Raw genomic sequence first — 54408 nt, 5'->3', positions numbered from 1 at the left:
TGGACGAGCAATTTCTAATTAGCAGCAAACGCTACTCGGGGGCCTAATAACAGAGCTGAATGCGTGACACCGCCGACGCAGCGAAAATTGACAGCTGAGGGCATGCGACAGAGAGCTCTCCAATGCACTTAAACTGACCACACACACACATAGCAAAGCCACACCACATCACAACACATCACAGCATCGCACAGTGTCCCCAAGCCCATTAAAATTGCATTAAAAATGCCATGAAAATTGATTGGAAACTTGGCAACCATAAATGCTGCTGCAATTTCATGCAGCTAGTTTATCACATTATAAGCTCAACAATTTTTAAGTTTTGAGCTTAAGTTGCTTATGAGCTCAGTTAAAAGTTTTATGGCTTAACATTGTTATTAGAGCAGATTTAAAAGTAGTTTATGCATAGTTCATTACCAAAAAGATACTCTGTCAGCACACAAGTTATTGAAAATATATTCTTAATTTTGTTAAAACGATTTTCTTCAATTCATTGCCAGATGCAAATTGCATTTTTCTAATAAATCTTGTGGCCTTTGAATAAAGTGTTTACTTTCGAAATGCAATCTCCTCTATTTAGTGTTTAAGTTCGGTGCAAAGTCCTGGCAAGTCCTTGCGTATTAGTTCATCAACTGCATATCTGCATGTGTGTGTATATGTGTGGCAGTCTTTTTGGCAAAATGTGCGTTTGCCATCGTCGCCATGGCGGCCAATGTGAAGGCCAATCGATCCAGTCGCCTTCTCCGTCTCCGTCTCTATCTCTGCACTGCATTGGCAATTTATGTTCATTGAGTTGATGTTGATTTGTGCGCAGCGGCATGATTTTTTAATGGAATGTAATTTTATTTTGGGGCGTGGAGTGCACAATTTGGACTTGTAGAACAAACCCAACAGCCAATGGCAGACTGACTGAATGGCTGACTAAATGGTTGAGTGACTGACTGACTGAATGAGTGTGTGGCCAACTGGCATGCATTCGATTGCATTTTCAAACGTTGGCCGTGTGCCAGAAACCAAAACCGGAAAGACAGCCCAACTACAAACATGAAAAAATTCATTGGCTCTGCTGCACTCGTATCATTTGTGCAGTTCGTTGCCTGTCAGCGGCGCATGCTGCGTATGCGTAATATGATGCGCATTTTAAGCTTAAACTGTGGCCAATTGGTTGGCTAAATAAAACGGAAATGGGCAACAAATGCTATTATAGCTATGCCATCATTTTGATGACTGGATCGCAAACTTGTCGATGTCATCACCGAAAATGTACGTTAATTGATTTCATCAATTGCAATATGCGAATCCTAGAGTTCACTGAATAAGATGCGTGCAGAATTAAATTACAAACATACGAAATTAATTCAAACAGATGCGAACAAACATGCAACCAACAACAACAGCAGCAGCAGCGGCATCATAAACCGGCAGACTGACTGGAAATTATGAAGACAACGCTGCGTATGAGTGTTGTGGGCTGTGATGTGTGTGTGTTAACTGTGCAAATACAAGTTACCATTACGGGCGGGCGACAAAATGGGATTTGACAAATCCATTTATCTTATTTTGTGGGCATTTACTGCCACAATTGACATCGCGTATAAATCGCAAAGCAAATAAATATGTAACTCGGCTGTTGGCATTAATAAAAAAATAAAACACATCACAACACAATAAGCACGAGTAACTCACGTGGGAGAAAGATTGTGAGCTTAGCTGCTGGGAAGTATTATAAGATACTTGCCACACCGCACTACACCGCATCGCTTCGCAGTCGTAACCGTAAACGGAACCGCAAAGGTCGCCAACTGCAGCGCAGTATTTTTTTTTTTATGAAAATGAAAAGCAGGTGAATGAACGTTAAACAGAACAAAAAGAATAACTAAAGAGTGAGAGCTAGGGTATTCACATTCACTCATAGTATTCATTTGATAGTAATGTTTCTTGTATGTTGCAACTTTCATTCCATTGCACTTTCTAGAGAGAGAACACCTTGACATTTCACTCGCTCGTTTTGCTCAATTAAAATTCCTTTGGAATGGAATCTAAATCTGCGTGCATATCTTAAGTTGGGAGAGTCGAGTGTTATTCACAGCTGGAAATCGTTGCGTGTATTTGCGCAGCGTGTGAAACGCGGAAGGAGAATGAGAAGGAGACGAGCTGCTGTTTCTTTGGAGAACTGTGCACACGTAATTATATGCACAAACATTTTCTAATGAGCAGTGCAATGAATGACATTTAATTGCACCTGACACGAGGAGTAGGTAGAGCAGGCGGAGCTGGAAAAACGTTTTACACGTTTTGCTCTCATTTTTTATTTTCGTACTTGTATTTGACGATTTTAATTAAATTAAACACGCAAAGCATTTAACTGTGTGTGTGTTTTCAAGTCGCTCACAAGTTGCACAATGTTTAAATTATATTCGTAACAATTTAAGTGAAAACCTTTTAAGATCTTTTCTCAAGCTCTTCAAGTGTCGACACATTGCTCAAATATTTTTATTCGTAATTCGCACTTACTTCAACACTTTGCGTTATGACAGAATGTAAATATTTATCAGCAAGTTCTGGCAGTTTATTACATTTGACCTACGTCATCTGCACAACTTTCTGTGTAAATATTCAATATCAATTGGCATTTGCTCACTGACCGACTGTTAATCAAACTATAAATTTGCTTTTAAATCGTTTGTCTGTGACCACAGTTTGCTTTAATTTTGCTTAAAACAAGAAATCAATAAACAAGATGCTGGCTTTTATTTACACAACGATCTGGCTGAGGTTTATGGCTGAAAGAAACATATAAATATATAAATTGACCCACATGGCGTGTACGTAATATTGACTTGTCACACATATATTGCGTATACGTGCGGTGTTCTTTTATTTTTCTGTCTTTCACAACGTGTCGTTAAAATGTCACGCGAAATTCCTGTTACAAAGCGAGTGTCAGTGACCAACTAGCTGAAAAAAAGGAAAATATCATAACAAAAATGAAATGAAAAACAATTTGCCAAAACAAACAGGATGAGGACGGGAAAACAATCGAGAGTGGGGCAAATGAGCGGCGCCAAAAAGTGTGCTACGCATTTACGACAGGATCAAGCACTAAGCCACAGGCATATCACCCACTGTGCAGTGATTTGACAATAACTGAAGTGACAACAACAGCAACAAGGCCAACACAGCTTAATAGCCTTCGTGGGTGGAGACATTGCGACATCGCGACGTCCTTCGTTTTGCCTCGCACGTGAAGCTGACAAAATATTTTGGCATAATTATCTCGGCTCTAAGCTAAGCAGCTGGCACGGCATACTTTGGCGGCACGATGACAGTGAGAGAGAGAGAGAGAGAGAGAGAGAGAGAGAGAGAGAATAAAGGCCACTGTGCTTTTGAATATGAAAATTGTCACATACTTTTGCAATTAAAGTTTTACCAATGCCAAAAGGACAATGGCATAGCGCCATTTAGATTTTTCATTACATATACGAAAAGAGAGCGAACGAAAGAGTAGGAAATCGTGTGCTCAAAGTGTTGAACGAATGCATTTTTCGTTGACAATTTACTCGACGAATTGGCTGCGGATTATTTTTGCGCCAGAGAGCACTTGAAATGTGTCGTTCGCTCAGTTGATTTTTGAAATTAATTGAAATTGTTTGCCGTTAGGATAAGACCGAAGCCGGATAAGGCAACAGGCAACGGGCAACTGGCAACGCAGGACACAGAGCTGACGTCAATTAAATGCGCAGTTTGACAAAGCACTGCACAAAGTTGCTTTCGCAGACAAATATTAAATGAGAGATTAGGTTCCTTTGATGATTTTACAATGTGGTCTTGAGACTAAACTTGGCTTTGACATTGAAAACTTTACTTTGAGTCGCGGTATTGGGCGTTAAATGTGCAAAGTATCAGCACTTAAGTGAACTTCAAGCAATTAAAAATACAAGAGAATTAAATTTTTAACTAGAAATTGAAAACGCAACATTTTCAACATATTTATTCAACTAAAAGTTATTAAGCAATGCCAATACTTGAAGAACGCCTTATCCGGTAGAGTACGTATTTGTGTTGCTGGAGGATTTTGCGTACTCAAGTATTTCCTTATAAGAAAAATCGCATTACAAGATTGTAAAACAGCCGTTTGTCAACTCATGCAATGCCTCTTGAGGCAAACATCATCAGCATTTCAATTGAAATAAATGCAGCGACATTTGCGTAGACATGAAAAGAACTAAGTACACACTTAAGCTGGCTGCACTTTACACTGAACCCGCGCCATTGCGGGTCGCCGCGTTAGTCCACACAGTTGTATAGTACGAATTCGCGCAAACTGTCTGGTGGCTATTCACCAGTCTCGCCGTCACGCCGTGCGTATGCTTAATACTCTAGCAAAATCAGCAGTGGGACACGTGAAAACGGTAACAATAACAAAACCAACAACAGCAACAACAACAAACAAGAATCACATCATTTCCGTTACGTTTAGTGTCCGGCACTATACAACATACAAACAAAATAAAATAAAAACAAGATACAAAAACACAGCAAATTTCATTGCCATTGTCAATGGGGCTTACAGTTTGGAATGCATTGTTCAATATTGTAAATTGCATTCGCCTTCAATCGAAGCTTTGAACCTTTGAATGAGTGCCCGACTAGCCGAATGACTGACTGACTTACTGACTGTCTGAGGGACTGCCAGGCAGCAGTTTATTTTGATTGATATGCGCTGATTTATACATTTTTTATTGTATTTTATTTTATTTGCATAAAGTGCGAAAATTGCTAAAACGTCTCGACAATTGCTCAAGTTCAAATAGCGCTGTCGTTGAACGATGCAATTAAAGCAGACAACGCAAATCGAACTGAATCGAAATCACAATCGGAATCACAGAATCGAAATGGCAAATGACGAATGTGGAGACTTGGACTGGGAATGAAAATGAAAATCAGTATCAGACAGACATCGAATGAATTCTATTAAATTCCATTCCGAGCTTAACAAATTCAAGAAAGTCGCGCGCTTCGCATAGTCGCATATCAAACATGAGGGGGAATTATTCTCAGTCGCTCAGTAAAATCTCGTTTCTCGACTAGACTTGACTCTCTCATTTTATCAATAACATTTCTCATAGCTCGACACTGCACACACATTTATTGTATTAGTTGGAATGCATTTCCATTTCAAAAGCACTCTATGAATAGAAAAGTATTGTTGTGAATGTAGCATTGTCATGTTGCTTCTACTTCTGCTGCTGCTGCTGCTGTTGTGATTCTATCGTTCTGTGTCAAGCGTCTGACAATGTCCAAGTTTTGCGGAATGTAGCACAATTCACCTGCCGGCATTTGCCTGCTTTAACTTTTAATGCCACCTTCATTCACTTGGCGATGCGACTTTTCCAGCTCACTTTCACTCCTTGAACTCTGGCCGCGTTCAAGTGGCTTTTGTTCTTGGCCCAGGCGGAAATTGTTTTACTCGCAAATAAATTTTGTTATCAACAAACTTTTTCATCCCAAAATACGGGAGAACATTTTGGTAAACTTAGCGCACGTGGCAAATATATAAAAGTTCGCATAGCCCAAATAACCCACAACAAGAACAAGGGAAAAAAAGTAGCCTTAATAAAATTACGCGTAATATTCGCCTATAATCGCTAATGAGCAAAAAATTTCCGCAAAATGTTAAAAATAATGCTAAAGTTGTGTTGAAGTTATCCACGAGAAGGATTTTAGATTCACAGCGTAAATTGTTTGCTTCATTATCTATACATAAAAATCTGGTAGCAAGCAATAAATTAATGTGAAGGAAGTTAAAAAATATAGCGCTTGTAAATATCGCTTTTTTTCAAATTTATTATTCATGTTCCACAAAATTAATTCATATTCTTTAAGCTATTTATTACCATAAATTCTAGTCATTTGCTCTTCCACTTTCCTTCTCGATTCGTACGCGACTTTCTACAATCTCTCTCTCATTCTATTCTACTTTCTCGCAGTCATTGAAATTTCTCAGAGTGCTTTGCTATTGCCGCTCTTTCATTTTATTTGCGTTTACATTATGCAATTTGATTTATTTGTGAGCGTGTCTGAAATATATTTCAATGACGTGACAATTTTGCATTTTTAATTGTTGGGCCGGCATAGGGCCAATCAAAACGGAATCCGTAGGCAATATCAAGAACTGGGGTAATATGAAATATTTCCGAAGTGCACAAGTCTATTAATAGCTCACATGTACTTGTATTGACCATGTGAATGGCATCCCACGCTGCAATTCCAGATATGTCATATACGTTCAATGTCAATAACTGACAACATCAAGGACTCTTACACGCAATGGGCTTCACAGTTTATAGTGCACGGAAATTAGTTTGTTCCAATTACTTCTCGATGAGCACATTTCCTTTTGATTGCCCATATATACTATCTACAATATAGTATACGTAACGTACCTAGCTGAGCTTACCCAAAGGTCATAAAGTGTCGTCGTCTCTCCCTGTCTCTTCCCTGCCTTTTGAGTTGACTAATTGAATTGTTGGAATTGACTTTGGGGCAATTTTTGGGGCTCAGTTTACAAGCGAGCCTACATACAAGCCAGCTCGTCTGACTCAGCACTACAAACTTGTCAATTGACTGTGCGAATTTCAACTGCCAATACCAACAAACCCATCAACATTCTTGTATAAATATTGATGAATGGGCCAATGTACAACATGCATTTAATTAACAATACTTTTCAGTGTTTTTCCCTTATTCTCTTTTTTGTTTTTAGTATTTATTTTGATTTTGTCACCATTAATGTGCTTGACTGGCAATTTTTGCATAACTTCTTTAGTATTCTCCGTGTGCGTCATTTGATTGGAGCTGGTTGCCCTATATATAGCACGCTTTGCACTTATGCAAGTCTTCAATGCAATCGACTTGGCCGCTGACTTAATGCAGTTATTTTCCATACGGGAATTTCCAAAGTCACTTCTTTTTTTTCTTGCTGTCGTATTTTTGTGCCTTACCAAATGGGCGGCCGGCTTTTGTCTGCGGCTCCGCTAACGCCCACAGCAATTGACACTCTGACACTCTTCGGCTACCAAATTTGGCTGGTTGCTCTTCTGGCCACAGCGTCTGCGGCTTTGGTTTCCAGTCTCAGCTTCAACATTAACTTTGTTGGGCAACGGCAAGAGCGAGAGCAAGGGCATGACATCAACCAACGACAGTCCAAATGTTTGTAGCGAAACAGAGGCTGTGAATGCGTGACAGCGGTTGTGGGTGGGCAGTATAAAGAAGAAAGCAGTTGTCAGCTTATTTGCTATGCACCCTACAAAGTGTTACTCAATTTTAGCTAGAAATAGACTCCATTGTGAATAAATAATATTTATAAATTTACCACAAAAATATGAATAGCTTAATGATCGGGTATTTACCAGTGGTTAATGAGAAATTGTGTAAAGTATATACAGAATAATTAATTATAAGGGTACTTCAAAGTCGCCTTAGCTCAAACACTAAAGTTCGTTGGCATACATTCAACTGCTGCTCTTGATTTTGATTTTTATTTTCACTATGCCGCCGGCTTGGCTAATAACCGAAATAAAAAAAACTAAGTCAAAATTTGTCAAAGAAAATGAGACAACAAGCAGAATGGCAAAACAACAACAAAATTAACTGGGCGTGGAAATGTCGTGAAGCAGCAGCAGATAGTGAAATCAATAAAGTTCCACTGTCGGCGCTTAGGGGAATTGCGGAAAGTCAGAAGCACTAGAAACGCCATAAATAAGTAGAAAAGTCGAAGAGAGCTGCTCTGTTTATGGTCCCATAAATAACCGTTAGTTTCTACGCTATAGTCCACGCGCCATAAATTGCTTTTCTTATTATTTTTCCTTTTTTTTTTTTGCATTTGTGTTTTTCTGTGAAATTAAAGGCGATAAGCGATTTGTGAATGAGTTAAATGAACTGTATTAATAGTCAAATTTGTAGAGCAAACGTCGATGCGACCCGGCAATTGTTGTTTTTAAATGAAAATCAAAATAAATAAAAACAGCGGAACAAGCAGAAAGCGAGTGCAGTTCAAGCTCAAGGCAATACAATTGACGGCACTTACAGCACAAAATTTAATTGGCTAAGTGCTCGAATGACGGAAAGATTGACACATGCAAATCAGCTGACGTCGCTGCAGGCGCCAAACCCACAAGCGACAAAAAATATATTGATCAGCAGAAGCAACAACAAAACTGACAAAACATCAATTAACGCCTGAGTTCAGCCTTCTGTCGTAGCAGCATCTGCAGCTGGGGCCGTTCGTTCTAAGCTTGTGTACAGTCATTGGGCCAGCTGTTTTTGGCAAACTCATTCACTTGCGTTATTTATCACACTCTCAAAATACTCGTGCTCTACCACTGCACCACATTGCGTATGCGCGATAAATAAGGCATGCTAAAAGTAGTGTCACTGTCAGATAACAACAAAATTTAGAGGTCAGTCTCTCTTCCCCTGTCGGTTGGCTCTGTTGATGGCTGCTGCTTTTTGGCTGTTGGTTGCTGGTTGTTGGTATCTGCGCGTGTTGCCACAAAAATCACATGCACCAGCCAAGCATGTGGCTGACCCACAAAACTTGTTTTGCATGTGTGTTTGTGGGTGTATAGTATATTACGCATACGCCGCATTCAACACACTGCAGAATGCATTTCACGCTCTTAATATATACTTAAAAATACTATTGTTGATACACGTGGTTTAATGAGCTTTTCAGCTATTTTTATAAACAAATTATAATTAATTGAATTGGTGCTACTTTAATGCCTGTAAACACTTTCAAATATTCCGTTGTTATTGTTATTGATGCATATTTGTTAGTAAATACGTTATTCCATTGGAAATTGTCCATCACAAAATTGTGCGTGGGAGGAGGGGTTATTGCCAGCACGCAATTGCAATTGCAAATTCAACTGGAAATTGAATGTGAAAAGCTCAAAGCGAAAATGCAATTTGCAAATGCCAAGTTCAGCCAAAGATTCATTAAATTAATTTCTTTGACCTCAAATGACAACTGCTGTCTGCACAAAAACATTGTCTAATCAAAATCTTTACATCTTCATTGGACTTTGAATTGCTTTATTTAAATGCTTTTTTGTGAGTCAACTGAAATTCTAGATGTTTATCTTGACTAGTACTAAATCATTCACATGACCACAGTGCAACACATTATTCATAACACTTAAACAGCTGCTCTTTTTTTGACAAATTGAATGAATGAATCGACAAACACTCATCAAATGAGTTTGAGTGCTTATTTCGATACTTTAAAACCAGGCAATTGAATCATTTAAGAGAGGATTATAATCTTCAATTTTTTTGTGTTTTGTTTGCCAATTTTGTATACACCATTCAACAGACATTTTGCACATTTTTTAGTGCCTGAAATGTGCTTTGTTTCATTCTCACAACACTTTGTATGTCTTTTTTATACCCGCCATTAATATGGTAGAAGGGTATTATAAATTTATAGAGTATATATATATAAATATAACACAAATAAAATTTTTTAACAGCACCAGTTATGTCATTGTTGCTCTGACTGACAATCTGGTATATTTTGGTAAATTTGTAGTATTTTTTGGGTATTTGAATTTGATTTTTGTGGTATTTGAATTTTGCTTTAAATCAAAATAGGTATCAGGTATATCAAAGTCGAGACTATAGCTTTCTTGCTTGTTTTCAAATACCCTAGAGTATAAAATTGACTGAGAGTGATATTAGTTTATGCCTTGAAGATAAGGATGGGTATAGGATATAGACCGTAGAAATATTTATTTTATAATAACAAATATATATTTTTAATTTTTCCACAATTGATTTAATTTAAATGCAATTATTATGTTATATATTATATTATTATATATATTAAGTATAAAACAGTCGAGCTTTCTTCCTTAGAACCAAGTTGCTTGTTTTGTTAATGGCTTACTGTGCACCTCCAATGACATAAGCCGTCGGGGCTGCTGACTTTTCTCTCTTTTTGAAATGATACTGACCAGCATTGTGTTTGATACTCGCTGGCTGACAGTCTGCTTAATTAGATTTGATTTCGGTGCATGAAAGTTCACTGCTTTTATTTTATTTTATTTTCTTTTTTTTTTTTGTTTTGTGACTGTTTTTGGCAACGACACGTTATGGCTGGCACTTTTTATGGCTGTGAGGCGTGGCACTCAATGGAAAATTAGGCATAACAATGGCCTGGCATCAACCAGCAATTAAGTAGAACAAACGCGACAGAGGCTGAGCTGAATCAAGCATTAGCAGACGGTTCGGCATTGCCAAGGGCTATGTGGCTTCGTCATCATTAGCAATTAATCGAGCACATCAACCATCAAGCAAACTAACCAACTAACCAAGCCCCAAATAGAAATACTATTTCTCTGTGCCTATGGCACAGCTGCCAGCTGAAAGTCTTTAGAAACAACTTTCAATCGATTCTCCAGCTGGCCAGCTTTATAAATGCCATGGCCAACTCTGGAGCAGACGACAGACGACGCCAAGTTGTCTAGCGGATATGTAAAACTAATATGCAGACTTAAATTCTCGATTTTGAATCAACTCAAGTCGCGGGGCGTATCTTTAAGACTTATTGTTGTTGCTATTATTTATTTTTAGCTGCCGCCACAGCAACCGCAATCCAATGAATCTAATTATATTTATTGTATATATTTAATTTTTTCTTTTTTTTTTCTTTTGCTGCTTCTCTTTCGATATCATAAATATTTATGCGCTCGTTCGATATATTTTATGCACACACATGTTCGTACGGCGAGGGCTGCAAGACAGATTTTGAGGGCAAGAGCAATAGACAAACATAAATTGAGGTGTAGATTCCATGAAACTGTTTATTATTGGAAATCAGTGGAACATTTTCGTTTACAGATGGGCTATTAAACAGAAGCCAACTTGTTAGTTCTGGGAAATCAACAAAAATCGTAAGAATTGTGAGATTGCATTGCATTTACTTCACAAGAAATACAACAGAGCTCTGATTATAACTATATAACGTATTGGTGTCTCTTTAGCTACTTACTAAAACAACAGCTTAAAACTGGTTTCAAACTGAACCAGCTTGAAGATCAAACAAATCAATTTTAAAGGTCATAATTTCGTAACCGAAACAAAGGCTTAAATCTCAAACAAAAGACTATCACAGCTCAATAAGGTGCTAATATTATTTATTTAGTTATATGCCAAATGCACATTTGTTGTAAAATCTTACGATAATTATCTTAAAACATAAAATATATTTTTAGCATTCTTAATATCGAAAAATAATTCTATTTTTAAATTAATATAAGTAAATACCCCATTGATCTCCTTATTGGTTCACTTCAGAGTTTCAGCCCTGATTTTGTGATCGAAGAAATTCAGATATCACCAGCTGGACCTGTTCAGGTTAGATCGTGTGTAAACATGTTTCTGCTTATTGCGGTTTGTGGCTCCCAAATTCACAATACATACAACAAATTAATACCAAATGTGCGGCCATTAATCGGTAGACTGTCGGTAAATTGTTTTTCTTTTTGTGTTATTTTTTTTTCTCGGTTTTTTTGCTGAAAATTTTACCATGTTCAAGCATTTAACATAGCGTATAACTGATACAGTCATAGCTAATTTATGCTAAAACATTTTGATTTTTTAATTACCAAAGTCCAAAAAACGTGTTGCTACTGCGAAAACACAGCGAGTTCGTCTAGTTAATACCCTAGACACAAATTACAAAGAAACCTATTATAAATATAAACGAAGTATTTTCATAAACAACACACTAATATCCACTTTATGAAAATGCTTACAAAATTCATAAAGGGTAACCATAAAATGCCAAATGGCATAACTAAAAGCACTCGGGCAACATCTCGCTATCAATATGAACATTTTAAATATTAATTAAATTGTTTAATAGCGAAATGTTGCGGTTGGTCGGCTAAGTAAAAACCGAGCCACATAATTAGCACGCAGTGTGTGTGTCATAAATAAACCAACAGGAAAATAAACGTACGAAAAAAAAAACAAAATAAATAAATAAAAGTATAGTAAACTAGCGCACAATACACTGCATAGATGTCCAAAATAACCATTTTTATGAGACGCGCCCATTGATTGCGCTATTTATACGAGCTTCGTCGTTCCGTGTGTGTCTCGTATGTGGTGGCATGAAATCATTATGGCATTTATTATTGTGTGTGCGCCCCCAGTCTGAGGGCTTCCCATGAGTGGAGCAGAGAGTGAGAGAGCCCTGCACGCGCAGCGTCTCATTTGGCATGCCAATCAGTTGTCGCACTTATTGACTGCGCACCCACCGACCCCAACCACAACCCCACATATATACCAAGTTCAGGCTCAGCTCAGACTGTGGCTCAACAAGGGCAAAGAGTGTGGAGACGAACGTGTGTGCGATGCGGACAACCGGAAGTGTTTTCTCATTTTTTTTTCTGCATCACTTTGGCAATTCGTTTGGCATTCTGCGCAACATTCGCGTGTCGCATCTCGCGGCTCTATTGTTGCGTTGTTATTGATGACAGACACACGAAGTTCGGCATGGAAATGCATGAGCCCTGAGCACATCTTTTGCATTTGTAATCCGACTTTCACAAAGCAACACTCAGCAACAGACAGACAGCGAGAGAGACTCGTAAGTGTGCGGAAGTCAAGCTTGTGCCTTTCGCATCATGACACATCAGAAATGGTCTATGGAAATTGCTAAAGATAACACTGCAAATGCTGTGGAAATGAGCAAATATATAAAAAAGTTAACAATCTAAATATATTTACAGGAAATGAAAATAAATTGGTCTACAAAAATAAATGTAAATTTTTCATTGGGCACATTACCGATTAAAGTGCGAATTTAATAATATTTAATTAAAACGCAAATGTCTAGTTAAAAATAGAAACCATTATTAAATATGTCATTTAAATTCCTGGCATCACAACTATGTTGAACGTTAAAGTTACAACTGGTGTGAATTTGTTAATATTTAATTAAATTGAGTAACAAACAGATAAATACAAATTCTTTCAACGATTAAAGTTACAAATGGAAAACATCATTTAATATTTAATTGAAATTTATGTATTTCAATTAAATAACAACAAAAATCAACAACTTTTTTTTAATGATTAAACTTACAAATAGTACAAATTTATTAATATTTAATTGAAATTCGTGAAATAAAATTAAATAACAAACTCTTGCACAATTCATTTCAATTAAGTAAGCTGCATTAAAAGTTATTAAAAGTGTCATTGGATCAATAATATAATAAGAGTATATTATCCGAAATGCATTTATATTTGGAATTTGGTGCTCACAATAAAATAATGAAAATTGTCAACCCAATTACAGTGCCTGCAATCAGCCAATATAATTGCGTTCAGCATTCATTATTTAAATGTGTAGGAAAATAGCTTGTAATAAATGTCGCACAAAATTATTCATCTGAAAATTGTTGAAAAAAAGAGAACAACAACCAACGAGAAGATATTAAAAATAATGATTTTATATTTATATACGAAATGCCCTTTACCCACATTTCATATGGCACGCTTAACGAGAATTTCAAATGCGAGACAAAGGCATTCGTCAGACAACAAAACTGAAAACTAAGCGATGATCATAAAAAACGAAGACACACAGAAATAAAAACAGCGACAGACACGTTGGACAATTAAATAACTCTCTCGGTCAGAGTCCGGTGTTTGTGGTTATATAGACGACTTGTCGCCGGTCAGCAGATCCGGAGCTAAACGCTTCTCTGCTAATGGAAATGCCAGTTGCCAGTTGTCTGTTTGCCAGTTCCCATGTTGTGCGTTTGTCTCTGTCTCATCAGCCAAATACTCCGTCGAGGTACAAAGTTCATGAAGCGACGTCGTTAGGTAGCGTTAGCTGATGACTTCACGTACCATCTAGAGATGGCAAACCGTCGTCGACGTCGACGACAGCGACGTCAACGTCACTTTGAACCACTTGAAGCGAGTGTCGAGTGCTTTTGAATGGCCCCAGCAAATTGCATTTCCAGGTGCACTGAACTTTTTGCGATGAGCTAACCAAGTACCCCAAGCAGCAGTTTGAATAGACAACACTCTCTGTGTAGTATTCATAGAAGTCTTGCAAGTCTATTCATAGCCACACCGGATGTTGGCAGAAAAGACCGTAATTCAAAGCCGTCACAGATCCAAAATTTGTTTAAACTGAAAAAAGTTTATGTTCCGTACGCAATTAAATGCTATTTTCAATGCTCGAGAATACATGATTTTCAAAAAAGACAAAAAAACATGAAACGTGTTCACCCACGTCTGAAGTCGCTCAACTCTTTCGACCAGGTCAACATCAAGCTTCCATCAGTCTGAGCCAAATTGACCCTTTCAGTGCATTGTCGCCGGATACGGAGGGCGTTTTTGCCACTTTTGTCTGTCTGATTATTTGGTTTTGTTTTTATTCTACCTCCAGTTTTGTTGTCTTTTTGTTTTGCGAATAATCAATTGTTTAAACTTTCCCAAAAGCAAACAGAGAACGAAACAAAAAACGATGCTGAATGATTTACAAGCGCTTCAGCTCCACCCACAGAATTTTTTCTGTTGCTGTCGATCGATTTGTCACTTTAATAGGACGATTGTTATCACTTGGCATAAGCCGAAATTGAAACTAATAAGGAACAGTCCAAATACGACACCCACTATTTAAATGTCAAGTTTAATGTTCACACAAAAAGATGCTTGCCAAACGATAAGCCAAAGCAGTAGTAGTAGAAAATTAACAATATTGAATGCAAACTATTTATAAAATATCAACAATTGATTGTTTCGAGCTCAGCATGATTCAACATTAATTATTAATTAATTCGCAAACAAGTTTGCTTTTCGGTTTTTTACGCTATTTATTCACACTTTGACCTAAAGTCCACAGCACAGTGTGCAAAAAATACTAAAGAATTTGTAAATATTTGCATACACACGAGCCTACAATTAAATATTTTTTTATAATTGCATATAATTAATGTAATTAAAATATAAGCTTGAAAAGGGCAATCTGTATTTGTAGACCAATAAACGTAGCATTGTGTAACATTTTAAACCTTATGCAATTGCTCTCATATTGACAGCTTTAGTTTCTAGCAACACTTTCTATGAGTTCTCATTTTTATTGCCCACTGTGAAGATTTTCAAGTGGTCTCCGGTCACTTCAGTTGGGCACTCCATGCAGAGCGCACTATTATTTTCCTACAGTCATTTGACTTCTGGTTTTGGTTTGGGTTTTTTTCCCCATCGACCAAAAAACACATACATAAAACATAAAAAAAGAAGTAAACAAAACGCAATCGGAAATAACCCGAAAAAAAAACGGAAAAAAATGCTGTTATTTGTCTTATGCGCAAAGATAAACAATAAACGTGGAGCCAAAACAATAGGCTGAAACCATTTCATGAATGTGGAAAATACACAAAAAAAAAAAGCGAGAAAAAAACTATACTAGCGAATAAACATTTAACAAATGCTTTAAATACATAATTGCCAGTTAATTGTACTCGCCATGTAGAAGGGCAAAGATCATGCTGAGTAGCGCCAGAAGTTAACAATTTTATTCAAAACGAATCATTAATCACCAGAAATGTTTTAAGTGCTTTCATTCTGAGTGCGGAAAAGTTTACCTAATGGCAAACATTTATTTGACAGCAGCGGAAATGTCTTTCGGCAACACTGTCGAATTTTTGCTTTTGTTGGCGAAAGGGGCAGCTGTCAGAATTATTTTTCATATGGAACACCCACTGTTCACTGCAATGGGTGAAACGCCCAGAAAAAGAATATGTACATATATAGAAATTAACGCTGTGGCACGTGTCGTATGCTTGACCACAAATTGTTGCATGTTCTGCAGCTGCTGTTGTAAATTCAATTGCAGCCGCATGACAATGCAATAAAAACTACAAAAGAAAAAACACTGAGAATTCTGCCATTTTTGAGGGCAAAATGCAACCGCACGCAAACGTCAATGTCTCGTTCCCCTCGAAGTCGAGTCTCTTAGCCCAAACCCAAACGGCAAACAGCTGCAACGTTACCCTGGGTCGACCTTGACTTTGCCACTGCCAATGGCCGACTTGGCTGTGGCTGCTCGACTCTCGGCTCTCGGCCCATTGCCTCATTCGATTTTATAACTGCACAATGTACGATGTTTGTTTGTTGACTGCTTCGCTATTTGCTCGGTTTTTTCTTACTTTGTTGCTGTTGCTTTACTCTTGGTTTCAGTTTCTGTTTCTGTTTCAGTTTCAGTTTTGTGGGCCTGGCTTCAGTGAGAAATGGTTAAACCGCAGTAGCTTGCATATCGATTGCCATGACGCCATTTGAATTTCAATCGTGCCACGAGCCATACAAGAAAAACAGGTAACACATAAAATATATAGCACAATCCACAGCACAGCCATCTCAGCCAATTCGTTTGGTTAGCCACAGTCCAACAAGCTCTATCCATATTTTTAAAACAATATCCTTACAAGCGTGTCGTTCCCATCTCCCTCTACAGGTCGACAAGCGTTGTTGCATAATCGATGTCGTTTTTCATTTCCACACGTCACACGCCAACCTGCCACCTGCCACCCACTCTCGTTCGTTCCGTTTTTTGAAGTGAAGCTAGACTGCATCACTGGCAAAAGGCAAAAGGCAGGCAAAAATACTCTACAATATGATTTTTGCTTCAGTGCATTCTGTCCGCAGGGATCTGCACTGAGAGAGTGCTTTTCTCTCCTGCTCAGTGCTGCTGGCAACTGTGACTTTCCATGGCAGTGACAATCCAAATTGGAAAATGCATTTAAAAACCACTTCATTTAATATGAAAATAATTATATACTTTTTATATAAGATATTTATTCCCAGATAAGAAATGTTGCCTTTGGAGTTTGAGTTGCATTACTTTAGTTACGCACAAAGCATTCAGGGGAATTCACTGGGGGTTCTTTTATGGTAAGTACTCGTATATGTTGAAATATTAATCACAATGCTAGTAAGTAACTAGGGAAATCACGGGGAACAATCACTGTTATATGATTACGAGTCTACTCGTACTGCATTCGCTTGAACTCCTGGACGATGACGCCTGCAAAGCAACAGAAAAAGCACAGAGAAAAAACAACGCAAATGCTGTGAAGCATGAACCAACAGCAAAAACAAAAGTAAAAGCCTGGCACTTCATTGAGTGTATGTGTGTGTGTGTGGTTGGGTGGCTGGTTGGTTGGGTGGCTCGGTGGTTTCTGCGGCTGGTGGTTAACCCCTAAGTGTTGTCGTGCGCCTGCTGCACCCGGTTCACTTCATTGCCACTTTGTTGGCTGCCGCTTGGCGTCAACTGCAAAACTCTGTAATTTTCAGCAGCTGACGTGAGCAGAGAGCCAAGAGAGTGCACCAGCAACGACAACGACAGCAACGACAGCAACAGCAACGGCAACGAGCTGCAAGTGTGTTGGTGAATGTGAATTCGGCTTGTTTAGTTTACGCCCCTTATGCTACATGTGGCCTCAGCTGTTTACAACGAATGCATCTTTAAGCGCAATTTCAGCCTCACTTTTTGCCTCCACACATACAACTTTAATTAGAGCATCCACCAATTGCGCTTCACTGTAGGCAAAAAATTTATTTGACGCCAGCGCCATTGTTCAAGCAATTTATTTTTTGTTCTCTTGCCTGACAAGCAGAGCAAAAAGAAGTTGAAAAATTACATATTCAAATGCCAAAGGCACTACAAATTGGCAACTGTTTGGCTCGTTTATCTTGGCTATCTGACCATTTAGAATGATTGTAAAGATAGTAGATTTATAACATTGCCAGTGGCACACTTCATTACAAGTTTCATCTACTCTTAATACTGTATAACAGTAAAATACTGCAATCTAACAATTCAGTCATTAAATTGGTTATCAGATTTAAACTTCAAGCACTTGCATTTATTTTAAAGCCAAATTTAAATAGTCTCGATTAGTTGTTTGCTCAGACACACATGCAAATTGCAGTTGGAGCGCATCAAACGTTATTCAAGCTTTGTGCAAAGTTGTTGGACTTACATGGACGACGGCTCTAAGCTGAATTTAAACAGTTTACACGTATTACGTATACGCCACATGTGCCACACGAATGATGCACGTTTGCCCAATGTGTGCTGTGAAATCAGTTTAGCACACACACAAATATCGTATATCTATGTGTGAGTATGTGTAATTCTTTTAGTAGTAGATTTTCTCTCTATTTTTTTTTTGTTTTATGCTCTTCACGCTCTGGGCTCACAGTCGTCGTCGTGGCGCCCGAATGAAATAAAAATAAAAAGTAAAAAAACAAAGAAATAAGAACAAAAAAATAGAATGAAAAGGCAGCAAAACTGTCGAAAAACTTATTTGCTACTTTTGTATAAAGAAATGTTATTGTGTACTAGTATTTTCTTAACGGTTATAATACGGTCTCTTATGGCGCCTGATGCTGACAACCCATGAAGCTAACTCTGTAGTTTTCGTTGTCGTTTTCGTTTTCGTTATTGTAGTTGTAGTTATAGTTGTAGTTGTTGTTGTAGATGTTTCGTCGACAACACTGGGCACTGAGCTGTACAAATATTTGCTTAGCTGTGTGTGAGTGATGCCTGTTAAAGTTTCTCAACAAAATAAGTTCAACTCTGCTCGCTTTTGTGCAAACAAGCAAATCAAACAGCAGTTTGAGAGCTACGGTTATGATATTTCCCTGTAAAAGCCAGCAGCAGGTTGTAAACTTTTTTTCTCTACCGTGTTGTTGTACCCCACTCCATAGAAGGTAAAATACGAGATGAAAAAACAGAAAAAAAGCGGCAATTTGAAGAAAAAAAATATTACTTGGCCTCCGGCCAAAGTAGCGAAAAGCGCAGTCAACTGTAGGCAATAATCCCCAAGCATCGACTTGGGAACCAATGAAAAAAAAAAAAGCCAACTGCAAGCTGACGGCAAATTTGCCACAAATTCAATATTATTGGCAAATACCTGCAGACGTTTCTCAAAACGTTTTTTCAACTGTTTACCCATCCATAAACCTCCACTTCTTTGACGATTTTTCAGTTTCTTTTTTGCGCTTGTTTTTATTTTCAAGCCTCTCGTTAATAAATATTTAAACGGCAACTCAACTTGGCATATTGCAAAATTTATAAAGATGCGGAAATAAATTATTTTTGTGCTGCTTTTAGCCACACAAGTGTTGCGTACCCCGCCCCCCGCCACAATGAAGGCATATGTCTAGTCAACGCGTTGAGACAGGGAGAATGCTATCCACCTACAAAATGTGCATCGAATAGTATTTCTTTCTCTCTGCATTCTCTGCACTTACCCACTGCCAACAGCCATGTATTTATTTTGGCAGCAACCATAACAAACGGCCAGATGGCCGGCAAAATGATAGAAAAACTGTCACTCACCGTTAGAAGAGTCAAAGAATAACATTCAGAAAGTATTGATCGAATGATATATTTGCTTTTAGTTTAATATTCAGACTAAATATATACACTTTGATTATTATAGAGGGTATGACAAAAAATATCAAAAGAATCATAAAAACACCGCAAGCGGAAAAAATTGTATTTAAAAATAGTTTTTATATATGTCACTAAATAATTAACATGCTGTTTATTAGCTTGGTAAGTATAATAAATCAGTGTTTATTGTCCACAATACCCAAGATCTAAACCAGCCAACAATTACATTTCATTTTGTTGTTTATTTACTCAGACACACCCTGCCTAGAATTTAATGAACTAAAAAAAAAAAAAACAAGATGTACTATATTTTTTTCGTTAAGTCATCGTTACATGTAGCTGTTCTCATTAATGTTTAATAAATTAATTCGGCAACTGTTTATTTGAAATGTCTTCATTAAAATTCGCAAAATTTCCTAAAAGAGTTGAACGTTTTTGCTTCTTGGAACCACTTAGCATGTCTCTTCGGCTGAATTGACTGAACGAGCGAACGGCATGGAAAATAGATTTCAATGTTTAAGGGACCACGAACGGATGTTTCTACTTGAGCACGATCTCGTCTGTCTTGACAGCGACATTTTCTACGAAATAAGCGATAAAAACATTTTGCCTGCCATAGTATAATAATAAATTTTGTTTTTCACCGGTGCCAAAACAAAAATTGCATCAGGCACATCTTGTAGTTCTTGTTTGTATTTAATATATTTATCACTTGTCTGCGAATGCATAAATTTTATGGTACTTGCGTTGCTAAGGAGCACTTAAAATAAATTAAATGCAGATGCGATTGCGATTGCGAATAGATGAAAGATTGCCAACCACTTAATAGAAAAGTGTCAAAATATATACGGCACGCTCAGCTCAATTTGGCGTAACAGAACTGAGGCGCTGATAAGCATGTTTTCCGCTGTTTGGAAAACTTACAGTGCAGCCTCTGAGACCCTCTCAACTCTCAGGCTTGTAAACAAAGTGAGAGAGATTCCACTTTTTGCTTGCGCTGTGATAATATTTGAAACGTGTCATGGAATATTCCAGCTACTGAACTGAGAGTTAAAAGCCAGGGCCCGGTTGACAGCATCAAGCAAGCGTTGATAATATCCCTTGGTCTCCAGACGGCACAAGTTCAAATATTGTCGGGCAACTCTTATAGATGCCTCTTTCCTTGAAACAGATTGTATGTGCATATGTTTCTATTCCAGTTATGACGTCACCTATGGCAAACATCAGACATCAGAGAGTCAACTTTGAAAGTTGCGATAAGACCCAGTCAACCAGTCACCCAGTCAGGCAGTCAGTCAACGAAGTCAGATAGTCAGTGGGCATATTTATGAGCGCATTTCTACTGCAAATCCGTAGAAAGATATCAAATTAAGCTGCGTGAGAATGACACAGTTATCTTGCAAGGGATGTTGCCAAGATGTTGCGAAAATATGAAAAGATTCACGTGTACTTTAAGATTGAGTAAGATTGCTTAGAAATACATATTTGCAAAAACAAAAGTTAAATTTAATTCAGTTTGCTCGACTAACAATTACCCTTTGATTAAATATAAAGATTACATTGGCAGTTCAGTTCAAAATGTTAAAAATATTATTGTTTTGATGAATTGGAACTAATTTTTTCAAATTTCTAAAAATGAACTAGCAAAAAAATAGACCCCTAATGCTGTCTTAAAGTGCTTGTCATTGCAGCACATGCATACACTGACATAATAATGCGTAATAATAATAATTATAAATGGAAAACAACATCAGCCGACTTTTGTTTGTAAGCAAATATGTTAAATCAAGCTGTTGTTAGATTTGCAGTACGATAAGCAGAGCGGCCAGTTGATAAGCTCGGCCATATATTAGCATATTACTCGCCAGTGAGCCAGTAAGCACTATAAGTAAGTATCAGTATTAGGTCGAGTACTTACCTCAATAAGTACATATAGCCTAACCACATCTGTTCAATGTTGAGCCAGGAACTTAACTTTCAGCTTGGCAACCGCAGTGAAATAACAAATTTTTTGTGTTTTTTGGCGCAGCTGTCGTAAATTCTGTTTCTGAACAGAATGCGGAAAAACAAGGTAAAATTGTAATACTATATAAACATAACATAGATATATCAATCTTTCGGGTGGGTGTATGGCGAGATAGCAGCCAAGGGAGGCAGTGCAACAACCGAGCGATGAGAGCCATACTCAAGGCTTTTCCAGGTTTCTGTTCCGTGTGTGTATTGTGTGTGCACTCAAGTCATTGCACTTGCTTTTCAAGTTCACATGCAAATTCGAATCCAGAATTGGCGGTATTAGATTTATGATAATGATTACCACACAGACGGGCCTCATCAGTGTGATTTATGTCACACGATTCTATGCTGAACGCTGCTTGACAGCTGCCGCAACTTCCATGCGGTTCATTGACACTCATCGAAACGCTTGTTGTAGGCTGGCAAAGCCAATCGCAACATTTATCAGTTAATCTACATATATGTATATTCAAGAGAATACAGCGTATTAGACAATAAATATCAAGGTGTCAGGTGTCAGCTACTGACACTTGCCCTCACATCCTTGCGCCTTCGCCTTGCCTCGCATCTTTGACGCACTTCGATCCTCGAGTTTTCTTTCTTTCCTCGTGCCTAATCGACAAATTTGCTCAAGTTGACAGCAACTTGTCCACCCACATGAGCCGCCCAAGAAGCTGTCGTCTTCTGTATTTCCCTCACCTGACAGCCGAAATTTGCTCATTCACTCAATTTTATGCATTTAAATTCAATTTATTTATTTTATTTCGTCAGCGCACACAACCACAAAAAAAAAACTGTGCCGCTGTGCCAACAAACAGATTTTGTTCTAATGACTTTTGATATATGTTTATACTTACTATATATGTATGCACCTAACCACGAATTTAGCTTTTGTTCGACGGGTGAGTCAAAAAAAATCGGTAAATAATTTTTTCGAAATTTGTATTTAATTATGCAGCTATTCAAATTAGGTTTGGCTTTTATTAACATGGCTTATTTGACATTACGGAAGCAAGTTGACTTAAAAGGCAAGCCACGTTGGATTCTGGAAATGCAAGAAATTCAATTCAATTCCATTAAGCTCGAGCTTAACCGTTAAATATCGTCTATAAATTATCATAAAAATTAATTCAAATTTTTATGCATAATTATTGGAGCGTACGCAAATTATTTAATATATATTCTATGAGTCAATCTTCAGTAGAAAACGTACAAAAATAGAATGGATCGACTAAATTAAAGTTATTCATTTAGGTATTCGAAGTTACTAAATCAATAGAGTTTAGCAAATGAAATCCCAAACTATTTTAAAAAACAAATACATAATGAAAAAGTTTCAATATGGGGGAAGTTTAAATAATAGCAACTCAATTTTTTTTTTATTTGTGTGAACAACAATAGATGTGAATCAATAGCCTACCACAAATGACTTCTACAAATACATTACAAAATTCATATTATTTGGCAGTCAAGTTGACAAAACTTGTGGCAATAAGTCAGCAAGATTGATGAGTTCATACACTCAATTTTAACAAAATAGATTATAGACAACTGAGTTAATTGCTTCAAGAAAACGTTTTGAACAAAGAGTTAATTCCATTTTTAAATTGAAAATGGCAACTTTAACACTAAATTGACATTTTTGACTCTATTTCTCTCTGTCTCTCTCGCTTTCATCTCTGCTTTAAATTCCTTTCCAATCAGTTGTGTATCCAATGCTTATCAGAGAGCTCATGAAAATGCAGATTAAATTTTGTGTTGTTTTTGTATACATTCGCATTCATATATGTATACTCAAAATTCTGTTTTCAAGCAATTTTGCGCAACAATTGGCAAATGTTGGAGCAACAATTTTCCTCTTTTTTGATTGTCATACATACCGCAGCTAACATATAGTACATACATATATATTTTAAATTGCGAGAGGCCTTTTCTTCTGTATGTGTGTGTGACATTTTTCACGCATAGTTGGATGCGGTAAATCATAAAATAAATAAATAAACACAGTAGCTTGTATGTTGTAGTACGAGAATGTGGATTTCTGTTTTGATTTCGTTTTCGGTTTCGGTTTCTGTTGTGGCTTCGGTTCCACATTGCCGGTTATTGTGCCTTGTTTGGTTGAGTGACAGCTACGCATCCGTTGGAGCTGAGCAAACTGAGTTGGGTGCTGATGGGGTGCTTCACCGTTCTAGGGGTCGCTGGGGTTATGTTAATATTTTGTATGTATGTGTGTTATGTGAGTGCCGCAGAGCTGTCACCCCATTGCAGCAAGATATCAAACTTAAGCGCCAAAATGGTTGATAGGTGACTCACCTGTACGGTAAGTAAAATGTAACAGTACTCGACATATGCCAAATGATTAGTCACGCCCTCCATCATTATCGCTTTTCAGCTTACAAAACTCGAAATCGATCGCCAAACCATATTGCCAAACATTTCGAAACGCCCATACGCCCCGTTGCCACCAAATATGATTTAACCGCAAACTTGCTGAGTGCTAAACTTCTAGTAAGCAAGCAAACCAAAACCCGTTGACAGTAGTATGTACTTGTATCGCGTGGTGGTTGGAACTCGTCACCACTCGGCACCACTTGAGTCCAAATGTACTGGCAGCTGCCAGTCTGGTGGCTGGTGTCTGCTGCCCCATGCCACCGCCATTTGTGACAATCAAAGTTGTTATACAATATTCATACTTCATTTCTTATTAATATTTTTTTGTTCATTAAGAGAGGAACTGTAAGCGCGTTTGTTTTTTATCGAGCAGCCAGTGGAATGAATCAATTAATATGGTCACGAATATGGAAAAGTATTCGCAACAGTAAATGAAATGTTGAACTTGTGCGCCCTAAAGTCAACACTCTCCTCGAGTGTTTGTTCGTGTTCTAGAGCTCTTGTTCAGTGTGCGAGTCGGAGAGTTGAAAAGAGTTTTATCAAAGAGGTTCGATCGATCAATTTGCCAGTCCAACAAGCTAAATAATAAATTCCCCAAAAACAAAATTTATACAAACACGTTCAAACTTCTCATCTTTAGTTATTTCCCATTACTGAAGCGTGGCTTCTAAAATGAAGACCTAATAATTATGAACAGAATTTTTCCACAATAACTCAAACTTTTTATAGTTCTTTTATTTTCTCACAATTAACCCAATTTATTTTCCTTCATTAAATGAGTAACTGTTTCATTAAATTTCTTGGCTTGTGAATATTTCAACTGCTCTAGTTTTTTTTTTTCCTTTTGTATTTTGCAATTATAATATTTCAAAACTGTTGAATCGCACCCCTTCCACATATTTATCTCAGGCTTCGATATGTGTGTATGAAGATCGCGTGGGCAATCGTTGAGCAAACAAGTTTGGCTGCAACAAAAAAAATGAATTAAAGTTCAGGCAATAAAAAAAGTCATAATAATTAATGGTTTTTAAGACACATATTCTTTTATTTAAATAGTTGTTCTGTTGGAATAGCTTTTTCTTTTCTTTTTTTTTTTGTATTTGTGTATTTGTTTTTAATCATATTTAGCAGCATAACTAGAATATACTCGATTAAATTGATGTCTGTGGTTAGCTACCAATTGTAATTGTACTGTAGTTAATTAGTGTATTTTTCTTGTATTTTTCTTTCATTTGCTTTTGTTGTTGTTTGGTTTCTTTTTTTTGCATTTCGTTTCGGCTTGCTGCATTTGTTTGTGTTTCTCTTTCACTTTATAAGCTAATTTGTCACATCGAATTTGTGTTTTTGTTTTTTTGGTTTACATTAATCGTATATAGCGTTTGACAGTTGCATTAATTAGGAAATAGTACTATTTATACATATATTTGGACATATATGAATGTATGTGTGTGTGTTTGTGTTTTTGGTGTATGTAATATATAAACTATTAATACATGATTTAGTTAGTTTTTAATGCTTTCTCTCTTTCTCTGTCGGCTTAACATCACATGAATTTCTTTTCTTTTCTTTTTTTTCTTATGCAATTTCTGGGAACTGTTTTTCATAATTTTTTTTTTAGTTTTCTACACACAAAGATATTAAATATAGTATATTCATAATACATACATATAAATTTCTCATGTAAATCTTTAGAAATATAAATTCGAGGTTTGTTTTTGTTTTTGTGTTTTGTGTTTCATTTTTATCATAATATTACAAAAGGCGATTTCTAGTTTTAAGCAAGTCGAATGGCGGCAAATTAAGAAAGAAAGACAAAATAGAATAGAATTGAACTTAGGTATTATAAAGCTTTCGGTCTGAGTTGGCATAATGCTAATGGTGCAGCACTTGCCACCGACAAGATGTGGCACATACTGCAATCCCATTAAGACATTGTTTATTGTATATTATATCTTTTGTTTAAATTAAAACTAATGAGGTATTTAGCTGCACATGCAATGACTGAAGTTTTGGACAGCGAAATTGACTTTAATTGTTGAAATTATAAAGTTGCGCTCATTGACCAACTGACAAACTGATAAAAAATCAACATTGCATAGACCGGCGATACAAGTTTTCAATATGAAAACTGCCGCTTGCAATGCCAAGAATTAGTTCGGTTCGGTTTGGTTCGATTCGGTTTTCTCCTCCTTGTTTTTAGCGACACTAAGTGCCAGTTCTAGAAGTTACAATCTATAGTAAAATATAATACACATTTATATATGCTTTGCACATTGACTTAATCTAAAACTTATGAATTGAATGCTTAGCGTTGGGTTTTTTCTTTTAGCCAGAATGTTTTTGTTTGTGTTGTATTGTTTTTTTTTTCGTTTTTAGTTAAAGCTTGTCGTGTTTGATTAATAAATATTGTATGTATATCAACTTAAGTAATAATAAATTAAAAAGATGTCGTGCTTGTTTTTTTTTTGTATGTGAGAGTGTGTGTTTTTTAAGAGTCTCAAGCAATTGACGGTTATTATTCATATGTTTAGACAGTTTTTAGGTACTTGAAATTGGCTGCTTGGTTCCCGTTTACAGTTTGATATCAATTTAATGTTATTTACTTTTTAAAATATGTTTTCAACATTTTGTTATTATTTGTTTCTTTTCAAGCGACTTGTACAGAGTTTACTTTTTTTTGGATTATTTGTTTTGTTTGACAAGGTACATGTTGCTGTTGCCTGTGCATTTTGCAGCACTCACAGTTTGACAAGCACAGGCATATTACATATGTAAGTGAGAGTTTCAATAAAATGTGTGTGTTTTTTGTTATTTTTGTTTAATATTACATTTTCTTTTTTCCATTTTTTTGGCATGAGAAGCTTCTAGCACAGCATGTTTATAAGTGTTTGTGTTTTTGTTTTTGGCTTAGTTCTCTAAACTTAAGACATTACGAATACTGTTCTGCGAATTCTTCAGCAAGCAATCAACATTTAGTAGTTATTACTTAACACTAGATTTCGGCTTTAGACCTCCGTTGGCGCTGACTGTGTGCAGCTGGACTGCAGCTTCTTCGAGCCGCGAAAGAACATATCAAACAGTCCGCGACGCGCCTGAAACTTGGGCGGCGACCCGGCTATATGAATATGCTCCACAATGGTGATGCCACGTTGCAACTTGGGCCGTGTGGCACGCTGTTGTGGCGGCGGTGTTGCCTCCAGCGAGGGCACATCATCCGAATCCGCTGATCCCTTGGTGGCACCACCGAAATTGATGATGGTGCTACAGCTGCTGTTGGGACGCAACGTCAGCGTCGTGTGCACCGGCGTCGTTTGGCATTGACTGATCACCGAACTCTGCGGCGTCAGATAGCGACAACTGTTGCTGCTGTACTGCGACAATTTGCTGCTGTTGCGTTGCAACTGCGCCGCACTTGTCGAAGTCGCCGCACCGCTGTTGCCATTGGCCTTCATGCTGCTGCTGTGATGACGCTGCAACGTGCTCGCGGCATCCAGGCCAAACAGACGCTTAACGCCACGTCGCACACGCTTATTGCGATAGGCGAAGATGAAGGGTGAACTCAGATTGGCCAGCAGTATCATGAAGATGGCCAACTGTGTGGAGCCGCCAAAGTTGGCGGCCGAGAGACGCGACTGCAGCAGCACCAACAGTCCATAGGGCAGATAGGAGACCACAAACATCACGACCACCAGGATGCTAATGCGTGCGGCGCGCGATTCCTCGCGATACTTGAACAGCGAGCTGGCGTTGCTCAGCCGATGACGCAGCGAACTCATGTAGCTCAGCGCCTTGGGCGAGGCGTGTATGGCGGGTATTTGCAGGGCGTGTCCATTGCTCTGTTGACGTCCCGAATTGAAGTGTGTGTGCAGCTGTTGTTGCTGCTGCAGTGGCTGTTGCTGCTGCTGTGCCGGCTGCTGTTGCTGCAACTGCTGCTGTGAGTGTTGCTGCTGTCGCTGGGCGTGCAACAAATGCGGCGAACTGCACTCATCACCCATCAACGTATCCTGCAGCAGCTCCGTGTACTTGTGCAGATTCGGTGAACTGTGCACCTGACGTATTCCCTGCAGGCGATGCAACTCGCGCAGATCCTGCGACGAAGTACCAAGCAGAGGCAACTGCCTGGCCGAATAGTTACGCTTGATCTCACCGCTGGCCGTTTGCAGTGTCAGCAGAATGTTCTGATTGCGATCTGCCAGTGTTTGCTCCGGCACACTCATCAGCTGATGTGCACCAGCTCCGCTGTTGCTCTCCACATCACCATCGGAGCCATCGTCCGAGATGGTGGGCAGCAACACCTTGGCAGCTGAATCCCGACGCAGGCAACTCGGTGAGCTGCGAGGTCGCTGATCGATTTGCATCTGCAGTCCACCGCTGATGGCGCCTCCGCCATGCGAGCTCGCCGAGGAGATGGAATGACGATGCACACACAAGCTGTTTGAGAAGGGTGTCGCCTGTGTGGCCTGTGCATGATTGGTGAGATTCAGTGCACTCTGCAGCAGCGGCGATGATCCATTCTGTCGCATGCGCAAACCGTTGCCGCGTGCCTCGCTGAAGATGCGCCAATACATGCCACAAACGAAGCCAAACGGCAGCAGGATGATGACAATGAAATAGACGCTGGCAAAGACCACATCGAAGATGCTGTTGGTACTGCTGATGTTAAAGTACGTGGCCGCCAATCGACGCTGCCGACTGAGCAGCGTATCAGCCTCAAAGTCGATCACACGAAAAGCGGACAAGGCTCCAAAGAGTATGCCCACCGTCCAGGTGAGTGTGATGAATATCCAGGTCTTAACACCCGAGATGCGACTGTGATAACGCAACGGATCGGTGACAGCACACCAGGTGTCACCCACCACCAGGAGGACGGCCAGAGCGCCCAGTGCGGCGGCCATGTCAATGGACCAGCAACGCAGCTGCACCGCTGGCAACATCGGCGGCGTTATGTTGTTGTGCACCGCTGCGCTCAGATTATCCTCCTTCGTTTCGATTTCGGTGACGAGAATGCCATCACCACGCTCATTGATGGTCAGTTCACGGCAATGGGATTGATTGCACTTGAAGATCTCAATGGTATTGGTGTTGTTGTGACTCTCCACAATGCCCTCCTGCTCGACAAGTTGGCCATGATGACGTATGGTCAACTGATGATTGCCGGGCTTTGAGTAGTACTCGATGCTATCGCCGTTCGCTGTAGCTCCCGTTGTCTGGGCCGACAGACTCTTGACGCCACTCAGCACCAGGGTGGGTGCCAAGATGCAGCAGCCGATCAGATTGATGATCAGCAAGTTGATGGTGAAGCGATTCGCTGTGGTGCGCAGTCCGGGAGTTATCCAGAATGCGCACAACGCCAGCAGGTTGATGATGAACGAGATGAGCAGCAGGGCCAATATTAAAAAATCTATGGCCATTTCTTTATGTGCTTAACGTTTGCCTAATGGTTACTTCCTTATCCTTAACAAATTGTCTTTGTTGTTGCGGTTGTTGTTTGTGTTGTATTTGTTGTGCTTTTGGCACGCACATCACTTTACAGTTTGAGAGCCACTTTGATACGATCAACTGAAGTATTTGCTCTGTTGCTTTTGCTTTAACTTGTAGCTTTTGCTTTTTTTTCTTTTGGTTTATGTTTTGCTTTGTTGTTGTTGTTTTTTGGGCACTCACGAAAAATTTCACTTGGTTTACACGTTGCACACGTTGTGTTTCTTCTTTTTGTATTTCTTGGTTTTTTTGCTTCTCGATAAGTTTTCCAATTTATTGAATTTGCTTTTTTCTTGTTTTTGGCTTGTTTCTTGTAAACGCTTGCTAATTTCCACGCGAAGCTCGTCGTCGATATTTGAACAAAAATTTCTAAAAAAAAATTTCTTTTTCGTTTTGTTTGTTTTTGTTCACTGTTGTACAAAATTGTACACGCCGATTTGGTGTTTAACAAATTTGTGTATTTCTTCTTTTTTGTGGGATTTGTTTTATTTTATTGTTTTCCGCGCGTCGATCGAGCACGATCTTCACTACGAAGCGTTTCAAGCACAACTGTCGTGTGCGCTTGCCGAAGCGCCTCAAATTATATGAGGAGAAACAACAAAAAATCGTGGCGTCCGAATGAGAGCTCTCAGCGTCGGCAAACTGTTGTTGTCGCTTAACTCTTGGCGAGCACTGTGAGAGCAAAGAGCGAGCAGAGCGGCAATTTTTTTTGTTGTGATTTGCTGGCTGCTGCTATTGGTGTTGCTGCTGCTGTTGTTGCTGCTTCTGTTGCTGTTGCTGTGATTTGTAGTTCCCACGCTCCGCTCAATTAATACCGTAGCGACTTTGAATTTATGCTGCTGCTATTGCTATTGCTGCTGCTCTTACTGTTGTTGCTGTTGCACGCTACTATGTTGCTAGTTTGCTCGTTGTTGCCAGCCGGTATTTATCAGTTTAAGACTATGTCTGAGGCCGTGTTGCTGTTGTCCTAGTTCGTAGCAAGCTCACAAATTGTATAATCTTTTTGCAATTGCAATTGCATTGAGGCTTCACTTTTGCTGCGCTCTCATTACATCACAATCTCTTGCAGCCACTGGCTGCCACTGTTGCTGCCGCTGTTGGCATATTTTCCAAACCTCATTTTCATTTGGGTTCTGTACAACATCCCAATGCAATGGCCACGCTCTATTTTCTATGCCATAAAAATTGCATTTTTATTAGTCGCAAGTAAACAATTTCCACTGTTGCTCCTGTTGTTGTTGCTGTTGCTTGTTATTGTTGCTTGTGTTGCTTGTCGATGTCGCTGTCGCTGTGGGCAAGCAAACAGCTGATGAAATTCTCAGCCCAGCAACTGCAAGAGAGAAAGAGACAGATGTTAGACATTGCGAGATAAGAGACTCCCTTGCGCTATTTTAATAATAAAAAATATATATTTATGTGCTACTATATGCTTACATATTTCACAGATTGCTTTTATTATGAAATTAAATTAAAAATAAATATAGGCACGCAATGGACCATGACACTGCACATAATGAAAATGTTGTTTTCTTCCATTAATTTCTTTTTTTTAATTTGCTTTTGAATGAGTCAGAAATGAAGTCAATTTTTGTTGAAATGTATTTGCATGTGGCTTACAGTGACTGGGCACGCTTCTTCCTTATGCTCCATTAATTGCGAGTGTTTGTAAGCCCTTTCTTATCTGGGAATTACACACAATGACCAGCAAGACGCTAACAGGTTGTTGTCGATAAGCGACAATGCTCAAAGTACCCAAAATCCACACGTAGAAAGCTGACTAATTCTAATGCCAAATCAAGAGACAAACGACGTCTGCACGCAAAAACCACATGTAAAACTCGGTTAACTATCGTTATTTACAATTTACTGTTTACCACTTACTACGCATCAAAGTTGATACAATCGAACAATCAGCTGCTTTCAACATGACCAACTACTCCGCCCCTTAACTACTACTGAAACAGAGACACAACTTTAAACTGCGCATGAGCTCATCAACTAGATAGAGTGAGAGAGGTGCGTTCCATGCTTCAAAGCCAGGTAAGCACAAAGCTCGCACACGAGCTTCAAATAAGATCGAGTGTTCTCTCTATATAGCTACTATTACTAGTTCGCTCTATGGAGAATTCAACACGCGACCGGAGACTGTGCAAATGTAAACAAAGATCATTTTTGGTGTCGGCCTGAGCGCCGTTTACATGCCCTACTTAACCCTCAGAGTCGATCTATAAATACGCGACTTTTGTTGATAATACGAAAAAAAATACTGTCAAGTTGTTGCCAGTTGTATTGAAAGTTAGCTCGAATTTGGCAAGAAAGTGAAGTTAAGAAAGAATTTCAAAAAATGAAATACATACCCAATAATTAATTGTGAAACTCGTGAGTTTCTTCTAGAATTGTTTGTAAATCAAGTGTCGCATTAAAAGTCACCCTACAAGCTGGCCAATAGAATTAAACACCCATCAAAAATGTGGCTTATCACCAAGCGGCAGCTCTGACGATATCAAGCAACGCCCCAATCAATTACACACACGAGCCAACAGAACACAACAGAACAGAACTATCGTTTGCTTGTGATCTTGTGTCAACAAATACAGACAGATAATAATTGACTGGAGATCAACGAAATATTTGAAATTTAATATGCCTTTCAAGTGCATTTTAGTTTAGTTGGCAGAAACTCTTAGCGGCATTTTAGGGGGTGTGATTTTAACGCTTGCTTTGTACACTTTCCTGCTTTTTTTGCGCTTTTGTGTACGACCGGCAAATATTGACGTGAAAAGTGAATCAAGGCAATGACGGACGCACTTACTTATGTACTATTTGCTATGATTTATAAGTGCTATAACCACAGATAATTGTGTATTTGTCTCTCTATCTCTGCCTCTATCTTTGGCGGTGGCTTTGCTTTGGAAATCTAAACGCTTATCAGTGTGTTGAGGGGCTCAACTGATGCGATGCGATTCTATATTGCTTGAACACTTGAATATTGACTGATGATAATACACAATAACGGAACAAAGACAATTTTCCCAAGCTCAAATATTTACAACCGTATTATCAATGACTAGCATTAAACATACGTTTAGCAGGTCATCAAAAATATTTTGTATGCTTCATTTATTTAATTGGAACTTCCGTTCGCGTGGCACCACACACACTGAGTTTTGAAAGAGCAACTGACAAATATTCGCCTAATACGTGTAATAGCATAACAAAAGCGGCTAGATCAAAGTACTGTGACTACAAGAAACATGCACAAAAGTTTAAGCTAACAAGTGTCTGGCTGGGTTTATTGTTTATTTGTCTGCTGAGGAGGGCATAGTTCGCTTTTTTTGTATTACTTTATTATTTTGTTCTGGAGAATCGGCAACAACTCCTCCCCCCTCAATCGCAGCAACGCGAGTGTAAACAAGTTGAAGAGAATGCGCTCATTTGCATGACTTGGCAAGAAACAACAGCAGCAGCAGCAGCAAAGTCGAACACATTAAGATAAACATGAGGCGTGAGTAAACGTCTTGTTAGCGCCTCCTGTTGTGGCCCCTGCTTGCCCATCTAACATTGCGCATACGCAGTGGTGGTAAAAATAAATGCACAGAAAGAAGAGCCAACCAACAAGCTTTAACCACAAAATATATAGCCTCGATGTTAAAGCATGAGCCATACGAAAAGAAGCCAACACGAAAAGAGAGGCACGGCTCGTTTTTAATTTCGTCTGGGGGTTTACTCAACACGTGATATGCTTAATGAGGCGATCTAGATGGATCAATGCGAACCTGTTGTAAACAACTGATCAGGCTGTGATTCCCAGTGCACAAAGAACTCTAAACTATGGCTCACACACATACGATATAAAACCAACGAGCAGCATTAACAACAACAACAGCAACAACAAAGCGCACAATCAGCCGCGGTGACCAGTCAATGTTCAATGTACGCGACTGGAGAAGCCGGTTTTTGTGTGCTCTTTTGTTTTTGTGGCAGCCGTCTCTTAAAATGTGACGTCACTTTTGACGTTCGACATATCGGCGCTTTAGCTATATTTAAATATAAAGTTTTGCACTCACTTTTGGACCGACGCCCTGCAGTCACTCTGTTGTCCCGCTATCGTACAAATTGAGGCACTTAAGCTTCATAAGTCCATAAATAAATTTGATATAAATGATATTTAACCCATATTTGTTGCTGACGATAATTTTTCCCCCCCAAAAAAGGGCGTGAAATTCCTTTGGCTGATTGCTGTTACCAGCTCCAATATTTACACACAATGAGCTGCAGAGCTGCGAGCTGGCCCCCACCTAAAATGGGCAGGCAAGCGTCATTAAGGTAAACTCGTATACTTTTTGTCTTTCTTGACTTTAGGCCACGTTACGAACGTTCATACGTATGTCCTTGAGCTGGTAACAGGGCGAGTAATGGCCACAGTCACGATGACTTGAGGCTTCACATCGACAATTGATTGCAATATGATCTGCACTCTAAAGCCCCCCGGCTATAAGCCTTAAATAATTGCAGAATATTTTGCAAAGCACTTCTTATGCAGCCTGGCATTGAAAATATCGTATTCGATTTAATTATTGGCAAACATGTGATTTGCATTTTCTGTGATTGCAAATTGCAAAAAAAAAAATGATTGCAATAAGTGTTTGGATTTGTTTTGCACTTTAACCGAACTACTTTTTACTTAGTTTGTTCTATTAAATTTTACCCTCTTCAGTGCACTTGAATTCCATTTTCTATGTGTGCTAAATTCCTCATTGTGAAGTAGCCCGACTTTCATTATTTCCCTAAACAATTAACGACTAGTAAATGCTCTAAGTGAACTTGATTTTTATTAACTATGTGTAGTTTAGGCTTCAATGCTAAAGATTAAATTAAGTTTTGGATTTAAAAGGATTATAGTCTGAACATTATTGCATGATCGCTTCGCTTATGAAATGCGCAAAGCGATTAGAAAATAATAATATAATATTTGTTACACCTTTAACAAGGTCTTCGAGTGTGTCGCATTTCCTTAACGGTTTGCTAATTGGTTTCACACGTTGTTATATATATTTTGTGTTTTTATTTTGCAGTGACAAGTATACGAGTTCATAAGACTTTTAGTCTAAGCCTTGGCTAATTGACAGCGACACCTGTACAGGTGCGAGGCACACACCTTTGCCACAAGTCTGACAGACGTATGTCAGACTGCATGACGAATGTCCGAATAAGTACGTTCTCTACATATATATTTATATGTATAACCGTTAATGCGGTCACTTCCATTACATCAGCTGTTCGTTCACTCGCTCGTCTTTGTGATAAGTATTTCTGGGTTGTGGCCTATACGATAAGATTGCAAACTGATAAAGCGAATACTAATAGTAATCACAATGGATGATAGTCAATCAAAAACTAAGCTTAGGCTTAGCCAAATGCCATTAACATAAATCCAATTTAATTAGCTCTGGACCTTCCTCATGCAATCTAGCTGGACAGCCAGACAGCTGAAGTTTGTGCGTGCTATTAAATTGATATAAGTATAAGCATGCGGTGTGCTCTCTCTTTATCCGCCTATAATTGAATAAAAGACGGCTTTATCAAAAGCAAAGGCAAAAAGGCAAATATTGGCGCAACTTTTTATCTGGGCTTAGGAACTTTGTCATCGTTCAGCACAAAAAAAATACAGAAAATAGTACAACAAAATTGGCTCAGTAATCGTTGGCAGTTAACTGGCAGATACTCTTACACTATGCGGGGTTATAGCTCAGCCAAAGGCATTCAACTTTTGCTATAAATATTTGCATATTACACAGCCATGTAATTGCCAAACTCAAATTTACATCAGTCTCGAACTACGCATTTCACGTGATGCATTCAGATCTTTTTTTCGATTAACTCGGCTGACTAACATGAAGTACACAAACAATTCGTGTAAGTTTCGACGCAGGGATCAACTTTTATTTCTTAATTTAATAGGAACCTAGTACAAAATATTGTAAACATGTTTTTAGTTCATATTCGAGTTGTCCTGGGGTCAGTTTGTGTATTTATTAATTTAATAGGTACCTAGTACAAAATATTTCAGATTCTCGTCGCTTACATGCTGCCAAGTTCAAGCTGTAGTTGGCAGTTGGGGTCAGTAAATGTATTTATTAATTTAATAGGTACCTAGTACAAAATATTCCAGATTAAGTTTGCCAGCTGGGGGAAATGCAAGACAAATATAATTTAATTGTAGTTCAAGCTGTGAATACATGGAAACTTACAAGGCCATTACACATTTCTTACACATGTTTCCACATGCGAAAATATAGTTGTGTATGGAAGTGTGTGTGTGTAGAGTCTTTATAAATTCTATACAAGTTGAAACTTTTCCATTAGCTCGTTAGCTCGCCGGCACGACAATAGCCAATACGGCAAAAAAAAAAAGCGAAAGAAAAAGCAAAAACAAAAACAAACGCAATCACATTAGCATCGTCGTCGTCTGCCTGTCATCGATTCACATTCATCGTTGTCTGGCGGGTAGCTTGGTGACGTTTTTTTTTTCTTTTCCCCCCCTATTTGGCCAGTGGAAAAATATTGCAACAAATGTAGCTAAATGTAAACATGAATTAAATATGCAAATGCTCGGTAATCGCTTAGCTGTTGTGACGCTTTGTCGTGATTACCAGTTGTCTATTATTTGCTTAGGCATACCCTGTAAACGTTAGAAAAATAGGGTAGAAACGTAGTAAAAAAGTATAAGAATATATATAAAAGATAATCCTAAATTACAGTTATTGCATTTTATTACATTTTTAATTTTAAATTGAATGTATATATTTCAGTAGAACACTTTTTATAAGGTATCAAAAGTGGAGCACTTAAAAATACATTAAGTTAATTTTGATTTTTAATCAGAGATGGCAACGTGAAATGCCAAAGATACGGTTCTCATAAATTCCTCCATAATAAGTATTTTGCATATTTCCGATTCTGAATACAGATTTAATATTCCAGTCTGGCGATTTCTTATGTAAGTTGTCATCTCTACGACTCTAATTGAGAATGCCAAACGTGCAGTAGCGTGTGGTTAATTTGATATGGCGGCAGTTAATGTAGTCACAGTTATGGAGTCATTTGCCAGACGAATTCTGCAATGTGGATGTCTTACATCAGACACGCTCGCTAATGAGAAGATCGAGAATGACTTGCTCCATTACAAAATCTTCCCAGACTACGCAGCGTAACGGTTAAAATGCTTGAACAAATGCGACCTCGACGTGGTCTCAGACTGGAACTATATGCCAGCGACAGCCTTCTACAGACAGCAGACGGCGAGGTAAACCGTAATCACAATCGCCAACTATAACTAACTAAGTATATAATATAACTGAATACAATATTCAAGATTGCATTTAAACTCGCAGGTTCAACAAAGAAGACAAAGAAGTTGAGAAATTGAAATGAGTTGTATGCGATTTCAACTACACTCGCATTCATATCAATATCAAACAGTAGACATAGATGATATGTTGAATAAATACTTGATATAAATATGCCAGTGCACTTCAGATATGGGGAGTTTTCTATAGATTCCCCCGAATATGCGGAACATTCTTTGCACTTGTTTACATTTCCTCTATGCGATAATGTTAATACTCCTGTTTGGGAATGAGATCGTAAATTGTAAGCTGTTGGCAATTGACCTAGTTTATGCGACCTTAGCTAAACCAACTGTATTTCCAGGCCAATAAACAGTTTGCCCAATCAATTTTGCTGACCCTCAAACCAGCTTAATTAGTTAACTTGCCTTGCAGTATCAATTACAACATGCAACCCCGACAGAACAGTGACTGTTGCACCTGGCCATGTTGCAAAGGGCCAAGAGCAGAAGTGCATAATCAGTCAATAACTAACATTCACATTCACTCATCGATTAGAAGTAAATGTAATTAATACTGACAGCCTGGGCGCTTGGGAGCGACAATCTGTTGTGGCTCTCTCTATAATTACATTAGCACATTGTCTACAGAGTGTCAAGTCGAGTCAAGTGAATTGAAGTGAAGTAAAGTCAGAGAGCAGAGACAAACACCTCCGATGAGCATTAGGTGCCACATTATAATGTGTTGTAATGTGATGGCTCTCAAATTTATGCAAATCGTGCAAATTTTAGCGAACGAGTTCACTGCACTTGCGCTTGGGCCATTGTCTGATTTCAGTTTAGCTGCATCGAATTACCCCACACTCTCGCACACACAAAAGCATACAAAGGGAGGAAAAGACTGTGCCACACATGTTGAGGTCAAAGTGCTTGCCACCACATGTGAGTGGCCATAGACAATAGCGAGAAATGCCTGCGGCCAGCACTCGTCCATATCAAAATACTTCTCTACTTTGCTTTGCTCTGCTGCATATGAATTGATATCACTGCCAAAAAGGATGAAGTGTCCGTTTTCTTACCCGGGTTGTTGGACTTTCTCGCTCTATCGAATCAACACGAACGCCAAACACACACACACACGCGTCAAACTCAATCTATCTCTGCAGAAAGCTGGACAATAAAGAAGCGCTCAGCTCCAGTTTGAGTCTTGACGTTTGTCATCTCACGCTGAAGGCCATTGGCTTTGACACTTCCACATTGAAACGCATTGACGCATATGGACATGCCCCCGATTTCAATTTTACTTTTTTTTTTTTTTGCCTGCAAGGTCAGCGACTCTCACGCAATTCAATTGGAAAATTGTGCCTACGGCTTGTTCACCGCTTCTGTTCCGTTCAGTTCTTTGTTTGTTTACTAGGCAATTCCGAAATGAAAACAAAAATGCATTTATTTATAGCTGGAGACTTTGCCATGCACGGCAAACTGACCTACATTGTGTTCCGTGTCTCACGTATCTCATCTTCAAGTATAGAACATGTAAAAATTTTAATCATAATATTCGACAGCAACAAAAAAATATAAAATACTTGTCTGACCTTAGCCAAGAACTAGTCAAGAATTGTGTCTGATTTATGCTGATTGACATATTTACACTAAATGAAAATATATTTCCGAAATATTTCGTATTCATGTTTTGACTAATGTGCTTAAATGAAAAAGTTATTGAACATTAATTATAAATTCCAATATCAAGCCAAAACTGACAACTGTCCTTGTCCGTCTATACCAACGAATGTTCACCCTAGATAACAACAGTTATGAGCCCAGGCACGTGCCCGACGACCATCAAGTCGTTAAGGTATTCAGCAACAGAAACAATGATATAGCACTGATACTTCAAGTTTTGATTGATGTGTCTAGGAGTTAGCGATCCGGCAACATTTGGAGAAATTTAATATTTGCATATGGGCAAATTGTGATTCATGTGCCATTCATTGGAATTCACAATGTTAACGATAATTAATATGTTTGCAGTGTATTTAAAATAAGTTGTGAAATTAAAACTTCTAGATTAAAACCTAATTAATTTATCAAAATTATTTACTCAACCAGTTTTTCGAATAATTTAACACTGCAAAATTTGTCAAAGTGCCAAATTATTCAATTTCCAAATTTCATTATTTATTTGCGCTATGATGGATCCATAATCAAAATTTATCAAAACATGGAACCTGAACGGAAAAGCTTTAACTCTTCGTTGGACTCCTTCTCTCGCAAATTATACAATCAATTGGTTAACTTGAATCCCACACAAAATCTAATATGTTCGCCGCTTTCGATTCAAACCTGTGTTGGAATGCTACGTATGGGAGCCGAGGATGATAGTGATACGGCCAAGGAGCTGGACGAAGGACTCAGCTTCAGTTCAAATAAGGCCACAGAGATAGCAAATAGTTTCAACGATGTCTTAACTGCCTACAAACAGTACAGTGTACTGAAAATGGCCAACAAAATGTATCTCATGAAGAACTATGAAGCGCTCAAGGAATTTCATGATACATTAACCGAAAAGTTTCATTCCGAAGCCGAGAGTATTGATTTCTCAGCTAGCAATGAGGCAGCTGCAACCATCAATGAATGGGTAGAGTCCAAAACGAACAATTTGATAACAAATTTGATAAGTCCCAATATGTTGGATCAAAATACTCGTATAGTGCTAATCAATGCCATTCACTTCAAAGGCGAATGGATAGATAAATTCGATGAGAATGAGACGCGCCTTGAGGATTTTCACTTGGAGAACGAAAGTACAGTAAGGGTATCAATGATGAATGCGTCGAACAAATATTATTACGCAAATTTGCCAGAATTGGATGCAAAGGTCTTAAGATTGCCCTATCGCAATTCCAATTTATTCATGTTATTCGTATTGCCGAATATCTACACGGGTCTCAAGCAACTGGAGAAGAAATTGCAAACAGTAACGTTGGACGAAATAACCACAAAGCTAGTTTCGCGTAAAGTTTTTGTAAAGTTGCCCAAATTTAAAACGGAATACAGTCAAGAACTGACGCCAATTTTCAAAGAATTGAACATTAAGAAGATCTTCAATAGTCAAGCGGAATTACCCAAAATGTTGGTAGTCAACGAAAGTATCGAAGTGTCTCACATCATACATAAAGCCTTCATTGAGGTCAATGAAGAGGGCACCGAAGCAGCCGCAGCCACTGGCGCAGTAATGGTATTAAGAAGTTTGCCAGCTCATGATCCAGAGCCACAAACATTTCACGCCGATCATCCGTTCTTTTATACCATCTATGATTTGAATCATGGCTGCTTATTCATGGGAAAACTCGGCTTACCCGAAGGCAACATAATTACCGATAATAAAAAGGTAATTTGCCACTGCACCCCACAACTAAATGCCGAGTAGAATTGATACAATACTTTCTTAACAGATGGATTAAAGCTAAGGCAAAATAAATGAAATGGCAACAAAATTCAAAAGTTTCTTTGCTAAATAAACGAGTACTTCAGCATTGTTTGTTTAAAATTTTATAATTTTGTATTCATTCATTTCATTTCTAATTTCACTTTTTTAAATGGTAATATTAAAAATTTTATGTGCAAAATAAACGCGACTTTCAGCGTTGTTCATACAATAATTTTCATTAATGCTGCAGCTAAGTAGACAACTTATCTTCAAGCAACAATGACTCAATAGCCCAAGTGTCTGGTTAATTTCCACAGTGATATGCAACTTTATTATTGAAGACGCACCCCACTGAGCTCGTCTTCTTTTATCACAAATCAGAGCAGAGCCGTCCGACAATGCACGCGGCTGTTGACTGCCAATGATAATGGGGCCCTTCGAGGCGCCAAACATGACAGTCAAATAACTTTTTGATAATATCTTTGTAGATATCAGATTCTGCCTATCAACAGCAATGTGTGTGAATTGATAAGCACAGAGACAAAGAGAAAAAGAGAGAGAGAGAGAGAGAGAGAGAGAGAGAGAGAGAGAGAGAGAAGCCATAAGATAGATAGTCGCAACTTATTTCTGGTTAAATATTTGCTTTTATTTTGTGGCTTAATGTGGCTGGCTACTAGTGTTAGTGGGGTTAGTAGTGGCTTTTGGCTGGCTATGTGTCTGGGTCTGGGTCTGGGCTTTGCCCTTCAGCTGCCAAAAAAAGGTGGCCTAGATGTCTAGCTAATTATCAACAGTGTTATCTAAATCAAAGGCACTTACCACTGTGGCAGGCTGGCCCCATTCTGTGGCATTTATCGCTAGTTACTATAAACATTTTCTGTGGGCGCGTCTTAGGTGCTGATTAATTAATTTCCTTTATTCAGTTGTTAATCTACGAAATTCCCAGATCTTCTCGCACAATTGCAGATCGTTACAGAGCTTTAAGGAAAATGCCCAACTAAATGGGCCGCTTAATTTTATTGGCCTGAATAATTGATATTGTTCAAAACTAAACGTTTCTGTTCTGGCGGTCCCAGCTGGCCATATATCCGACCACATTATTGTTGGCTTTTGTTGGTTTTATACATTTTTATTTTTAATTTTTTTGTATGTTTTGTATTTTTATTGTTTGCCCTTTTATGTTGCCTGTGCATGCAGGCACTTAAAAAGTTTTACCTGGCCTGTAAAACAATTCAACAAACAACTTTTTGGTTTTTATTCATTTTTGGTTAATTTTCAGCTGCTAAATGTTTTGTGTATGTGTGTGTGTGTGTGAGTTGCAATTGCTGTGACCTCTTGGAGGTTGCTGACGCTATTTATAGTCAGAGTGGAACAAGAGAGAAAAATACCATGTACAAGGTCATCAAGTGGCATAAATCTTTCATAAAAAGATGTAAGTATGTTAAAAAGCAACAAGAATGAAGCGAATGCCGTGGAATGTCGAAGTTCTGATACCCTCGCTATCAAAAGGGGAATTTAATTCATACAGTTATAATTAATAATTACATATTATGAAGAATGACTTTGTAACTTCATAATAATATCAGAAACTGTCGGGAATTTTTTTAAGATAACACAATTAACTGCAATAATAGATAGTATTATGACTAAGCAGAGAATATGACTTTCATATTGCAAAAGTAGAATGTACGCATGCATATTTATAGAGCATTTGCATTTTATTTAACTGCACTTTAACTAAGCATCATTACAGATATTAACTCCACTTGAATGCCATTACAACTTTTCAACAAATTGTTGCCGGCCTTACAGTGAGTGCCCAACTAACTGACTGAATCAACCATGGCAAGAAACTTGTTGCAAGTCGTTACCAAAGTTCAACTTTTATTCGCGAATGCTTTTTTTTTATTTGCGGTCTGTGTGCTCGTAAACTTGTTGTATGAGGCATTGTTGGTTTTTCTTGTAAATGGTGTTGACTGAGTTTATTGCCTGTACTTGCAACGTTTGACCATTTTGCACTTGGTTCGCTAATTATTTCCGTTGGTGTATTTGCAAAAAAAACGCTTCAATGATTTGCATTCGATATGTATTTAAAGTGTAGCTGTAATTTAATTACTACTATAAACAATAACGAAAAATATTGTCCATTTATCAAAGTCGAAACTCGGATGTACTACAAAACAGAAGCACAAACTAAATAATCGAATTTGCTTGTTACTAAACGTGGCGCCATAAATTCATTTTTATTGTTAGCTAATCCACAGAGTAGCGGAATTTTCGCAGATTAGCATGATTTACACAAAACAAAGATATTGCCATTTAAAAAATGTGTTTGCGGTTCTGCTTCACACGAAAAATACGAAATTTCCAGAACCAAGTGTTAATTTGAAAACTACTTTCAATAGACAATTTCATCAGAGATTTACAAAACCGACTGCTTATCTCTGTTCATTGCAATGCTTTTTTATCTCTTCATCTTTAGCAAGCTGATGATTCAGCGTTAGAAATGCTTGCCACACATTTAAAAGGGTATGTTACTATTAGCATTGAATTGCCCACAAAAAAAAATAATGCAATATTTTTCCCAAATGGAAAATCACCTTAAAGAATGCTTATCTAGTTGACACTTCTTTGCCAAAATTTGAAATTATATCTTTATTGCCGTGACAAACATAGTAACAATTATCTATCATTTGAGTCAGTTGCATGACAAAATTATAATAGCCACTTCTTAGAGTACAACAAACACACTCAATGGTTGAAATATGCTGTTGCCAGACATTTGTGTGTGCGGCGCTGTTGTGACGTACCAATTGGGCGTGTAATCGTAGTCGTTATTGTGGTCATCATAATCGAATTGCGTTTTCAAACTTGCCACTTGAGTTCATTGCACTGGGTTCTATGAATTGACCAAAGGCGAATCGTGGCAGTCAGGGCATTGAATTACCCAAACGATTACCAACTAACTATAAAAGCATAATTGTCTGCGGTCATAAAATGCATTGAAGTAGAAAATTGCAAGGTTGCAATAAAACCAAAAAGCTTATAATCAAAATTGCATTAGAAGTCCATATCAATGTTTACTTGTAAGCTTTGACCTCTGAGGTATTCGGAGGAGAGAGAGAAAAAAAAAAATCACCAAGCATTTAATCTGTCAAACCTTCTCGCATTATAACATATTCAAACGGCAACAATTTCTATAATTAAGGCGCTAATGGACCCCTTACCGGATGTATAAAGCGGGCAGAGTGAGAGTTCATCTATTAACAGCCATCGATTCTATTGAACTGCATATAATAACCGGTCATGCTGGTTTTTTTTTTTGCTAAACAAAATGAGCGCAGTCAGGTTTGTACGTATGTGCAATTTATAAATCAATGAACTAACACTAAGTTTAACAAATAGGGGGAGGTGCTAAGAATAATACGAGACTGCAACGCCTACTTGATCAAATTGATAGCAGATCAAGTCAATTAAATTAGGTATTAGACTACCGAATACCTCGCAAGCAGTCGCATTATATGACTCAGCCGGTGTTTCCCTCGGTTATTAAAATAGTTTCTTAACTTTGTTTACAGGGTATATAAATCTAGCAGCGCGATAACAAAGTACAATATCCACAGTAGCTAATAAATAAGTCAGCTTATCATTTGCTTTTTGAATTATGGACGAGCCTTGAATGCGTTCAGTGGCTCTATACTTAGGCAAACGATTAATTGCAGCTAATAATGTAAAATTATGAAAAAATATTAATTTAGTAAATTGAAAAAAAAAACTGGAATTTTAAAGACTGAAATATTTCGCTTTAATGCTGTTTGCCGTTTACTTCAATTGGTACGTGCCAAGTTATAATGCAAGGGAATTGAATTTCAAATGCCATTTAAAGCAATTTATATAACTTGTGCAAGAGATTATATACGTATAATTTACATTTTTTTGCGCTTGTCATATCGAATTGTCTTTCAGTTCTTGTGAAATTGAAAAAGCACAAAAAAAAATGTAAAAGCACTGTTTACAATTGAAAGTGACCACGAGCACTGCCGTGTGATAAAGTTAACACCTTTAAGCCGAAAAGGAAATCAGCAAAAAAAAATACAAGATACATCAACAACAAGTAAAAAAGAAAAGAACGAGGCAAACAATTTGGCAAAAACACGAGTTCCGACGGACAAGTGAAATGACACTTGGACACGAGGTCCAATTCTCGGGTTGGCGAAAATTTGAAAATCGATATGACATGAAGGAAAACAAGGGCAATCCGGCCGGCAAAGTGTCAACGTCACACAAGCCACCAGGCCTGGCCAGGCCACATGCCACAAGGCATATAGTGTGCAGCCACATTCTGCCCCATTCACGTCAAACAGTGATGTATGAGGCCAACTTTGACTTTTTGGCAACCGGAGTGAGAGAAAGCGTCAACAATAATGACACACAAATGTAAGTAATTGCCAAACCTTTGACAAACAACCACAAGTCAAGTCAAGTCATCATGGGTTGAGGGCATCTTCTTGTTTGGGGTCGTAGGTCAGGCCACAGATTGGGGCTGTGCTTCTCGCCCGAAACCATCAAAATTATAGGCCCAAAAAGCTCTCTCTTGACTACCCGACATTCCAGCTGATAACGTCATGAAACCACTTTGCTGTTGAGAATTTGATATCAGCGCAACAACTAAACAACCAACAAAAAAAAAAAGAGTCCGACCAACAAAAACATTTCAAAACGTGAGCAACTTTTGTTTCAGTTCTTTTGCTTTACGTTTACAGTTGGCTTGTGGCCAACAATGTGCGGTAAACTTTTTCTTGTGCTCTTTTTTCTATCTATATATACCTTTTTTTTATTTTATTTGTGCCTAGAATGAAATTTATTTTTCTAATGAATGGACGCTTGTCAGTGCGTATGTGTGTGTGAGTGCTCGTTTACCTGTCTTTGAATGAATACTATGCAGTGCCAGGAAATATGGCTCTCACACAGCGTGAGTTAATAACGGGCCACAGTCAAGTTGTGCACACGCGGCGTATGCGTAATGTAATATACAACTTTGAATGGTAAATACTTTTAGAATGCGCTGCGCGTTTATTTATGTATCGCAGACTTGCGTTGTAAAAGCTCTTCCAACAATAGAAATGGCCAATAATGCTTTGACGTCTGTAACTTGAAATATGGCATGGATATGCTCAAAATAAACCTTGCAAATTACATGTCAAATCTTCCAAATTGACCGCAAGAACTGTTGATGCTTGGAGGTCATTTCAATTTTAATTAAATTCTATATGATTTAAATTTTTTAACGCTTGTGTTAAAAAGCACATAATTAAATTTTTTCCTTGGCTCATTTAAGTTTGTTTAATTGTGGGGGAATTCTAATACAGTTGTCTGATCGATGACCCAGTTCTTTCTGCTTAAGCGATGGCTATATATCTAGTTCCATATTGCTATACACATGACTAAATATTTCGCTTTAGTCAGTCAAGTCTTTGCTGTCCATAAACCTAAATATATACACAGAATATTGCTCATAATTTGTATACTCTTCAGCCATTAGCAATGTGTAGCAGGGTATTATGCCCTTATGAATGAGGGAGACATCAATAAAGCCGCCTTAAGCTCAAAATTATGTTACACTTGACACTTTAAGGGGATGAATATAAATGGAATTCCTTATATTAAACAGAAATTCATAAACTGTGATAATACCCAACAAAACAGTGCATTTTATAGGGTATTAACATATGCATATGTATTTTTATTAGTAATTTTATATATAGTATTTGGTATATAAATCAATTTTAGTACAATCGCATAGGCTATTTTTAAACGCAACTTAGGGTATTCTTATGTTGAGTATACCTGCTTATTATATCATTTTGCTTTTTGCCCTCCTATGCTTGGCTTCATAGCTAACGATTGTTGATTTAACAAACTCATAACGTCATTTCGCTTGTCCCTTTACTCGCACCCTAAGTCTATATGTATTGAGTGTGCTAAAGTGTGTCTGTGTATCTGTGTGTGTCGCATGATTAGCTATTTCAAAAGTTGACACTTAGCTGACGCATGAATTTTGATGTTTGGAGCACTAGACAAGACTGTCGTCTGTTTCGGCACCATGGAAAGAGTATGAAAATGAGATGTTGTGTAGGGGATAAAGATGTTTTTACAGTGACTGTGCCAGCACATTGAATATCATCAAGTGTTTACACAGCTGCGAGATGCGCTTGCGTATTGTTGTTTAGAAACAACAGAAAAAGAAGCAAGCACATTTTGGCTTATGATTCAAAATCAATTAAATATGAACAATTTTATGATATGAAAGCAAAAATCGCCGCGTCTGGCGCCGAAAATTGCACTTGCCAGATCAGTGCAATATATCTGTTGCTGTTTACTTGTTTTGGTGTCCAAAGTTTGAGCATTTTGGTGGCGAATTAAGCGAGGGCTGAATTTATGTGCCAGCTAACCATCAAAATTTATTGGCAAAAAAATAAACATTTAACGCTCAAGCATAATAAATAATGCGAGAAGAAGTGTTAAGCACTAAACACACACACATTTATGCGTTTAATGTGTATATGTATAATACTTATAGTATTATTAGCTAGTCATAGCCATTGTGTATAAGCCGGATACATCAACCACATTGCTGACGCTGTTGCTCGTGGCGAGCGTTGTTTCTTTTGTTGCTGTTGTTGTTGTCGTTGTTGCGGTGGGTGCTTCACTTTTCAAGTGGCTTCAGTTTATGGCACCTTATGGCTGCAGCATTAATTTATCATCATAAAACAACATTGCTAGCCAGCTTAGATAGCTCAACTCAAAAGATACGCTGCAGAACTGTCAACTACAAGTCTATCAGTCTCATATACCTTCTCTTTATGTTTACAGGGTATTTCTGCAGCTCTATAAATGAGATACTTGGCAGCAACAGCTGCAAGCCATTTTTATGTTGAATGAGTTGCACTCCATAAAATGTGCAAGTCGAGCGTAAAATGCAAAAGATCTTATTTGACATTTAATGCTTATCAAAAGAGATAAAATGAGACATTCTGCACATAATTGTCTGCCGATGGCCAAGACACAAAGATGATGCACTTATTCTATTGATTGCACTTTTCAAAGTGTTTGTGTACTCTACACCCAATGCTTGTGTCGACGGGAAGTAAGATAATTTATAAATGTCAAACGCATTTCAAATGTAGGTTAAACTTTATCAGCCAAGTTATTGAGCAGTAAAAGCATTTCCTGAGACACACTCAGTATTGTGAAACTTGAGACACGCCGAGTCCCTTTCCCTTTACCAATTATTATTACGAGTTTTACAAGTTCATGGCAGCCTGTTGCAAACTTTAGGAGCGTTCATAAGGCTTTCGAATATGATGAGCTACTTTGTTAATTATCCATCCTTCATACTTCAAATTTTGTAGTACATTGTTTCGCATCGCATTTATTGATCATATAACCCACTTATACATAACAGGCCAGACACATTCGCAAACAATTTAGTTGAGGAAACACTTCCACGCACTTCACCAAGCACTTCTGTCTGCATAACTAACCACTTTTGAGTCAACTGTGCTACATGCGTAGTTCCTTAAATTCAGCCATATGTATGGGGGAAATCTTGACCAAGTGCTAGACACACAACCTCAATGAGCAGCGGAAATCTTAAGGCAACTAAACGAAAACTTAGCTGGAGCAACAACAACTACTACTAGAGTAAGCGGATTGTTTAGCTATTTTAACAGAGAGGAGAGCACTTAGAATTCAGAGCTATGCACACACTTGACATCCACAGCAAATAGTATGGACCCCCAGCAACAGCAACTGCAATGGAATGGGGACAATAAATAAGCTCAAGTACTCAGTGGCATTTCAAAAGGCCGACAGCAAAATAATAATAATAATAATAATAATAAAGAGACGGAATAATAGAAAAATATGTGTGTACATAAAAAGGCGAAGCCGAGCTGAGCTCATCAATCAGTAAAATATTTATGAGTGCTCCTGACGCAGGATGAGCACAGCTTGATTATTACATAAATGTGCTAATCAAAAACTGCAATTTTGATTGGCCAACTCATTGGCCATACGATTCGAGCAAAAACAAAATACAATAAGCAATCTAGATATTGAACGTAAACTACTTACTGGCGAAATTGCTGTCAGGAGAATTTCATGCATTTTGACAGGATGAAAATATCAATAAATATTACGTATACGTACATGTATGAATGTTTTTGTTTTGTTTGTATGTTTATGTTTTCTCATACACGTGCCAACAAAATAACTATTATTTCCGGTGCACACACACAGAAAGAGATAGAGAGAGAGAAATTCAGATTGAAATTTTCACCAAAGATTTTCTTAAAGCAAACGAAAACTTTGCCTGCAAAGTTTCCCTAACTGAGATACACTAAACAAAGTAGTTAAGTGCGTTATAGAGCAAAATGGGATATGTAACATATCTAATTTAAGAGCACTGGCAATTTGTTAAGTAAAGTAGCTATAATAGGTAGTAATAAAAACGAACATTTATTGATTTGGTTATGCATGCTTTGCTTCCAGACTCAGATCTGTGTCAAGTATTAATTAAAGTCAAGTTTATGAGACATCACTCATTTATAATTATAGCTTTCTATAAATAATTAAAGGGGAACATATGTATGTAAACGTTTTTTTTTAATTTTAAAAATAATTATAAACAGTTTATACAAAAAAAAAAGATAAATAAAATAAACTGCTTGAGAAGTGTAGTATAAAAACAATTCGTATATTTGATTGCTAGTTTGCTAGCATTGAGAATCGATTACAAAAATCTCGACTTACTCTTTTCCCCAACAGTAGCACAGACTCTCAGTCTTGTTGAAATTAGTTGCCAGCTACAAAATAGCAACAATGTGATGGCATTGGCATCAATCAACAACAGCCCGGCAGGCAAAACTGCAAAGTAAGCAATAAGAAAGAGCAACATTTTAATATGAAGTTGAGATAGGCAAACGTTATACAGCATAAGAAATGGGAATCGGCTTGTGATATTTTTCATGCTGGCTAGCTTATTAGCATTTTCCTAGGAAACTCGACTAAAACAGAATCAGAAACAAAGATATATTGCAATAAATAAATGCCACCAATACTATTTGTGAATACAGTGGAAAACGTTGAAGTATGACAACCTTAAGATACAGCTCATAAATAACAGACTCCAACAGATACTACTTGTGAGTTCACTCTAGAGGTCAGGTAGGCACAGTCTGTTCCCCTCTTTTAGAAATAAAGAAAATATGCCGAATAACAATGGCTGCCGCTTAAATCAATAAATATCAGTTTCGGTCTGCAGAAAAAAAGGGTTGACAGTAAACCTTTTGAGCAGGGAAAGACAGCAGTTGGACTGCATTAAAAATGTCAACTACAGACAGCATTCATACTTCATTTTTGTATATTATTTTTTATTCTCAAAGCATCTTAATACTTTGCAATATATTATAATCGAAAGAAAATTCATGTACCTTTATCTTTTTCTTTTACCACAATTTGAAATGGTGTAAAGTATTTCAAATATAAAAGCGCAAATGTTTCACAGTTCATAAAAAATACATTTCGATTTGCATTTCCACATCAAACAAAAATGCTAATATAAATGTGAATATAATAAAAAAAAAAAAATTTGTTCCGTTGTATTTGGGGTAGGTAAGTTAAGTCAGGGTTCAGGAAGGGGGCTATGCACTAATGCCTACGGTCAAGGCCAAATGAACTCATCTACTATTCGTCAATAGAATCGAATTGTATTTGCTAATGATGGATGAAGTCGATTTCCATTAGTTTTTCCCTATTTTCCACAACAGTTTGTTTAGAATTACGTAAACATTAATCGACTACAAAACTGCTCAACCCTTAGCTAACCCTGAGTGTGTGTATGTGTAGTAAATAAATCGTCGTAATTGTGATGAACTTGCAACTACTCGTACCTACACTCTGTAATTCTGATACACAACGTGATGGGGAGGTGCTTACCGCTTTCAATAGTCACACTTAAGAGGGATTTATGGGCCATACATTAAGGTAATTTCAGTTGCCTTTTTTTTGGGGGGCGACAAGGGCTTGACTGACTTTCTGTCTGTCTGCATCAACAGAAATCAATTGAAGCAAAACGACGCGTCGTCAGCGACAGTCAAAGTTCAAAAGTGCCACTCAACGATATTGTGGCATCTCTGCACACTTCCCTCGAGACCCTCGAATACCACAAAACCCAAATACAAAAAAAAAGGAACAGAAAAATATCCCGCCTTTCCTAACCCCGCCTGACTCTAAAGCATTTGCTAAAATATTTTCAGTGCCTGACACTTGATGGTTTCTCGCTCTCCTGCTCTCTGCTCTAACTGCGAGTTCTGTGTGCGGAATGAAGATTGACAGCTTAATGTATTTTCGCTTACATCAAACCGCTGCTTTTGTTGACTAATTTCCCGACGGTGCCAAAGACGAGGCCACGCCTTGATGTGGATTTAAGTGGCAGCACGCAAATTTTGCATCAAGTGCAACAATTAGCAAATTAAATGAACTTTTACGTTTTGTTTTTACCAACACGTTGAACTTTAAACTGTGCCAACTTTTGTTTCAACGTTAAATAAATATGAACACAAGAAATTAGTTCTGCTCTTGTGCTTGTGACATTGAAAAGCAATTAACAATCTGCCGACTGGGTTGGCAATTAAGTCGATTTCCTAAAGGAAAATTTTTACCGAGCAAATTCTAGAATCAAACCCATGAATCAAATCTTGTGGCATAATTTCTAATTGACTTCAGTTAAGGCAGTAATTGCATGTTCGACGGCAAACGAACATCATAAATTTCGGAATTTAACGGACAACAAATCAATATAAAATATATGAAATTTAAAGGCGCCACAAAAGAACTGCTGCACGTTTGTATATAATATCATCGATTGATTCAAATCAAGCACGCTATCACAACGTGATAGTCAGATCGTAAATACAGTAAAAAAAGATACAAAAATCAGTGAAAAATCCCAAACTCAAGTCACGCATCTGAAAATTATACTGTTTATGATGTGCGAACCTGCGAATTACGTTTATATTATTTATAAGTACATAAATGGCGCAAGGGTGAAATCTTTGCTTACTCTGTCATGCCTTGTACAGAATAGATATCGATTTGTATATAGAGGTAAAAGTATATGATAGTTCAAATTAACTTAACAATAGGCGTATCTGTTAATAGATCAGCGAAAAGATAAATGATCTTATGACTACACATAAGATACAAAATTTATTTCATCAGCATTATTATTATTTATTTTTTTATTTTTTCATGGAAACAAATGCATTTCTGAAAATTAATGATTGCTTTGAAAATTTGTGAAAATGAAACCAATAAACATTTCCAATGTATATAATTATATAAACAAATATTTAAGCTATTCTAAGTATAAGTATATATTCCTGAAGCTTTCTCTTGCTTTTAACAATAATTGAATGTTTAACAGTCAAAACAATAATATTGAATATTATTATTTGTTGAACGCAATGCAATGCAATATTTGTCGATCATGTAAAATTTGTGAAAACATCAAAACAGCCATAAAAAGTCACGATACAAGTTCCATTGTTCGGTTTTGCTTGAAAGGTGTTAATGGTTAATAGCTAAATGTGAATCCGTAACGTCATCAAATGGACAAACAAGCAAAGGAATATGAAGAAAAGAGTTATGAAAAGAGCGCAGTATAAAAAAAGAGAGAGATAGAGATATTTACTAACCACGTTACACGCGTTGTTTTGGCGATCGATCATTGAGAGGAAGGAAAGCCAAAAAAAAATCAAAATGATGATGATAATGATATTGTTGTGATATGACTGTGTTTGGCTTTTACGATGCCAACGAATGACACGTGGCAAAAGCGAATTTAATACCCATTTTTTTTTGGCCATTAATCTTTATGGCCAAGCGATCAACCGCAAGATGCTGTGAAACGAAAGGATTAAATTACCACAGCGCACAGAGCTGGAGAGTACAGCGTAAGAGGGCAGCAAATAATGTATAAAAGGTTTGCATGAGTGCCCTCTAAGTAGGTTAATGTCCTGGCGTGCTTTAACCTCTACATACAGCTTTAATTCAACTGGGTTTATCTGGGTTAGTAGCACAAACCCATTGAGCCTTTGACCCAACCAATCCACTCGCCAGCACAATGCATTGTTGCAAGGCTTCAATTGCGTTTCCTCTCGTTTCGTTTATCTCTCTCTCTCTCTCTATCTCTCTCTGCTGTTGCCACACAAAATTGGTTGAAACTTGTGCTAGTTGCTAGTCGCATTGACAGCTAATACAGCGTGTGCAGCATTATTGATTGCAAATCGAATTATGCAGTTTTTGGATGCATGTTGTCCACAAAGTACGCATCAATCATACGCCGCGCAGGCCACGCTCAAATGCAAACAGTGTTCCATACATGCAAATTTGATTTATTAACTACACAGCGCAGCTGGCCCAAAGTGGTATTTAGCCTTAAAAGCATTTCAATACAATTATAATCACCCTTTCAAACAGCGAAAACACCCCAGAATAGAGAAGCCTAAAAGTCATAGCTAAATTCATTTACTAATGTATTTTTTTATATCAGCAACAAATTGAATTTAAACATGTATATTATATTATTAATGCTTTAAATATTTATATTATACTATTGATTTTTTTGCAATCATTCACAAACAGCACGAGCAAATCACTTTACCCTTTATGTAAGGGCTTTTAACAAAAGCTTCGTCGCACTCACTTGATGCACACGTACAGTCCATTTTCTCGCCGAGTTAAATTGCAATTAATTTATTTACTATTGAATTTCATTTTCATTAAGTTTTACTGAATTTTCGTCCAGGTTTTTTATTATATTTACATGCAAGTACAAGCACGAACACGACCCGTGTGTGTGAGATGTAAGTTCGAGTATCTGAAGTGGAACTGAGAGGGCAAAATAAACGATACGCTTTTCGACTATTTGCCTTCTGTTAAAAACAAGCAAGCAGCAGGGGACACAAGACAGAAAGAGTGAGGGAAGTAAGCGCACATATTTGCATTGGTGCAGTTCATTAAACTCGTGCAAATAAATAATATGGTATGTAAATATTGTTAATAATTAATAATACGATAAATTAAATGTGCATGTAATTGGCATCCACATTCGATGTTCACTCTTCTGGATCGAGCCAAGAATTGCATTTAAGACATCCCCCCTCCTCCTTCAGCTATTTTTGGCTTGAATTTGGGTTGAAGGGCGCACGAGTGCGGTCGATTCTGTTTTTCTTCAAAATACCGAACGCATTGACGGGCTGACGGCTGGTCAAAGTGAGTTCAAGGTGGAAATTGGCTGGCTGTCGAACAAAAATCAACTAGTTGACTTGGGAAAAACACACACATTTGGTTGTTAACAGACAACTCGTGTAGGTCAGTAATAAAAAAATATACAACTTCAAGAATTCTGTTTATTATAGAAGAGGATTGAAGGATTTTTAATGATGAAGTATCAACTAAATAGACATAAAATGTTAACAAGGCGAAAATGTAAATCAACTTCTTTTCCTCACCTTTTCTTATCATAACAAGTAAGAAATCTGTAGACGAGTGTGCTCGACTGTGAGATACTCGCGCCCATATACTTACTGAAGGCATTAAGTTATAATACCCTTCTATGTTATGTGTAGCTGGTATAAAAATACTACAAAATTAACTCAACTAAATTAAAAATGAAATTTAAAATTCCCACTAAAAAGCCCCTCTACAAGATTCCATATTTAAGTCTCTTTTCAGCTCACTAACTGCAGTACAGTACACTCAAAAGGTGTCTTGAGCATTCTTCAGCATTTCGCACTTCACTGCTGTTCAAGGTGAAATCGACTATTAGGCTAATGGCCCAATCGCAAGCGCCAAACCAGTGAAGAGGTTCCGGCCCAGTCCCCTAATCCATTTACGGCCACGCGTCAAAGTTTGCGTACAATTTTCACACACAATAATCATATAGACTCTGCTGCTCCTCCTCAAATTTGTTTTTGTTTTTTTTTTTTATGTAAGTCAACATGTGATTGCGGGTGTTGGACTTTTGTTGTTGTTTGTTGCTATTCATTTAATCAATTTGAGCAATAAATATTCATAAAAGCCAAGAAAACAGTGTCCAAACCAACAGAGTGGTAGTAGCCAGCAGTAGCCAAATGTTTGTCCAGCTTTTTAACATGCTCATGTACAGCGATTTCTACGCATATTGCT

At 37.8% G+C, this 54408-nt stretch overlaps 2 protein-coding genes and 1 long non-coding RNA gene across 3 annotated transcripts; 2 read left to right on the top strand and 1 right to left on the bottom strand.

The window, feature by feature from the left end:
- The first annotated feature begins 22126 nt into the window (after nucleotides 1-22126).
- Nucleotides 22127-24888, top strand: LOC133835995 (uncharacterized). Its single transcript, XR_009893669.1, has 3 exons — nucleotides 22127-22410; nucleotides 22467-23828; nucleotides 23901-24888. It is a non-coding gene; the product is annotated as an uncharacterized LOC133835995 (long non-coding RNA).
- A 1316-nt stretch (nucleotides 24889-26204) lies between these two features.
- Nucleotides 26205-30506, bottom strand: LOC133835994 (uncharacterized). The gene has a single exon (XM_062266208.1). The coding sequence runs from the start codon at nucleotides 29308-29310 to the stop codon at nucleotides 26905-26907; it is 2406 nt and encodes an 801-aa protein (XP_062122192.1). The 5' UTR covers nucleotides 29311-30506; the 3' UTR covers nucleotides 26205-26904.
- Nucleotides 30507-38812: 8306 nt separating this feature from the next.
- Nucleotides 38813-40277, top strand: LOC133837640 (alaserpin-like). Its single transcript, XM_062268475.1, has 2 exons — nucleotides 38813-40119; nucleotides 40184-40277. Exons 1-2 carry the CDS (start codon nucleotides 38950-38952, stop codon nucleotides 40190-40192), a joined length of 1179 nt encoding a protein of 392 aa, XP_062124459.1. The 5' UTR covers nucleotides 38813-38949; the 3' UTR covers nucleotides 40193-40277.
- Nucleotides 40278-54408: the final 14131 nt, after the last annotated feature.

This window comes from Drosophila sulfurigaster, chromosome 2R (genome assembly GCF_023558435.1).
Source record: "Drosophila sulfurigaster albostrigata strain 15112-1811.04 chromosome 2R, ASM2355843v2, whole genome shotgun sequence".
Classification (NCBI taxonomy): Eukaryota; Metazoa; Arthropoda; class Insecta; order Diptera; family Drosophilidae; genus Drosophila; species Drosophila sulfurigaster.
Note: the sequence above shows the minus strand (reverse complement) of the source record. Positions and strands in the feature narration are given on the sequence as shown.

Coding starts and splice junctions, on each gene's coding strand:
- LOC133837640 (XM_062268475.1), top strand. CDS start 38,950: ATGGAACCTGAACGGAAAAGCTTTAACTCTTCGTTGGACTCCTTCTCT.
- LOC133835994 (XM_062266208.1), bottom strand. CDS start 29,310: ATGGCCATAGATTTTTTAATATTGGCCCTGCTGCTCATCTCGTTCATC.